Source organism: Nicotiana tabacum, chromosome 17 (assembly GCF_000715075.1).
Source record: "Nicotiana tabacum cultivar K326 chromosome 17, ASM71507v2, whole genome shotgun sequence".
NCBI classification, from domain to species: Eukaryota; Viridiplantae; Streptophyta; class Magnoliopsida; order Solanales; family Solanaceae; genus Nicotiana; species Nicotiana tabacum.
This window is the reverse complement of record NC_134096.1, coordinates 104,904,806-104,976,894: the sequence shown is the minus strand read 5'-3', so window position 1 is coordinate 104,976,894 and position 72,089 is coordinate 104,904,806. Positions and strand designations below refer to the sequence as shown.

The following is a 72,089-nucleotide window of genomic DNA, read 5'->3' as shown; positions in this document are numbered from 1 at the left end:
GACAGAGACACGAGCTTTCCTCATGGTTGCTTCTGTTGTTTGCTCAACAGGTTTTGAGGAATTCATCAATTTGGGAACCTTGTTGGGAACCCAACTCTCAGATTCTGGGCTTTCTTCCCTGCCAATTGCCTTATCCCTTGACAATTCCATATTGTTACGAGGTGATCCAGAAAGTGTTCTCTCTTCTGATGTTGAATGGGATTGAGTTGGCTCGTCCATTGGATCAGCTTTGGTACTACTTGGGCCTAGCTCCATGAATTGTCTTGGAACTATGTTCCCATCTTTTTCTTGATTCTTCTCTTCAGACTTCACTTCAACAACCTAAAGAAATCAAATATGTTCACATTTTTCATTAGAAATAATTACCCAAAATCTACATACAACTATTTAAAATTGAATTTTTTTTTATTTTTTACTATCAAATGTATTTGTTATATCGTGTTAGTAAGTACATTTTTTTTATCAAGCTAGTATTTGTATAATGATTATCTGATTGTGGAAGTATCTATTAACGTCGATAAAATTTAAACTTTAGAATTTACTGTTTTACTAAAGGAAGATATTGGAAAGTACCACATGGTTATGTGTACTTTCAGTTCTTGAAATCAGCTGCTGCTGTTGTTGCTGTTGCATGAGAGTAACAAGATGCATCTGAAGTGCAGAATAACTGTTGGTAACTTGAGTAAGCATCCCTTTTAGACGTTGATTTTCAGTATTCATCCTTTCCAGCTCAACTTGCAACTGTGCCAACTGCTATATGTAAATTAAGACAATAGAAGATATAATTCAATTGCCAAATCAAAATTACATGTATGTGACATAAAACACACAGTATCAAAGTTTCATTAATGGAAATTTGAAGTTGACAACTTAAGTTTTTTTTTCCTTTTTTCCTTTTGCGTTAAACTAATAAGTTATCGTCAAATTACCTCATTTTTAGTTCTTTTTTCTTCAACTTCTGATGAAATCCCATCATCTACTGTTGATTGATCACTAATTCCAGTATTTGCAGTCACAAGTTGCAAACCAGTCTACATAAAATTAAATAACAAACAATTATTATGATCACTTGAAAATATTCAATAAAGGATGGATCCAAAATTTAAAGATAGCAGATTATGAGCTTAGAAGGTGGCTTCTAAAATTTATTTATGAATCAATCTATACTTGTCTTTCGCCCCATAAGTGTGTGTGTGTGTATATATATATATATATATATATATATATATATATATATATAAATAAAAATATAAAGTCCGACCCAAGCACCCGAAAGTCGAACGTCCTCTGAAAAAAGGGATCACTTACATGTACAAACAAATCAGTCCTCATAGTATTATTACCCTGAGAATTCTCCCTTCTTTACAACGACATCATCATGAATAGACTTCTTCTCAGAGAAGAAGTCAACTTCATTAACCATTCCCCGTTTCTCGTCAGCCGGAAACTCGGCTCCAGAAAACATTTCACCACCCTTGATATTGTTCAATCTTGGGCTTAAGTTAAAACCAAAAAAAGGCTTGTTATTGAAGAACCCAACTTTATCAGAAGAATTTTCAAGGGTAAGACCCCATCCTTTGTCCATAAAATCAATATATTTCAAGGAATAAATAAGCTGGAGAATTAATACAGAGCAGTAGAAGATCAAAAGCCAAAGAAGAAGCAAACTAGAGGGATGAAAAAAGTAGGAAAATGTGGAGATAGAAAGATGATAATGAAGAGTCTAAGAAATTTTTAGCAGATGCAATGGACGCAGCTATAAAAAGACTTGAGGTGGTGACTTCTGCGAAAGTTACGTAGACCAAGAAAACTACGTTTATTAAGTACACAAAAATAAAAATAAAATAAAAGAAATACTTTACCCTCCCAAAAAAATGTCACTGTTACTGTTTCGACACTCAAAACAATTTTTCACTTAACTGTGCAACTTTTTTCAAGCAACTCCAAATACGTCTACCATAAAAGTTACTATAAGTTATATGAAAATTTATACTAATTTGCTTATTTAAAATATTTACAAGTTAATACCTAAATTTATCAAAGATATAAATGAGTTAATCCTTTGTAACAAGTAGAAACCATTTTTTCATCTACATGAAATTTTGAAGAAGATTTTTCAGAAACACTATTTTCAGCAATAAAAAACAAAAGTTGTAGTTTTTTCAAAAAATTGAATAAATCATTTGAATAGCTTTAGTTTTTAAGGAAATTATAATTAAAAAAATCTTTCTTGGTTTTGTGATTGAGAATTTATTTTTGCAAAAAGTTGAATTCTTTTTCTTCAAGAACTCTTCTAGAGTATATAATATTTTTAGGCAAACACATAAAATTATTTGATTCGTGTGGGTTAAATTTGGGTGTGGTCAAAAGTGAGATGAGAAAGAGAAAAGGGGGTTATTATGGTGAAAATAAAGCAGCGTAAGATGGTGCGTCATTTTATCTTGACAGGTGGCAGAAACTGGGGGTGAGGTAAAAGCGGAGAGAGGTTTCCGGCTCAAATGGTCAAGACTGAGTTTGACTCGTTCCATTTTAAATAAAGTAAAGAGAAGAGAAGAAGAAATCCACCGGCCCGAGCGGTGCGGCGCGTCCCACGTGATATAGAAAAGAAAAAGTATGAGAATAAAGTCAACGCATTTGACGGACATACTTTTCGGGTCACATTGACAGAATAGAATGCTTATCGAACGGATAATTATGCTTAACTGTTCAACTTAACAGTTATCGAATTATAAATATAATAATTCGCCAGCTATCCAATAAGGCAACAGATGGATTGGTATCGAATTAACAATTATCGGGCGGTTATCATGTGACTTATCGGCTAAACCAAATAATTTTTTTTTGAACATTCATTCAATCAATACCGAAAAGTTTCAAATCAATACCAATTTTTTAATACAATCTAAGATCTAACCAAACTGTATTTTTTAATTGAAGAGTCTTCAAGACTGTTCATACGGTCATACACGTATTAACCAAATTTTTAATACCATCAAGACTACTCATACAGACATACACGTATTAATCATTGAGATTTCAATTTTTTGACTTCTCATTTTTTAGTTCTAGAGAGAGACGACTTCTCTGCTTTTGGTGACTGCAGACAATTGAGAATTAAAAAATAGAAATTAGGGATTTAGGCATTTAGGGTTTCAATAGTACTTTATATGCATATGGGTAAAAGTGTAAATACAAAAATTCTTCGCGGATTAACGGTTTGCCCGATAAGAAAAATTGATTAATTCTCCCCCAATCCGTTAAGCCGTTAATTATAAAATCTCAATCCATTCACCATCCACTACCTCGATAATGTAATACCAATAAGCCAATAAACTATCGATTCGGTTCGGTTAACGGTTTCGGTTGAGTTTTGAACAACCCTATTAACGACTAGGTTTTCACCTAAATTTTCGAAACAAATTATTTACTTCAAAACATATTAAGTTATCAACTTATTACGATTAAATAATTTAAAAAGATAAAAATATATATTAGGAGTATTTAATATGGCAAAGTGAAAAAAGATTTATATACAGAAATATATCATGCATATTTTAATTTAATATAAATATTCCGTACGAGTAAATATATATAATTTTATTATTTAATTATTTAGATTTAAGTTTATACACGCGGTAGTACAAACTATAGAGTAACTAGCAGGGGCGGAGCTAGCTCTTCGGATATGGGTTCAACTGAACCTAGCAACCTTTGTCCAAACCATGTATTTGTGTTAAAACATTATTGAATTATGCATAAATTATTAATTTAGAACCCAATAACTTAAAAAAATTAAAATACTGAACCCATAAATTTCAAATCATGGCTCCGTCTCTAGTAACTATTTCTATTTTACCTTATTAAACATAGATTGTATATAACTTAGAGGCTGTGAATGAATACTTTATGTATTTATCTACAACTCAACACACATACAAAAACACACACACACACACACACACACACACACACACAAATATATATATATATATATATATATATATATATATATATATATATATATATATATATATATATATATATTTTAAAAGTACGAAGACTCTTAGCGAAATATTGTTCGTCTTTTTTACTCTTTATAAATAAATTTCACACTACACAAAATAGTCATTCAATTATTTCCTAATATTAATGACTTGAAAATCTATTGAAATTTGGTTATTAAATCTTTTCATATTTGAATTATGTACCTAAAATTTAGGACTTAAATCAATTAAAAGTTCACCTCAAAATAAATCATTAAAAAGTCAATTATTTCGAATGTTAATTTTGAACTATCCCATCATTCTTCGAATTAAAAACTGATAAGCAAATTACCTATTTCTTTGACGCCATTTTGAAAATGTATAATTAATCTAAGTATCTATTACTTTTATGTTTATCGATTTTTTTATTCTTTAAAAATAAATTTTATATTGGACAAATTATCATTAATTGTTTTATTAATATTTAATACTTTAAAATTAACTAAAAATTTGACTATTAAATTTTTTCTTATTTAAACACATTTAGGTACTTAAAGTATATCGCAAAAATATCTAACTAAATTTAACTTTAGATAAACTAATATTAATTAAGATTTGAAAGGGTAGGAAGGAGTTTTCACGTTATTAATGCTTGGATGAAATTATAGTTACATTTAAATATTTAAACTTTGAGCTAATATGAACTTGAATCAACAGAAATAATTGTTTCCTTTAAGGTTGAGAACAAATGATTAGTTCTTAAATTAATTAACTAATTAGTAATTAAAAGTATCCAATTAAATTTATTTTCAAATTTTTTATATAAGTAAAATTATTTTTTAAGTTGACAAAACTCTTAGGCTACATAAATTTATTTCTATAAAAAAAAAACGCATTGATAGTGAAAGATATCAGAAAATAGAGCAAAGTTAGTTATAATAGTATTAAAAGTCAAATTGATAAAAATACAAACTTAAAGCAATAGGGATGAAATATTAGTAGATAAATTTGATTTTAAATGAGTTAATTTTATAATTATCTTTTTGTTTCTTTTCACAATCATTTTAGCAAATGATAGTTCCATATTTATTTTTATAAATTAAGTTATTTTTGATAAAATATTAACTCAACAGTTATTCTTAGACTTTTCATCTTCATTTATCAATTTTTTTATGAGCTACAGGCCAAACTTTTCATTCTCAAATCTCTAAGATACCAAAAGATTCAATTATTCAACTTTTCAATTTTTTTTTATTTGACAAATCTTTGAAAAACCATGATAAAAATATTTTGTGATTTATTTGTTGCAGTAGTGGGTAATAGAAATACCAATAATTTTGAAATTACAATAAAACATCTAAAGACTTTGATGGAGCAAGGCTTCTTTCATTAAGTTTTCATTTAAGTTTTCTAAATGAGATCCATATTCATTATTTTCAAGAACTTATCCTTCTTCTAAATTTTATTTAATAACTCAAATATATAATGTGATTTTTAAAAACCGAGTACCTATTGGTATAAGTACACGCACAAAGCGTTTACTCTAATACTAGTATATATATATAAAATAGATGGTGACAAATTAAAGGAGTAATGATCCAAGAGTAATCTGCACATTTAAATTGTCAAACATTTTAAGTAACAAAAGTTTTAAGCATGAGTTGATATGTTGACATTAGCTAGACTACACCAAACGACGGGTAAGATATCTTTACATTATACATCCTATTTCATGTGATATACTTCTTTTTAGTTTGTCTAAAGTAAATTACATCATTTTATATTTTGAAAATTATTTATCCTTAATAATATAATATAATATAATAAGTATAAAGATGTCTATGACATATTCAAACTACAAACTTCAAGAAATCTTATGTTTAGTTAAACACAGCTAAATAAATTAAAACAAAGGTAGTATAAACTTTAAGGTTATTGTTTTATTTTTATCAAACAACAAAGAAGAAGAGAAGAAGATTTGAAAGTGCAATTGTGTGTGGCAGTCGTATATGACTGCGACATGAAATTTCTTCGGAACCACATCGTCTACACAAAAGCCTTCACTCCCTCTCTATTAAATGAAAAAAATAGCACACCAAACACACGTTACAGATCCCTAGGGAGGGACCATCTGTTGACTCTTTCGGCTATATGCTTCTCTACTTTTTGCCCTAGGGTTTGTAGGATTTGCTATTCTAGTCCTCGGTTAGTGTGTTCAAAATTAACCAGAAAATAACGCCAAACCAAAAAATCAAACAAAATAGATTAAAAAACCGACTAGGTTTGGTTTGACTTGATTTGGTATTGAATAAAAAAAATCGAACCAAATTGACGTATAAATATTTAATTTATATATATATTTTTAAGATTTTATATTGAATTTTCTTTAAAAAATATAAAAATATTTGGGATCATATCATGTTTTAACCTTGAAAACGTACATTAACGAAAAATTAGTGTTAGACGACTAAGAAAAAATAACTATTATGTGTTACTAAAAAATTCTCCCAATAGAATATTTTAATAGATTATATATTTGTCAATTTTTTTTTAATATTTACTAAACATATATTCACTTATCAAAAGTATATCTATAACTTTAACAAAGTAAGATTGGAATAATATTCATGTAACAAAAAATCCCGAAAATCCGACAAAACTGAATCAATCTAAACCGATATAGTTGATTTGATTTGATTTTGATAAAAACCGAACCAACCCGATCCACGTACACCCCTACCTCTTATATATTTAAGATTTTAAAATACTTATTCAACTTTAATTAGAAGTACGATTTTGACCTATAGAAATAAAGCTATCTTTAATAGGAAGCATATTACCCTCTAAAGTAAATGTTTCCAACACAAATTTAAAATAATCGAATCTCAAAACGATTATCAAACGCCCGATGAAAATTTAAAAGGAAAGATTTTAAATCAATTGTCTATACAGTATATGAATATCTTAAAGAAAATATTGGTGGCATGTCTTTACCTTGAATTAATGAGGTAAGTTGGATTTGGTTCAATTTTTTTTGCAATCTATAGATCTATTATGTCTAGTAAGATTGTGCATTCTCGTTTCAATTGATAATTAAGCTAACTAAAGGTACATTAAAATCGCGTTTAAAGCCAATGAAGTGGGCTACTTGATGGAGTAGCATTCCCTACATATTTATTAACAACCTCCTCCGCTCACCTTTTGTTTGTCTATTATATTAAAAATAAATTTTTACATTTACTTGTCTATTATACTAAATTAAGAGAAAAATAAATGTTTCTTGCTTTACCCTTATCATTAACTACTCATTCCCCAAATTATTTTTCAACACTATTAAAATTACTATCATTATTATGGGTAAATTATAAAATACATACTTTATTCATTTTTTTTAAGAGAGTGCAAAGTCAAAAGTGAACAACCGGAGGGAGGGAGCATGTATCATCATCATCTGCCTCTTAATACGCATTCTAATTAGTTCGTTCCCAAATTCCAACCAGCTGTTGACTTTCATTAACTTCTGTGATTCAATTTCAAAATTACCACGGTTGATATTTTTTCCAATCAAATGCCCCCGAAGTTACTAGATTACGATGGTTGATATATTACACTAAAAACTACGAACCCTAGAGGAAAATAGAGACCTTTCATAAGTTGAAAAAAATATATGAGGATATACTAAAGTATACATTGAGCTCAACCCCAGTAATTACGCACCTTTACAAATAATTGTTGCAATTTCGTTGTGAATTATTGTGACAAGCCGCTCCTCATGGGTGGAGAGGAAACTTTTCTACAAAAATATTTGGATATACAGAACAGGGTAAAATTGGTGTGTGTTTGTGGGGGGGGGGGGGGGGGGGGATTAGAACAGGATAATTTACAAAATTGATGCCCCCTCCCCATGCATCTAATACTGCTTCAAGAGTAATATTTGCTGTTCCTATTCATAATTAATACGGACATAACGAAAACTTTCTTTTATACATACATATATAGTATCTTTATATTTGCTCTCTTCGATTAATTTTAAATTATTTGAGTTGATTTTCGAAGTACTTAGAAGTAAAATGTATGAATAATTGTAAAGAAGAGCTTTAAAATATGAAAACATAAAAAGGAATTATTAGAATATCACCCCCAAATGTGATATTATATGAAGTAATGTAACTTTATAAAGCTTTGGAATTGTTCGAACCAAAGAGAAAAGTTGCCGTATGAGATGTCGGTCATATTTTTGGAAGAGTCAATTGGATGGTAGGTGTATTTCTGTACACTTTAGACCAAACAAAATTTGAAATTCTCTCTCACACACACTTTCCCTCTTTTATCTCTCTCTCTCTAAAATTGATCTTAGAAAAGAAAAAAAAAATCATGTTATGTTACATTGTTATTCCTGTTGCAAAATTTTCTTTTTTATTTTTAACCAATTAGAACTACAGATAAATCTCAATAATAACTATTACGGGTCAACAAACTTTCTCATGCAATTTCTCACATTTCTAATGGTGGTGTAACCACCAGCGCTGACAGTGGTATGATATTGACCATAATTATGGATCATAGGTTCTTGACTAGACTAAATTAATTTGCATACATAACATACTAGAGAATCTTAACCAGCTATTAGGAACAACTACAAATAATCCAATGTACGTTGGTGTATAGCCCACTGAAAACATTTGTGCCACCGTCTAATTTGAACAAAACTAGATTCTTGGAGAAGGTGAGAGGAAAGAGAATGAAGCCAACGGTTATATAAATAATTCATTAACAGCGTTTTAACTTAATCTGACACATGCTTAATTAAGTAACCAATAAATACAAAATACTTTTTAAGAAAAAAGGGCCAAATTTATCTTTTTACTCTCGGATATTGTTTACATTAATCTCTGATATACTATTCGGTCAAATTTACTCTTTACGTTATACTATCCGGCCGAATTTAATTTTACCATTAGCAAAACTTTTAAAAATTACCCATCGCCCTAACGGTAACCCACAATCTTAACTAAAGTACCCATTTTCTTCTAAAAAATCAATTAACTAGTTTTCTTTTTAAAAATTCTTATTTTTATTTTCCCTAATTTCATAAAGTTTGATCTATGCTTTAAATGTGGGTGTTGCAGCTCACATTGATCAACCATGTTGTTTATTAGGAGTAGTTCTCTTGTGTGGAAAATTATACAGTATATTCCACGGAGTAATTTTAAGACTCTGAGTTATCATTAGGGTTAGGGAAAATTTTTAAAAGTTTTTTAATAGTAGGGGTAAATTTGGTCCGATATTTGATGATAATGATAAATTTGGCCAGATAGTATAACAGAGATTAAATATAGACATTATTCGAAAGTATAAGGATAAATTTGACCCTTTTTCCTTAATGTGTTTAAAATTCAACATAAGTATGTAGTCTTTCATAAACTGGATTCCACATTATTAGAAATTTAACAGCTTAACCAGTTTTGTCAACTAATCAAATAAATCCAAGTAAAGTTGGTATATAGCTGGACAATAAGTCTGCCGCGTCTAAATTGAACAAAACTAGATTCATGAGAAATGAGAGAGTAAAAGTAAGAAAAAGGCAATATTGGCATGCAAAGCACGAGAAGCATAAGAATTAATGTCTTGTTTTCTTGCAATGGTGGGATACTTTTGATTCGTTTTCTCTGTCGGAAGAGGAAAATCTTTTGGTTTTGTTCATTGCTTTAAGAATATGGATAGTAGAAAAAGGGGTTTTGGTCCAATTTAATCAAAAGAATGTCTGCTACACTTTAAGACATTCAACTCATTGGGATCTCCAAAAAAGCTCTTCTAATTCAAAAGACTGCTGCTAGGACTAAACAAAAAGTTGGACGAAATGTTTTCTTCATTACGACTAGCTAGAGGCAACACAATGTAACCAAACAGCCTAATAGCCGGAAGAAATGGGTCAAATTAAATTGCATCAATTTTCTACTCACATGACAGCTACTAATTATTAAAATGTCATTTTGTCTTCCTTTTCAAGTGTTATGGTCTTATCGAGTTTTTTTTGTTTTGGGGTCCTCACAACACAAAAAGAAAAGAGCCTCGTCCGTTTTTGTTAATTAAATCTTAGCCATTAATTTTAAACTATATGTCCCCTTTGAATTAAGAACTTGACCAAAGGAGTTGATGAAAAAATGAAGAGCCAAATCCCTGTATTTTCTTTGTTTTAATTTACGTGAACGAGACAAATGCAGTTAGGAGATGCATCGTCTGGGTGTAACATTTATTATTGTTAACTTTTAAGACCCATGTCAAAGATGAAAAAACAGTACTCCTCTTTCTTCTTCTCACTGTCTAAAACAAAGACCCTATACTTTGTCTCCATTTTGCAGCCATCATCCCATGACTTTGTTCCCCTATTTCTCTATTATACTATATAAGTTATTAGTATTTCGTTACCCTGACAACCTCAAAAACGCGCAAAAGTTGTAACAACGTCCTCTGTTGGCAATATAACAAAGAAAAGAAATGCAACAAAGAAAGGAAGAAATTTTGAAGGAACAAAAAAAAGTAGTAACCACATTTGTAACTAAAAAGATATTACTATAAACAAAAAATTTGTTGTTATGATTTAAACTTTCAAAGAATGGAGATATTCCTTGCGTTCCAATTTATCTGATATAGTTTGAATTAGTAAAGAGTTTAAGAAAGAAAGAAGAACTTTTAAAACTTGTGATTTTAAATATACTATAATATTTGTGTGAATCGAAACCTCTAGCCTTATACATGATATAATTTTATTTTTGTGACTGTAACGATCCGGCCGGCCGTTTTGAGAATTAGAGCCCCGATCCCCTAATATCTGCTTTTCCCACATTTGTTTCTGCTTTTGGGATATGCCGGAGTGTTTGGTTATGGAATTCGGGGAGTTTTGGGACACTTAGTCCCTAGTTGTAAGTTTAAGCCTTAGAGTTTAGACTGTAGTCGGAACTATGTGCAGACGGATCCGGAATGAAATTTCGTCGACTCAGTTAGCTCCGTTGAGTGATTTTGGGGTTAGGAGCGCATCCTTTTGGAGGTCTATAGTAGATTTAGGTTTGAATTGGTGAAAGTTAGTTTTTCAGCGATTTCGGCCGATAGTGAAAATTTTGATATCGAGATCGGAATGGAATTCCGAAAGTGGTTGTAGGTTCGTAATATCATTTGTGACCTGTGTGTAAAAATTTGAGGTCATTCGGACTAGATTTGATGTGGTTCGGCGTCGTTTGTAGAATTTAGAAAATTTAAAATTTTTAGGCTTGAATCCGTGCTTAATTCATGATTTTGTTGTTGTTCGATGTGATTTGAAGGCTCGACTAAGTTCGTATGGTATTTTAGGATTGGTTGGTATGTTTGGTTGAGGTCCCGAGGGCCTCAGGTGTATTTCAGATGCTTAACGGAATGAATTTGGGCTTAAGAAAAATCTGGTGCATTTGCTGGTTCTGGTGTTTCGCACCTGCGGAAGGGAGGCCGCAGGTGCAGAGGGAGTGCGCAGATGCGGAACTGGTGGGGCTCGTGATGGAGCGCAGGTGCACAAGTTTGACCGCACCTGCGAGCCCGCAGGTGCGGAGCCTGGCTGCCTTAGTGAAATGCGGAGATACGCCGATTTGGACCGCATGTGCGGTATCTGCGGGTGCGAGGAATTGCCCACAGATGCGGCCCCAGCCCGGATAAGTGACCTTCGCACCTGTGATAATTTTTCCGTAGTTGCGTGACCGCAGATGCGGCCCCATGAGCGCAGGTGCGGAAATCGCTGGGTTGAAGAGGCAGCTTCGAGGGTTCATCCCTCATTTTTCACCAATTCGATTTAGATCTCGGTGGGAGATGATCTCTCAAGGGATTTTGATGGAGAACTATTGGGTAACTAATTCTAACTCTATTTTGATCATAATACATTAATCTATTATTGTTTTCCTTGTCTAATTAAGAAAATTGAGGGTAGAAGTTTGAAAATGGGGGAAAAGGTTCCCCAATTGAAAATGTGAGATTTAAATGGGAATTTAACCTCGGATTTAGATGATTTTTGTTCGAGTCGAACTCGTGAGTGAATGGGTGTTAATAATTTATAATTTTTACCCGATTCCGAGACGTGGGCCCGGGGAGACTTTTTGGGAGTTTTTCCAAATTTCACGCTTTAGCTTCCAATTAATTAGCTAAATTAGTTACTTGTAGTTATATTTATATTATGCAATTAATTTGAATAGATTCGGGCCATTTGGAGTCGGATACTCATGACAAGAACGTGATATCGAGTTGATTTGAGCGGTTCGAGGTAAATGGCTTGCCTAATCTTATGTTGGGGACTTTCCTTTAAGATGTTTGATATAAATTGATGTGTGGGCGCCGTGTACATGAGGTGACGAGTACGTACACGAGCTATTATTGCAAAAATCTCATTTTTCCTTTCTAAATCATAAATTATTTTTCCTTATTAAATTGCACTAATACGTTTAATTCTTAAACTTAGACTAGAGAAGCATGCTTACATATTTTAACTGCCTATTTGACATTCTGTGCACTATGCTTAGTTAAGTCCCTACTTTCCTTATATGTGTTCAGTATAAACTGTATAACTCGATGCTATACCTGCCATTTCATCTTGCGTTGTATATTTTAATTGGGACTACGGACGTATTCCGGGAGATCCCCCCCTCTCCTGTACTGCATATTTACTTTGGGACTACAGATATATTCCGGGAGATCCCCCAGCACTGCATATTTACTTTGGGACTACGGACGTATTTCGGGAGATCCCCCAGCACTGCATATTTACTTTGGGACTACGGACGTATTCCGGGAGATCCCCCAGCACTAAATATTTACTTTGGGACTACAGACGTATTCCGGGAGATCCTCCTGTACTGCATATTCATTTGGAACTATGGGATAGTATCCCGAGAGATTCCCCACTGTGTTTACCTTATTCTGAGCATACAAGTTGGTATCAGAGAAGTAGGTTCATAGGAGTCGCGAGTCACAAGCCGGTTTATTAGAGTCTCGCGGATCGGTGCGGAGACGTCCGTACTTATCTTCGAGAGGCTATGTAATTGTTAAGAACAATCATATTTCTTTGATTTCCTTGTCGTGCGAGTTATTGACACAAAAAATTCTAAGATTCTATTCTATTCTTTCTCACAGATGGTGAGGACCCGTACTGAGAGGACTGACGATTAGACACACGTGCCCCCTGCCAGAGGCCGGGGTCAGGGTAAAGGACGACCACGCGGTGCAGCCCGATCACTTGCGAGAGCTGCGTGAGAGGAGCCCCCAGCAGCTCCAGCTGGAGGGCCAGCATCGGAGATTCCTATTGCTACTCCACCCCTCGAGGAGACTTTAGCTCAGTTCATGAGCATGTTCAGTACTCTGGCTCAGGCTGGACTATTTCCGATAGCTCCCGCTACATCTCAGGCCGGGGGAGGGGCATAGACTCCCGCAGCCCGCACTCGTGAGCAGAGGGTCCAGGTTGATCAGGCCCCAGAGTATATTCTTATGCCCTAGTGGCTCCGGTTCATCATGAGATCAGGGTAGCTGCTTCTGAGGCAGAGCAACTCAGACTTGAGAGGTACAAGAAGTACCACCCACCTACTTTCAGCGGACTAGCTTCAGATGATGCTCTGGGTTTTCTTAAGGAGTGTCATCGTATTCTCCGCACTATGGGCATTGTTGTGACGAGTGGGGTTTCGTTCACCGCTTTCCAATTTAGGGGAGCAGCATATCAGTGGTGGCGTGCCTATGAGATAAGAAGTCCGGACGAGGCAGCCTCACTCACTTGGACTCAATTTTCAGAGATATTCTTACGTGAGTATATTCCTCAGAGCCTGAGGGATGCTTGGCGCATAGAGTTTGAGCAGTTGCGTCAGGGTGCTGTGACTGTGTCAGAGTATGTAGTCCGTTTCAGTGAGTTGGCTCGCCATGCACCAGCTCTGGTTGCTACAGTCAGAGAGAGAGGGTTCGTCGCTTCATTGAGGGACTCCACCCCAGTATTCGGACCAGTATGGCCAGGGAGTTGGAGATGGACATCACTTATCAGCGGGCAGTGAGCATTGCCAGTAAAGTGGAGGGCATGTTTGCCTGGGACAGAGAGGAGAGAGAGGCCAAGAGGTCTCGAGAGACTGGTCATTATTCAGGAGCTCGTGCACCAACAGCACGCTATGGTAGGGGTTTTGTGAGTCGCCCTGTTCATTCTGCTCTTCCAGCAGCAAGCGGTGTTCCAGCTCCTCCTAGACCCCATGAGCCATATTATCCACCGCCAGTATCCAGAATGCCTCCTACTCGAGGTGCTATTACCCGCTAGTCCAGCAGGCCAGGTCCGAGTCGGTCTCAGCCGTCGCGTCCTCCGAGAGGTTGTTTTGAGTGTGGTGGCACTCGTCACCTGGTCAGAGATTACCCTAGAGCCAGGAGGGGTGCACCTTCACAGACTTATCAGCCTCCACGTGCTCTACCGGGTCCTCCGGCCATTCTTCCAGCACCAGCTGCTACCCCACCTCCTCAGCCAGCTCGAGGTGGAGGTCGGGGAGGTCGAGGTCGCCCTAGAGGGGGAGGCCAGGCCAGGTACTATGCCCTTCCAGCCCGTTTAGAGGCCGTTGCTTCAGATTCAGTCATCACAGGTATCGTCCTTGTCTATCATAGGGATGCATCAGTATTATTTGACCCAGGCTCTACGTATTTATATGTGTCTTCTTATTTTGCTCCACATTTGGGGATATCTCGGGATTCTTTGAGTTCCCCTGTTTATGTATCTACTCCCTTGGGAGATTCTCTCATTTTGGACCACGTATATCGGTCATGTTTGATTGCTCTTAGTGGTTTTGAGACCAAAGCCGATTTGTTATTACTCAGTATGGTAGATTTTGATGTTATCTTGGGCATGGACTGGTTGTCGCCCTATTATGCTATTCTTGATTATCACGTTAAGACCGTGACACTGGCTATGCTAGGTGTGCCGAGATTAGAGTGGAGAAGTACCTTAGAGTATACTTCCCGCAGGGTCATTTCATTTCTGAGTCAGTTCCAGTAGTGATAGACTTTCCAGATGTGTTTCCAGCTGATCTTCCGGGCATGCCGCCCGACAGAGATATTGATTTTGGCATTAATTTGTTGCCGGGCGCTCAGCCCATCTCTATTTCTCCATATCATATGTCTCCTCCTGAATTAAAGGAGTTGCTTGATAAGGGCTTCATTCAGACCAGTGTGTCACCTTGGGGTGCTCCTGTCTTATTTGTGAAGACGAAGAAGGATGGTTCTATGCGGATGTGTATTGATTACCGCTAGTTGAACAAAATCACAGTGAAGAACATGTATCCATTGCCTCGTATTGATGACTTATTTGATCAGTTACAGGGTGCCAGAGTGTTTTCCAAGATTGACTTACGTTCAGGTTATCATCAGTTGAAGATTCGGGAGTCGGATATCCCGCAGACTGCTTTCAGGACCAGATATGGTCATTATGAGTTTCTTGTCATGTCATTTGGGCTGACCAATGCCCCAGCAGCCTTTATGCATTTGATGCACAGTGTGTTCCGGCCTTATCTTGATTCCTTCGTCATTGTGTTTATTGACGACATCCTGGTATATTCCCGGTCTCGGAAAGATCATGAGCAACACTCGAGGACCGTGCTTCAGACTTTGAGGGAGAAGAAATTATATGCAAAATTTTCTAAGTGTGAATTCTCGCTTGATTCAGTGGCATTCTTGGGCCACATAGTGTTTTGTGATGGGATCTAGGTAGATCCGAAGAAGGTGGAGGCAGTGCAAAGTTGGCCTAGACCGTCATCAGCTACGGAGATCTGCAGTTTCCTTAGTTTGGTGGGGTACTACCTCGCTTTGTGGGGGGATTTTTATCCATTGCAGCACCTATGACCAGGCTGACCCAGAAGGGTGCTCCGTTCAGGTGGACCGATGAGTGTGAGGAGGAGAGCTTTCAGAAGCTCAAGACAGCTTTGACTACAACCCCAGTATTAGTATTGCCTACAGGTTTGGGGTCCTACACTATCTATTTTGATGCCTCGAGGATTGGCCTTGGAGCGGTATTGATGCAGGACGGTAGGGTGATTGCCTACGCGTCTAGACAGTTGAAGGTACATGAGAAGAATTATTCGGTTCATGATCTCGAGTTAGCAGCTATTGCTCACGCCTTGAAGATCTAGAGTCATTATTTGTATGGTGTACCCTGTGAGATTTACACTGATCACCGGAGTTTGCAACACTTGTTTAGGCAGAAGGACCTTAATTTGCATCAGCGGAGGTGGTTGGAGCTACTTAAAGACTATGATATAACTATATTATACCACCCGGTGAAGGCCAATGTAGTGGCCGACACCTTGAGTCGCTGGGCAGAGAGTTTGAGAAGTTTGGCATATCTTCCGGCAGCTGAAAGGCCCTTAGCCTTGGATGTTCAGGCCTAAGCCAGTCAGTTCGTGAGATTGGATATTTCATAGCCTGGCCGGGTATTAGCTTGTGTGGTTGCTCGGTCTTGTCTTTATGACCATATCAGGGAGCGCCAGTATGATGATCCTCATCTTCTAGTTCTTCAGGATATGGTTCGGTGAGGTGATGCAGAGATGTGACTATTGGTGATGACGGTGTGATGAGGATGCAAGGCCGGATCTGTGTGCCAATGTAGATGGGCTTCGGGAGTTGATTCTCGAGGAGGCCCACAGCTTGCGGTACTCCAATTATCCCGGTGCCGCGAAGATGTACCAGAATTTGAGACAGCACTACTGGTGGAGGAGGAGGAAGAAGGATATAGTTGGATTTGTGGCCAAGTGTCTCAACTGTCAGCAGGTCAAATATGAGCACCAGAGACCGGGTGGATTACTTCAGAGGTTAGAGATTCCAGAGTGGAAGTGGAAGCAGATCACCATGGACTTTGTAGTTGGACTTCCACGGACTTTGAGAAGGTTCGATGCTATTTGGGTGATCGTGGATCGGCTGACCAAGTCAGCTCATTTTATTCCAGTGTTGACCACTTATTCTTCTGAGAGGTTGGCTGAAATTTATATCAGAGAGATTGTCCGCATTCATGGTATTCCAGTATCTATCATTTCAGACAGAGGTACACAGTTCACATCACGGTTTTGGAGAGCCGTACAACAGGAGTTGGGTACTAGGGTGGAGTTGAGCACAGCCTTTCACCCTCAGACGGACGGGCAGTCCGAGCGCACAATTCAGATTCTTGAGGATATGCTCCGTGACTTTATGATGGAGTTCAGAGGGTCATGGGACCAATACTTGCCACTTATAGAGTTCGCTTACAACAATAGTTACCAGTCCAGCATTCAGATGGCACAGTATAAGGCTTTGTATGGTAGGCGGTGCCTTTCCCCAGTGGGATGGCTTGAGTCGGGCGAGGCCTAATTATTGGGTGCAGATTTGGTCCAGGATGCCCTGGATAAGGTGAAGGAGATTCAGGAGTGACTTCGTCCAGTCCAGTCCAGGCAGAAGAGTTATGCGGACCGGAAGGTTCGTGACTTGGTATTTATGGTTGGTGAGCGGGTCTTGCTTCGGGTATCGCCTATGAAGGGTGTCATGAGGTTCGGAAAGAAGGGCAAGTTGAGCCCGAGCTTCATTGGTCCTTTTGAGATATTGCGGCAAGTTGGGGAGGTTGCTTATGAGCTTGCCTTGCCTCCCATCCTAGCAGGAGTTCACCCGGTATTCCACGTGTCTATGCTCCGGAAGTATCACGGTGATCCGACTCATATATTGGATTTCAATTCAGTCTAGTTGGACAAAGATCTATCTTATGTTGAGGAGCCAGAAGCCATTTTGGACAGGCAGGTTAGAAAGCTCAGGTCAAAGAATATTGCTTCAGTAAAGGTCCAGTGGAGGCGTCAGCCGGTCGAGGAGGTGACTTGGGAGACCGAGCAGGATATGCGCAGCCAATACCCTCATCTTTTCACAGTTTCAGGTATGTTTTTATACTCGTTCGAGGACGAACGATTGTTTTAAGAGGGGGAGGATGTAACGACCCGACCGGTCATTTTGAGAATTAGATCCCCGATCCCCTAATATCTGCTTTCCCCGTATTATTTCTACTTTTGGGATTTGCCGGAGTGTTTGGTTATGGAATTCGGGGAGTTTTGGGACACTTAGTCCCTAGTTGTGAGTTCAAGCCTTAGAGTTTGGACCGTAATCAGAACTGTGTGAAGACGAGCCTGGAATAGAATTCCGTTGACTCCTTTAGCTCCGTTGAGTGATTTTGGGTTTAGGAGCGCGTCCGAAATGTGTTTTGGAGGTCTGTAGTAGATTTAGGTTTGAATTTGCGAAAGTTAGTTTTTCGGCGATTTCGACCGATAGTGAAAATTTTGATATCGAGTTCGGAATGGAATTCCGAAAGTGGTTGTAGGTTCATAGTGTCATTTGTGACCTGTGTGTAAAATTTGAGGTCATTCGGACTAGATTTGATGTGGTTCGGCGTCGTTTGTAGAATTTGGAAAATTTTAAATTCTTAGGCTTGAATCAGTGCTTAATTCATGATTTTGGTGTTGTTCGATGTGGTTTGAAGGCTTGACTAAGTTCGTATGGTATTTTAGGATTGGTCGGTATATTTGGTTGAGGTCCCGGGGGCCTCGGGTATGTTTCAGATGCTTAACGGAATGAATTTGGACTTAAGAAAAATCTTGTGCCTTTGCGTGTTTCGTACCCGCGGAAGGGAGGTCGCATGTACAAGAGCCGTAGGTGCACAGATGCGGAACTGGTGGGGCTGGTGATGGAGCGCAAGTTTGACCGCACCTGTGAGCCCGCAGGTGCGAAGCGTGGGCGCAGATGCGGAGCCTGGCTGCCTTAATGAAATACGCAGATGTGCCGATTTGGACCGCAGGTGCGAAGAATTGCCCGCAGATACGGCCCCAGCCCGGATAAGTGACCTTCGTACCTGCGATGATTTTTTCGCAGGTGCATGACCGCAGATGCGGCCCCATGAGTGCAGGTGCGAAAATCGCTGGGTTGAAGAGGCAGCTTCGAGGGTTCATCCCTCATTTTTCACCAATTCTATTTAGAGCTCGATGGGAGACGATTTCTCGAGGGATTTTGAATGAGAACTATTGTGTAACTAATTCTAACTCTATTTTGATCATAATACATTAATCTATTATTGTTTTCCTCGTCTAATTAAGGAAATTGAGAGTAGAAGTTTGAAAATGGGGGAAAAGGTTCCCCAATTGAAAATCTGAGATTTGAATGAGAATTTGACGTCGGATTTAGATGATTTTTGTTCGAGTGAACTTGTGAATGAATGAGTGTTCATAATTTATAATTTTTATCCGATTTCGAGACGTGGCATTTTTTCTAATTTCACGGTTTAGTTTCGAATTAATTAACTAAATTAGCTACTTGTAGTTATATTTACATTATGCAATTAATTTGAATAGATTCGGGCCATTTGGAGTTGGATACTCGTGGCAAGAATATGATATCGAGTTGATTTGAGCGGTTCGAGGTATGTGGCTTGCCTAATCTTGTGTTGGGGACTTTCCTTTAAGATGCTTGATATTAATTGATATGTGGGCGCCGTGTACGTGAGGTAACGAATACGTACACGAGTTATTATTGCAAAAATTCCGTTTTTCCTTTCTAAATCATAAATTATTTTTCCTTATTAAATTGCACTAATATGTTTAATTGTTAAACTTAGACTAGAGAAGCATGCTTACTTGTTTTAACTGCCTATTTGACATTCTGTGCACCATGCTTAGTTAAGTCCCTACTTTCCTTATATGTGTTCAGTATAAACTGTATAACTCGATGCCATACCTGATTTCATCTTGCGTTGCATATTTAAATTGGGTCTACGGACATATTCCGAAAAATCTCCCCCGTACTGCATATTTACTTTGGGACTACAGACGTATTCCGGGAGATCCTCCAGCACTGCATATTTACTTTGGGACTACGGACGTATTCCGGGAGATCCCCCAGCACTGCATATTTACTTTGGGACTAGAGACGTATTCCGGGAGATCCCCCAGCACTGCATATTTACTTTGGAACTACGGACGTATTTTGGGAGATCCGCCTGTACTGTATATTTATTTGAAACTACGGGACGGTATACCGGGAGATTCCCCACTGTGTTTACCTTGTTCTGAGCCGAGGACTCCCTTAACTGTTAAATTTTCGAGAATTTCTTTAATTGTGTTACCGTAAATTTTACTTATATCTTTTACTGTTTAATTTATTATATTTACTCCGGTAAGGCTTTGACCTGACCCCGTCACTACTCGACCGAGGTTAGGCTTGGCACTTACTGGGTACCATTGTGGTGTACTCATGCCCTTCCCTGCACATGTTTTCGTGTGCAGATCCAGGTGCGAGCTATCAGCCTCGGGGTTAGTACGTGCTGCTGATTTTAGGAGACTTCAAGGTACTACTGCTTGCGTCCGCAGATCTTCGGAGTCTCCTTCTACTCCCTCGCCTAGAGACTTTCTTTATTATCTTCAAACTTTTGTATAGAGCTACAAAGATTATAGCAGCTTGTGATTTAGTGATATTCCGGGTCTTGGAAAATTATTTTGTATATACTACTCTTGGCTATTCACAATATGCTGTTTATCTTTAAAATATTATATTTTCTTTATATTTTTCGTAATATTAGGCTTACCTAGTCGTAAAGACTAGGTACCATCACGACACCTTGCGGAGGGTTAATTTGGGTCGTCACAGTGACTATAAAAATTTCTCATTAAATAAAATAGATAGGGTAAAATTAATTATCTTCAAGTTTAAAAACATAGTATTATTTTTTTTAAAACAAATTAAAAAAATTATCGAATAAAAATGTAAAAATAGAGCAATATACTGTAAATAAGAAGGCATTGGCTCAATAGCGGCGGGTTGTCAAAAATGAAATTAAAGGTTGAAGACAAAAAGAGAGTTGACTAAGATTTTGTTGACCCTCTTAACAATTCCCACGTGGCTTACTCCATCACGTAGAAAGTTGGTACGCATATTGTTAGGTTTGATTGGACAAAATTTTACAAAACAGATAAAAGAAGAAGAAAATACAGCCATAGCATTGAATTCTTGTGATAATGGACACTTTTACGTGCAGATTTTTATAGAATATGGTGACATTTCACACGGGGTTCATGTACGTAGTACTGATTGACAATAAAGATAATGACAAAGAGATCTTAATCTTTTCATACTCCTCTCCTTTTAGGGTAAGTTACCAGGTTGGTTCCTCCCCAAGACAAAGATTCTTTGATTTCACCCGTAAATTTGTACAAACTACAAAGGCCATTTTCAGTTATACTTTTATTCATTAATTTATGTCTAAACGCTAGCTTATTGTCTCAATTCAATATGTTACGTAAATTTAGGTCCTGAGCTTTAGTGATCTTAAATTCTTACTTTTTGTCCCAAATTGATAATATTTACTTCATATTATTTTCTAGCGGTATTAATTTATTGTATATATACATTTCTTCTCTTTAACAAATAGAGTATTATTTATACACATATAAAAAAATTACAAAGCGCTGTGAGATGGTTCCCTTACTAATAGGCGACTCTCTGCTACCATTCAATTATTTATCTAAGTACTCCCACGCCACGTCATACAAAGACTTCGAGTTAATAAAAGATATTTATGATAATATTCTGTAAATTTGATTAGGACCGAGTGTCCAGTTGAGTAGAAAACTCATCTTTTTAGTCACCCCAAACCAATTTCTAATTAATTGAGTGCAAACCCTTCTCAAGCCATGCGTGCTATTTTTTAGAGTAATTAGTTGGGGTTGAATGTTAATAGTATGTGAAATAGAAAACAAGCACATCTTTCGTTTTCAACCTTCCAGCTAATTTTGGCAACTATCTTTCTTTGGTGACTTAGGTGAATAATTTAAGGCATGCAGCTTGCTTAATTAGTGGAAAAAGACAAAGACAAAATGACTACAGTGTTGTAATATAACTTCCAATTGAATATCATTTACGTCTAAGAAATGCTATCCAAATAAACAAAGATTCAAAGCTTAAAAGAGAAAATTAGTTTATATTTGTAATTTCTAAAAAGATAACGTTCAAAAGAAGTTATTATCTGATAATGAGCTATTGAAGATTTTGAATCACGAGTCATATATAGTTGATGTTATTAACTAAGTTGCATTATTCTCTCTCTTTTTTTTTGGTCAAACTAAGTTGCATTATTCTCCCGCCTGCTTGGTAGTGCACAAGTTGTCTAGTCTAGACTAGTCAAAAAAAGAAAGAGAGAACAGATGTAGAGAGTAATCGATCTAAGATATTATTTATATTTCATTAAATACTTAAATTAAGCCCGGTTAGTAGAAATTAAATTCACGTTAGAATGAAAACAAATTATGGTGTTCTACTAATACTGTAAATTAGTAAAGATGACAGTGTTAAATTAAATAACAAGTTAAAACGCGTTCCTGTGTAATTTTCAATGTAAATGTCAATTTGATGTTCAACTAACATTACCAAATAAAATAATGTTCAATGTCTAAAGAGAAATTAACCTCTCGTAGCATGCAGGGACGGGATGACTAGTTTGTTACTTCAACTCCAATTTAAATGATGTGATATTTAAATGTTCTATATATAAGTCTCCTAATAGTTCTAGGAGCATGTACGTAGTTTACAGTTTTAGCTACACAATAAATTTTGGTATACGCAAAAATAGGCTTTCAAAAGTTGATGACGTGCACTGACGAGACGCTGCAGCAAAAGTCTGTATTATCTACTATTAAGTTATTTGCTTATGTTGCTCTTACTCAGCCAAGAGTTTCAAATTTTCAATCTCGCTCTCTAATTATTTCAAAAAAGGTTTAAGTTATACTTACTCTGTTTCAAATTAGATGATGTACTTTCCTTTTTAGTCTGTTCCAAAATAAATGACACATTTTTAAATTTAAAAATAATTCAACTTTAAACTCTCCATTTTATCTTTTTTATCCTTAATGAGAAGGTTTTATAACCACATAAATGTCATGGTCCGATAAAGCTTTTACGGTCAAATCTGTTATAAAATAATTACAGATAAATTTTTATGATAATCATTAATAAATAATTTGATAAGAATAGCAACTAACATGCTTCACTGATTAAATATTTTACACTAATAATATTGAAAAATTACAATGCCAAATGTGTATATATAACTTAAATCCTTCAAAAAGGATAATATGCTTTTCGTCAACAGACTGATTTCATGCGTACACTATTAGGTTCCCTTTTTTAAAAGAGGAGTAGGTATTTGAAAACAAAGTTTTGAGCATTAATTAATTGACAGCTAGCTATTATAGAGCACAAGTGAAAGTTTGATAAGTGAAATACTTTATGCTATCTTTGATGTGATATAATTCTTGGAGACGTGATGACTTTAGTCTTTGGATAACTAAAGTAGGATGAAATTGACCTTCAATAAGACAAATACAAGAAGAAGACAGTTAAACCTCAATAAATTAGGGACAGTGGAACTTTACAATTACTTAAACGTTATACTATTATATTGTTCAATCGTAAGAATATATTAGCATATACTCCTCCTGTTTCATTTGGTGAATCTCTTTGACTGAGCACGATATAAAAGATATAAAGAAAATTAAAATTTGTGATCTTAGACATATTATAAAATTTGTATACCCAACTATGAAATTATGTAATTAAAGGTAAACTTAGAATGATAAAATTAAAATAAATTGATTACTTTCGTGGGCTTCCCCAAATGGTTCTTACATTAGTCGATCAAAAAGAAATAAGAAAGCTTGCATAACAGATAGGTGAGACCAATGACCATGTTATTTAGAGGTGTACAAAAATATTGATAAATCGCACTAAACCGATAATTCGAATCAAATCGGAAAAAAACTCGATTGTGGTTTGGTTTGATTTGATTTGGTATTGGAATAAAAAATCCGACCATAATTGGTTTGGTTTGGTTTTAACTAAAAAAAGTCAAACCGAAATCAAACCAACCCGATAGTATATTTATACAATTTTTAAAAGTATTTTATACTAAATATTTCTTAAACTTTTTTTATAGATTTATCTTTTAACGTATTATTTCAAGTTTGGACTTAACATTCTTGAATGATAAATAAATTTTGTAGCCCATAAATGTAGTAACTCAAACAAAGTTCAAATCAATATTAGTTTATAATGAAAATGCATGACTTAGTTTATGTTTTTATTTAGTGCTTAGTTATTTAATTAATATTGTAGTACTTATTAGCTATACTTATTTTAGCATGGTCTGTATAGTATTTTTAGATTATGTTAATTTTAATTATGACTTATTAATTAGCAATATTTGCTTATGCTATGGAATATTTTAGTATAATACTATGACTTATCTCATATTATTGTGTTATTTTCTAGAAAAATATATTATATAGTTATCTTACTAGGACTAAGAAATATTTGAAGTACAAGTTAGATATTTTGTGTTATGAAAACGACTTTACCGGAAAAAACCCGAAAACCCGAGAAAAACTGAGATTGAGAAACCTGATTTTGTTGGTTTGGTTTGGTTTATAGATTTAAAAACCCGACACCCTTGATTTGGTTTGGTAATTAAAAAATCCGAACTAACCCGACCTATGTATACTCCTAATGTTATTCTATGCGCTCCGATTATACAAATATTACTTATTTATTGAATTACACATTATCAATTTTCTACTTACTTGTATACCTAAAGCAAGCTCATAAATTAAATTTGAAATATTGAATATTTCCATTTTAGTAACAAGATGCAACTAGCATAAAAGTTCAGTTTTCACAACAGCTGGTTTGTTATATGCTATTTATCTAAGGAAAGAAAGAGTTTTGGGATGTTAAATAATGGTTTACACAGTAATTTATATAAGTCGCATGGATAGCATAAAAGAAGATGTTTTATGGGATTTATTTCTTTAGATAAACATAAATTGCTGGTATCTTAAAGTTACATATATTGTCTTTTTTTTTTGGAGAGGGCCATGAAAGAAGGTCCAAATTAAACAATCTGATTACAAAGTATAATTCCATGTTTGGTGAGGTCTCTATTTCTTTTTTGATTCTTATAAAATTGCTCCACTAGACAATTAGACTATTAGTCCCGTGGGAATTGAATTGCCATATTTGAGTGGAAATTTTAAGAGAAAAATGGTGTAAAGTTGAAATTTGGCAGGCAGCAGCTTTGAGTAGGTTGGACCAACAAGTCTAAATCAAAGAAAAACCATAGACTTATAGGACTTTATTGACTAATCTCTTTAATTTTCACGAGCTAACTTACGTGCATCCAAGGGAGAAATTAAAATCAAAGAAAGATACTTTTCAAACTTTATATTTTCTTCCTTCTTTTCTTTTACCTTTCTTTCTTGTTTGAATGCATTGAGAAGGATGTGCTTTCTTGCAAATCACATTGGAAAAGTAAATCGCACTATGCAAGTTTGTTACGACGAATTTTGACTGAGCAAACTGTTTGTAAGAGAAATTGATTTCGAGTTTCTCATATAAAAAAATCACTCATCTAATCAATTCAGCCAACCCAACGGGCATGCGCCTTTTTTGATAGTGATCAAAGTTGCATTACTTGGAAGACGTATTATCAGGGGAAGCCTTTCCTTTCAACTTTTGATTTTGATTTGGGACCTAATCCTTCTTTTTTTTCAACTAGTTTCTTTTCTGATTCAAAGCATCCTTCTAGAGCAAGAAATTTTAGCTCTCCTAGATGGGGACCAATTAACTTTCTTGAAAGCCTAGTTTTGGCAATCTTTTACTAGTCACTCACTCTTCTCTTTAATTAGTAGGATGCAAAACCAAGTAATTAGTCACAACTACAATTAGGACCAACTTAGGCATTTGTACTTTCGGTAGTTTGTCCCGCTTTTCTAGGGTTTGTTTTGTTTGGAGTTCAATGCATTTATGAAAAAAAATACTTTTTATGAAAATCGTGAGATTGAGAAAACTATTTTCTAGAATCACTACTAGAAAACTGTCTAAAACCGTACAGAAATACCGACCAAAATTGATTGAAAAACTAAAAAAATCGACCGATTTTTGGCCGACTTTAATTCGTCGAAATTAGGTTGGTCGGTAATAAATAGCGACCGAAGTCGATCGCAATTTTCAACCGATTTCGGTCGGTCAATAAAATTTCACAACCGACCAAAAAAGAGAAAATCTGCCGAAAAAATCGACCGAAGTCGGTAAAATATGCAATTAAAAAATGCACCGCCTGAGGAATCGAACCGGAATCTACACTGTGGCAGGATATTATTCTACTACTAGACCATTGGTACATTTTAGTTTAAGACTATCTTTTATTTTATTTGTACTCTTTAATTGCATTTTCGCGCGAAAATAACCGACCGATTTCGGTCGGTTTTTTGAATATTAATTTTCATTTATTTTATATGAAAAACCGGCCAAAATTGATCGGTTTCTTGAAAAATAAATTTTACGGGATGCCATAATAGTTTCCCGCATTTTTGCGCAAAAAAAACTTGACGGAAGTCGATTGGTTTCGTAAATAAATATTGAAAAATAAAATATTTTAAAATGACGACCAACTTCGATCAATTTTTCAGTCGATTTGCCGCGGTCGGTTTTGACCGAATTTTTTGTAGTGAATCTAGATGGACTTGATAGGTAATTAGTGTAGACGACTTGTATTAATATCAGAGAGTAACTGATGGAGCACATGGATGACGTTTTCGTGATAATTTTGATAAAATAAAGATTGACAATGATAACATTCACATGTTGCTTGAAACGAGTCATTTTCCTATTCGAGGAAATACTTTTATTAGATTAAGAACTGCCATATACTTGAAGATTATATAATTGATAGAAAGCATTTTCTAAGAAAATATTATTTTACGCCGATCAAACACTATCTTAAACTTGTATCTTGAAATTTAAAATGATTTTGTATTTTCATTTCCATGTCATTTCTCACTAGTTGGTCATGCAAATGACAAGTTTTCTAGTCTTAGTAGTGAATGGTAGATATGGATTTTTTATTTCTATAAACTGGCCTTTTGGTACACTGCAAACCTGCGAAGGTCCTTCTTTGGGCCATCTGTGTTAAAAGCCCAAATTTAAACTGGGATACGGCCTTGTGATAGCAAGAACAGCTTCTACACCGAAGACCCAAGGGACAAGCAGAAATGACACAAGGTAGCAGGCTGCTATTTAGGAATTAGCCAATACATCCTGAATTTCAGTTTTTTAGTTTAATATTTGGGGACAAAAATATCCTAAATTATCCTGAAGTTAGGATTTTTAGTTTAAAATTTTAGGAGAAAATAAGTACTTGCTAATGTCTAAATAGCATCCCTGAGAATGGTTATATGTGCACTTGCCCTAAGAGACAAAGATCTAAGCCCAATACGTATACTTCTCTTTTGGATCAATATTACTAAGGTGTTAGACCGCCTAGAGATTATAAGGCCCAAGATACGTCCAGAACCAAAAACAAAAAGGAAAAAAGAAAATGATATTGTATAGTTGCTCTCAAAATAATAGCCGATATATATATATTATATACAAAAAATTATATATACAATTTTGTGGCTATATAATGTAAATAGTTTCGCTAGCCGGCTAAAAAGTGATCTTCGCCACCAAAAAAACTTAAATGTACAGTAATCCTTTCTATCCGGAACATTTGACAATGATTTAATAAAATTTAATGAAAAATGGAAGATGGATAAGTATTCATTTAAAATTAATGTCCATATTGCTTTCCTTTTTTAAATTCTCTTGAACTGTAACATCTCACTTTGGTAATAAATTACCAAAAAGAATTAATGTCCCTCCGTTTTCACATTGAAATTTTCGTTTAGTTTTGCATGGAGATTCTGTTCATTATTTGTTCAGGAAATATGTGAGCAAGATGTTAGTTATATATTTTTGACCTTTTTTAAAATTAAAAACTTATCTTTGTATGAAGAACTTTAAAACTAAGACAAGGGGCGGTCCGACCAATTTCGTGGCCTAAAACCAAACTTTATGAGAGACCTTAACTTTTTTATATTCTCCTAATAAGTCTTTCTCAATTGACAATATATAGCTAATTCATTTAATATCTTTGAGACATTGTTGATCTTAGGTAAGGTTTTATCAATTTTAATTTTGAAACACTTTTTTCCGCTGAAGCAACGGTAATAGGAGTTATTAACATTATTCTATAAGTAATATAAGCATTTAAAAAATAATCAAACCTTTTTATTTGATTGAGTTTATCAATTAAATTATTATCTTCTAATTGTACTATTTTTCTTAATATTTTTTATTCAAAAAATAAATCTAAACTATCAATATCTGGTTGATTATTATGATTTAAGGAGCATTCAAGATGAAGGCAATATTTTTTCAAATTTCCATCAACTAGTGATCTCAGTTTTTACCGCTAAATATAAAACCAAAAGTATTTTCATATGCCTCTAATTGTTCAAATCTATTTTAAAGTGAAAAAATAACCTTGTCTACTACTCTCTCCAGTCCATAATAAGTGATTTTTTTGGCTTTTGTTTTGGTCCAAAATAAGTGTCATTTTATATAATCGAGAAGGAATTAACTTTATTTGTTTAAAATTTGCCCTATTTACATATCTCAATGTGTCAAGTTAACAACATATAAATTTTAATTAAGGATAATTCAGTCAAAATATATTTTTATTTTAGGAGTCAGTATTTTCTTAAGGGGCACATCAAAGGTTAAAAAGTCATGAGGGAGTATGTATAGAAAGTAATCAAAAGGACACTTTGAGAGATTTTGAGATTTCACTATTAACATTCTTCTCAAATTATTTCTTCCTATATATTATACGTTTTTTTATGAAATTCGGGTTCAATATTAATTTCAAATGTAATTTCCTTGGCAGAAATCAAAGCAGTTGCAAATCCTTCGTATCTTTATTTGTTAAATAAAAAAATCAAACTTTTTCACTTCACATAATTTTTAAAAAAAATTAATATATAACCTATTAGGTGTGTTTGAGGCCGTCTTTTTGCAAGAGTTACTTATATTAGTGGGATTTTATTTGTTTTTAGAGAAGTGAACATATTCTACACAGAGTAGAATGGAAAGATAGACATTGTATTCGAGAACAAGAAGGTTATCAAAATTTGAAATAATACCGAAACTGAAAGTACCCAAAATTGGAAATCTACTTTATCTCAAAACATGAAAACATTGAGAATAATTTTGTCAATGGTTCCTCAATTGATTCTTAAAGCGAAAACAGCCATTTTTTTTAGGCAATAGAATGGAGAATAGTTGAATAATAAAACAAATGTAAAACAATACTATGCAGGAGTTTCGACAATATTTGTGCGGAAGTTGGAATAATATTTTTTCAAGTTGAAGTTGAAAAAAGGAGTTTGTAGAAGTATCAAGTGTGTTTGCTCATGAACTTTACTTGGAAATTTTCTTTAGCTACAATTAAAAATTTGTGACTGGAAACCAGTGTTTTAGATGAAATACAAATTCAAAGCAATATTTCAGTAATATTAATTAAAGTTCAAGTAATATGTCACTTGAAACTCAGAACTTTATAACGAAATTAATATTTGTAAATATTGAACTTCAGAAATACTGATTCACTGCTAAACTGATCCTTTGGTATTAGATAAGAAAAGTAATGTGCAGCTAATCTTCATAATGGAATTAGATATTACTACTGCTATTCGTTCCAATTAAAAACATGTTTTTTTTCTTTTAAAAACTTAAAGTTATCTTGTTCTTAATCAATTTTAAAAAAAAACAAGGTAAAGCAAAAGTATTTCCACTGCTCCACCTTTTACAACAATGAAGCTTCTGAAAAGAAAAAGAGAAAAAGTGAAAGGTATATAAAGCAAAAAACCAACAGCAAGATTCTCTTTAATCAGCATAAACACTTTCCTAATGCTACAGTCTTCCTTAACTATACAAATCTTGGTACAGAAGATCAATCTCAGCACCTACAATTTAGTCTCACATGGCCATTTCATTAGCAAACAACGGGACATTAACTCTGTCCATCTTTATCATTTTTCTTACACTTCAATTTCTGATCATCACAGAAGCTCAATCAAGTATCTGCAGAAATTCTTGTGGTGATATCCCAATTCAGTACCCTTTTGGCATTGATGATGGCTGTGGAAGTCCATACCATAGGCATATTCTTGTTTGTACAGGTGGTCAACTTCAACTTAGAACTCCTTCTGGTAGATATCCTGTTAGAAATTTAAGCTATACTGATCCACATATTCTTGTAACTGACCCCTTAATGTGGAATTGCCTAGACGGTGACAATTTTCGACCAACCAGGCCATTTAGTCTAGATACTAGCACACATTTCACTTTATCCCTTGAAAATGACTACTTGTTCTTCAATTGTAGTGAAAGTGATGTGATAGTTGAGCCAAAACCAATGTTCTGTGAGCGTTTTCCTGATAAGTGTGATTCAACATGTGATAGTTCGAGTTATCTTTGTAGGCACATGCCTGAATGTCCTTCTGCATTGAGGAGTAGCTCTTGTTGTTCTTACTATCCCAAAGCTACTGAATCTTTGAGGCTAATGTTGAAGCATTGTGCTAGCTATACTAGTGTGTATTGGAGAAATCTTGGTGCAACGCCCGCGTTTGATCAGGTCCCTGAGTATGGGATTAGAGTTGATTTTGATATTCCAGTGACTACGCGATGCCTGCAGTGTCAAGATACTGCTAAGGGAGGGGGAACTTGTGGCTTTGATACAGAAACACAGGATTTCTTGTGCCTGTGTGACAAAGGGAACAGTACAACCTACTGTAATGGTATGTCTGAAGAATTTAAGTTATATACACTAAGTATAATTTAACATGTTAGAGTAAGTTATTCATCGAATCTTGTTATATAATGTTACTGGCAATTACCATTGTGTAAATATTTTTTATACCGTCAATGCATAGAACTTAAACTCACGTTTTGAAATGTTATTGTAGCATCTGAAAAATGCTGTCTATTTTCTATTTTTGTCATTGTTGCTTGATTTTCAAAATGCATCAGTACTAAAGGAATGTTTATTAATTATGTTAAGGTAAGTCTTGATTAAGTATATATGGCTCAAGTTGATTTATTTTTAATTGTTTGTAGATAGTAGGAGCTCTCACAGAAGAGGAGTTGTTGCAGGTACTTATTAGATTTTATTGATCTATGACCAATTAGTTTGCTAAGAGGTTTCAACTACATATATTTCTTTTTTTCCTTTCTGAGATTTCTTATACAAAATCTATTTGAAATGTTGCAGGAACAGCAACTGCAGTTTCAGTTGCAGGGGCATTTGGAATAGGAGCTGGTGTATGGTACTTGAAGAAACTGAGAGCCAAAGCACCAGTAACTCATGGTGTTCAAACCAATGAGAATAGACTTTTCTGAGAGAATCTTTTGAAGTAAAAAAGAAATTGCTGTATTTCTTCTTTTCTTTTCCACTTTTCTTTACCATTTTTCAAGTTTTTTTCCCTTCTCTCTTTTAATTTTTTTATATAGCATAATCTTGCACTTTAATTGGTTCTGTTTGTAAGTTAAAGGAACCAACTTTTTGGTCTTGCATGTTTGGCATTGCTTGTATGTGGAGTAAGGAATGTCTTAGGGAAAACTTTGCTGCTCTGCACCTTGAGGTCATGTTTGTTACACAATAGCCGGACAAATTCACTGTTTATTTTTTCTAGCCGGTGTACATTGATTATACGCAGTTATACATGAATTAAACATATATTATATATCTGCTGGCTATTTTTTAGTTTAAGAGATTAGGTGAGCGGCTATTTGGGTTAATTCTTCTTTTTTCAGCTCCCTTTCCTATGGGAACCAAATTCGGGTCTAAGTAAAGATTCCAAGAATACCCAAAACCAGTTAAGTTGGTTGATTGTATAATGTATAGTTCATCTATTTGATTACCTCTAATGTCTAGTTTTGAGCTTGAACTTTTGTTGCAATCTGTACTCTTGGTAGCAGAGCTAATGAAGATTATAGAAGCATATACAACTCAACAAGCGATACAAAAGTTACTCCTTTGATGTTATATTACACCCTTCTAAAATCCATTGTCATTCTCAAAAAAACAAACAGTGTGCTATAAACTATGAGGAATACAACTTTCTCCATATCTCAAAGAAACTTAAAACTCCAAAATCCTGAATCTTTCTTGAACTTTCTAAATATGGTATACGTTAAGTGTAAATTAAACTTTGAGGCATTAAAAAATGCTGCCAAAGATATACAGGGAATGGTGATTGGAAAAGGAAAGAAGAAATTTTGTATAATTAGCAAGGTTCATTGACAACACATTGAAGAGGACCAGCATCAGAAGTTAAAGAGGGAGTTAACGATCCTTGAGCAACAATAAACGATTGTCCTCTTGTGTATTTTGGAGCAATACTTCCATATCCAGATGGATTAAAATATGCTCCATTCAAAAACACATCCTTGGAAGACCTCCATTTCCAACTCTTCCATCCTTTTTCTTCAGTCTCCCTCTTAGTGACCTGTAATATATATCATAACTAATATAAGATCATCTATATATAGCGATGCGATGGCATAAGTCTAAGTTGTTTTTTGTCTCTAGTTTCTAAATTTGTGGTTCTCAGAAAAGTAAAACTTCAAATTGGAAAAGGAATGAAGAAGTGAATATATCTGATCTTCTTGACACTGAAGAATAGCTTGATATTTGCATACCTCTTTGTTGTAAGCTTTGTCAGGAGCAATGAAATAATTTCCCTCACTGAATATTGTTGGATCTGCACTCCCACCAATGGCATACATTAACCATTGATCATAATAATTATTGGCCACATGAGCATAACCATATCTAACCCTGTAACACAAATTATTGTCAATAATTGAATAATCTTAATTATTGTTGAATACTAGGTTCAACAGCGTCTTACATTCACAATTCCAAATTATTGTGATTAATCTTGGATAATCTCTTAATTATGTACCTTGGCATCCTTTGAACTAGTTCACGGCCAAAATGGTTGAATACTACTGTGACTTTCATGCTTCTGTCTGCAGTATATTGATCATTGTGCCCCAACAACATGACCTGGAAATTTGATTTAAGGTCAGAACTAAAAAGATCACCTCATCTTTCTGTCAAAGGTGGATCCAAGATTTTATTTCATTTAATGTGGATTATTGTACAACCGAATCAATCAACCATACCTCAATTTCAAGTCAGTTGGGGTGACAACTTATTATAAATGTACATATTTTTTTTTAAAAATCACTACATATAGTTTGACTCGAAAAATTGGAGATCACTTACTTTGTCATGCTCAGTGAAGTAATTGTTGGAGATAGTTACTGCAGTTGAAGCATGAATAACATCGAGTAGGCCATCCGTTGCACGGGCAAGATAACAATGATCAATCCAAACATTCAACGAACCAAACACACTTATGGCATCACCATCAGAGCCTAATCTTTCACCAACATGTTCAGGACTACTACGAACCATCCCTTTTTTACCAGGCTTACAATCATGGATACTAATCCCATGAATAATAACATTTGTAACATAGTCCAATGTAATGCATGGACCATTAGAAATCTCAACTTTTGCACCTCTGCCGTCTATAGTCTTGTGACTATTGACCATAAGCTCATTCTTAAGTGTAAGTACCATATCCCTTTTGAAAATGATCCAAAGTGGCTCGGACTGAATAACGCCATACCTAAGAGTGCCTGGTTCAGGATTTGCAGGATCATCAGAAGGGTCAGTGACCACGTAAATGTCACCATATTTACCTCCTATAGCATTACTTCCAAAGCCTATTGCACAATCTGCTAAAGCCTTGCGATTGGATGACCAATCGTGGTTCAATCTCCAGCACGAATCGATGACATTAAGGAGGTTTTTGTGAGGCTGAGGATAATAACTTGGAAGATAATCATCTACAGCTTTAGTTTCATGTTCATGACTTAGTTTACTAGCTACTACGGTAGAAACTGAACATATTAGAAGCCATGAAAGTAGTTGGAAGGAAGTTGATTTTGCCATGGCTTATGAGATACAACGAGAAGCACAAGAGTGAAATTTAAACAGTCTGTAGTAGAAGTGGTTAGCATGTTGGAAATATGTCAATTTCAACTAGCTGTTTGGTGAGGTTTTGGGAACTTAATTATGAACGTGAGAGCACGAGCTACAAAATATAAAAGATACGTTGAACTATTTGAGTAAGCATTGCCTAGGTGCAAATATTAGCATCATAATCATTGACTGAAGAAAGAATAAATTATCCAAGTTTGAGCTTTGCGAGTGCAAAAGTGAGACACGTATTTTCTAAAACGTTAACTGATGTAGTGGAAAATAAGGATCATTGTTTAATAAATTGGAATATCCTACAACAGTACATTATTTAATAATCATGAAACCAAGACCCTGCCACGTAACAATGTTTCCACTCTCACATAGTGGTAGCGCTTAACCTGAGTAAAACTAGCTAGGTCACGCACGTTAATCAATTTTATCTTGTCAAACTTTTAATCTCGCGCGGTAACACTTTTCGACAACAACAGATTCACTTTAGATAATCACGTCTTCGTTAAGCATCGTGCAAAATGACCACTAGCCTTTTCCAATGTATTTCAGAAACTGATTTTATGAGGTCTTGTTGTTTCTCCTTTCAGCTGGTTTTATCGCAAAAACTGATTTATTGTGTTCGCACCCTTCTAACAGCCTCATTCACTGGTGTGATTTTACTGGGTTGTTGTTGTTGTTGCACCCTTCTAACAGCGTTAGGAGCCTGATTTCAACTAAATCTGCCTCTTCTTGGTTATTTTTTTCTTTTTCCCCCTCTTTCTTTTATTTTTGTTGATAAAAATGGTGTCGAGCCAATTTATGCACACCTCGACATGTGTCTGGTTTAGGATTTAGGGGTCATAAATAGTACTATCATTTACAACGTAAATGTGACCATTTTCGGCTCCCATGGCATGCATCACTTACCGAAGCCTTTTGCATATTTTGCTAAGACGTGGTTGATAGGTTATGTGCCCTGTTATGTTTTTATGATCTAACAAACTTAATGATAAGAACTAGATGGGGAACCTGTTACACATCCTCAAAGTGCTCAAGAACAACAAGTCTCAAGTTGGGCATAAGTTCCAACATTCAGAGTCAAAAAGACGACAGAGGGAACAGATGAACATTAGTTCCCTTGCTGACTGTACCAGTCAACTACTCACAACTGTAAAGCCGCTGCAACTATTTCTCTGCACACATGCAACAGTGTGAATAGTGCAACAACTACTTTATGGGGAATGCTTTGTACCGGATATTGCTGCAACTTTATTAACATGAAGCAATGAAGAAAACACACACTTGCACATCCGAGAATTAATCAAGTTTCCTCTCAAGTGTATTGCCATCTTGCAAGTGACTTCCTGGCTTCAAGAACAAAGAACAACATAACGAAGGACCAGTTTCCAACATTGTGTTATTATATGTCCTTAGTTGTATTGCACCTTTGTTAGAGTGATTTACTTGTAATTCCTACTTAGCTTAGCTAGAAGCATTGTGTAGGAAATTATTTGTAAAACCATAAACCTTGTGTTTGTGTCTTGGCTAGAGTTAGTCAAGTTATGAGCTTTGTAATAGAGTTATTACAAAGAGGCTTGTAATAGAGTTATTACAAGCGAGTGAGGGATTAAGAGTTTAATTCCTAGATTACAATAGGTTGTAATCTAAAAGTTGCTCGGTTAGTGAAGTTGAAATCCTACGAGTGTAAGTCGTGATTTTTAATCCCGTGAGCTGAGAGTTTTCCACGTAAAAATCTGCTGTGTCATTTACTTATCTCTTATTATGTGTATTCTGTGGGAACTGATAGAGAACCTGGTTCTCTATACAGTTTGGTGGACCCTAAGTTTCTATCAATTGGTATCAGAGCAGGTTCTTTCTATCGGGCTAACACCTAGAAAGGATCCAAATGGCTGCTCCACCAAACTTTGAAGAAGGTCAATCAACCTACAGACCACCAAGATTCAATGAAGTACTATGGATGGTGGAAGACAAGGATGCATGACTTTATAATGGTTAAAGATTCAGAGCTCTGGGATATTATCTGTGATGGACCCTTCGTCCCTATGAAGACCACTAGCGAACCAGTAGTGACAGTTCCCAAGACAAGAAAGGAATACAACGATGCTGACCGCAAAGCTATAGAGAAGAACTTTTGAGCAAAGGATAAAAATGCATTAACTGTGGAACTAGGAGAGGTAGAAAATGAGAGATATGATCTGGTAATCGCAGTGGTTGACCTAAAAGAAACCATCGAGGTTCTAAAAAAAGAAAAGGATGTTCTGATTAAAAAAAATTAAAAATATAGAAAATGAGAGAGATGACTTATTGGTATTTGTCATGGACCTAAAAGAAACAATCGAGGAATTAAAAAAAGGGAAATAGTTCTGGGATTATCCAAAAGGGAAAGGAAGTTGCAAGTGAGGCACACATTACACTTGAAAATGAACTCAAATTTGTGAAATCTAGTATATGTGCTGGACTTGAAATAAATAGACAACTTCAATAAGATCTAGGCAGAGTTAAAAATGACCTAGAAAAATCTCTAAAGTGGACCTGGTCCTCTGATACAATTACTGCCATGTATGCAATCAAGGATGGGAACATGCAGGGAGTCGGATTCCAAAAGGAAAAGATTCTCTAAAATCCACATAGCAAGTATGTTATTATCCCTGATAACCGGTTTTGCACTCACTGTGGCAACACTGGACACTTTAAAGAAAACTGTAAGGCTAGAATTCAGTCCTAACAGAAAAACAAGGTTTTTGTTGAAAAGGTAACTGCTGCTAAGGAACCCAGTCCCTCTGTTAAAAAATGTGTATTGCCTGTCTGGACAAGAAGAAGTTTAATTCGCCCTTTTCCTCACTACAAGGGACCCAAACTTGTTTAGGTTCCTAAGTTTAATCCTTGATTCTCTTGTGCAGGAAGCAGTGAAAGGAAGCAACCAAAAATGGTATATGGATAGTGGCTGCTCCAAGCACATGACTGGAAGCATCAATGATTTCCTTTCACTCAAAGCCCTACAAGGAGGGAGTGTATCTTTTGGCAATGGTAAAAAGGGATACATTCTGGGAGTTGGAATAATTGGGAAGACACTCACCCACTCAATTGAAAATGTATATTATGTGAACGACTTGAAGTATAGCCTACTGGGCGTTTCTCAAATCTGTGACAAGGGAAACAAAGTGGAATTTGTGTTAAAAATCTGCACAGTCATAAATCTCGTGACTGGTGAAGTGGTCCTAATGGCAAAAAGATACAAAAATATTTATGTTACTGATTTTGAGTCCTTGCACAATGGGGATATCAGATGTCTGAGTGTTGTTGATGATGATGCTTAACTATAGCACAGAAGATTGGGACATGCAAGTTTTACGTTGCTGAATAAATTAGACAAGAAGGACCTGGTTCGTGGGTTGCCTAAGTCAAGTTTCAAAGATCACAAGGTGTATGATGCATGTGTGAAAGGAAAGCAAGTCAGGTCCTCCTTCAAGCCCAAAAAAAAAGTAAGCACCTCAAGGCCACTTGATCTCCTTCATATGGATCTGTATGGACCTATGAGGGTTCCAAGTAGAGGAGGAAAGAAGTACATTTTCGTCATAGGGGATGACTACTCCAGGTTCACCTGGACTTTGTTCCTCAGAACCAAGGTTGAAACTTTTCTAGTGTTTGCTGCTTTTGTGAAGAAGATTCAAGTGAAGATGAGCTATAATGTTGTAAGTATAAGATCTGATCATGGCATGGAGTTCGACAACGCAAAATTTGACGAATTCTGTGCTGAAAATGGTATAAGTCTAACGAGCTCGAAACACACACTTAAATTATGCTCGCTAGTCAAAGATAGTATAGTATAATATCGTATCCACAGGGATTGGAGTTAAACAATATTTTCGTAGTTTCTAGATTGATTGCTATTCAAGAGAATCAACAATTGAGATTTATATGATTAATAACTACAATTAACTAAGAGTCTAAAGCTATTGACTAATGACAATCGAAACAAGGAATAAGCAAAGAAAGTTATCAGTGGAAGAATATGGGGTTCTGATAGGATAGGTGCAAGATAATTGTTTGGGATCTAACTCTAGATAATTCACTTCTAATGTTCAAGTGAGTCTCTCGAATTAACTCAATTATTAGTTCAAACGTTCAGCAAAAACTCCTCTCTCGATTAAGATTTAACCTCACAAGATGAACAAATTTAAGCACGTGAAGATATGCAAGAATGCGTAGTGGATTGGTATTTAGAAGAACATCTCTCGATTATCGTCCTAACTAGGTTTAATCAATGATTCAACTAGCCTCTTTCAATTACTAAGAAGAATTAATGAACTCAACCAACAATATAATGCAAAGATATCACAAGTTATGTCTCTCTCGATTACATGAACAAGTGAATATAGATGCAACAGTTAAATCATCCAAAACGCTTCAATACATAAAACTAGAGTTATAATCCACAAACAATCATCAATACACCATATCCATAAAACCCTAAAGGGAACTACTCCATAGATATGGAGCAATTCATCACAAATAAAATTAAAGTATAGGAAAACATAAATTCAATCCAAACTCGGGTCTTGAGTGAGGAACGAATGATGAAATCCTTGTGCTCGTGTTCTTCCAACTCCTCATTAGCCTCCTTAGGTCGAATATGTGTCAAAAGTCTAGAAAATAATATTTTTTCATGTATTTATACCAAGTAGGGTCGGGCCTAGATGAAATAAACTTCTCCTAGCCGAAATAGGATTGTCACTCTGTAAATATTGCACAATGCGGGGCATTAGTGGGGAAATTGAGAGAGCTAGTTCTGACAGGCAGTAAGAATTTTGCACAGCCACGGCGCGCCACGCTCCGCCCCACGTGCCGCACTAGTGCACTTTTCTCAGAGTGCTGAATTTTCTTGCGTTTTGACGTCCAGGTTTGATCCTCGACACCCGAACACGATCCCGGCTTAATCCCTTGGGATTTTACTCAAACTTCAAAGGTCCAAATCACTCAAATTCATTCCATAACATCTACATAGCTCGGAATCACTCCTACAAGGCATACAACACATAATTAGTGCAAAACACTATCAATTAAAGATCAAAACGAATAAAGTGCAGTAAATTGGAGTGCAATAAGCGACTAAAATACGAGATTATAGCCTACCATCAACACCCCACACTTAAACCATTGCTCATCCTCGAGCAATCAAACTATACTTCATATAGACACGACCGTTTTCAACAACTCTCATAAATCATCACATCAGGAATATTTAAAACAGATTAAGTACAATACCGTAACATCCTAGCCTCAAAATTTGACTCAAAAGCACCACGCATTATTTATAACCCACTCACTTATTCTAACACATAGGTCAACGATATTACCTTTCCTTCATGAATTAAGTGCCCTCACACAATAATAGAGAGTAGTTCCACACATAATAGAAATTAAGAACAATTAGGACCTCAAGATAGAAAGAATTCGCTCACTCTCGGAAACAACATTCATGTGCCGCAAAAGATGTACCATAAGTTTGCCCGTAGTGTACTACTCAACTAATTGAGATCATTCAGTCAAGGATCAAGTAGGACTTGAATTGGTTGTAATGTAAGCTGCGGGACAAGTAGGATACATTTAGATATAAGAGTGACTACACCTCCCTAGCACTTAAATACATACATTTCATTATTCAAAACCCCACACTTATGTTAAACCAAAACTCCACCTTCACATCAACAAATTCAAGTACTCACGAGAGGTAAATGATTCAAATAGATGGTCAATTCAAACAAATGGGTAAGGCTTGTAATGTAGTTGCCAAAGAAACAGGATTACAGGCTCAACGGGATTAACTAAGATACATAACAATTATGTGGGTAATAGCATATAACTGGCTCAACAAAGACACGCCTAAATCACTTCCAAGATTGAATAAAACTACTATTTTGCTTTGTAAACTCGCAGGGCAAGTTCTAGACATCAAATGCGATGCACAGAATAACACAAAATCTCACACACACATGGCACATAATTCACTCAGGACCGGATTATCAAGTCACTCTAGTCAAAGCAGTTAAGCAAAGTTAAGATCAACCAATTTAAGGTACTTATACAAGAGTCAAAAAGTGAGCCTAAACGTCACAACTAAAGCACTTACTATTCTCAAGGCATACTAAATTTAAGAGCTATTTCTTTCGAATACTTCTAAAAAATAAAAATAAAACTAACTACACCCGGTTCAAACAAAACCCTTGGAAAAGCACCACGGCACAAAGAAAAACCAAGGAGGAATTTCACTACCTAACAAAAGAAAATATTTTTGTCTTTTTCTTTCGATTTTAATCCCTCAAGAAACCCGTCGAATGATATCCATCATCGGGAAAAATCAAAATTTTCGATTGTTTTTCAATTTTTATGGTTTTTTTTCAATTTTCCAACTACTACAACTAACAAAACTAACACATATACATACAACATACAATTATCCCCCACCCCATACTTTAAGTTGTGGCATGTCCCCATGACACACAATTAAAAAGCATAAGGTAAAGGAAATTTTCATGAACATCTAGTCGGGGTCTGAGTTGAAGTAGGGCTCCATTCCTCGCCTTCGGACTAATGCGCACATCCAGGCAAATAGTTTCTTCTCAGAATTTTTGGGGTACACCCCACACTTATCTTTATCACTCAATGCAGCCTTCTCTTTTGAGCCCTTCACTTTCCATTCAACACTTGCAACTGGTGTTTCCTTTAGTGCCCCATTTTCTTCATTCATATCAAACGTCACCGTCTCCTCACCCACTCTAAGCATGAGTTTCCTCTTGTGTATATCCAATATTGCTCTACCCGTTGCTAAGAATGGTCTTCCTAAGATTAGGGGGACCTCCTTGTTCTCCTCCATATTCACTACTATAAAATTTACAGAAAATACGAACTTATCCACCCAAACTAACACATCTTCCACTATTCCCTCGGGTATTAAGGTTGTTTAGTCTGACAGCTGCAAAGATATTGGCACCAAACTTATCTCTCCAATCTCCTTCTCCAGTTTCCTATAAATAGATAGAGGCTTTAAGTTAATTGATGCACCAGAATCACATAAAGACTTATCAAAATCTATAGTCCCTAATGAACAAGGTATAGTAAAACTCCCTGGATCTCCACACTTTTGTGGGAGTTTATTTTGCAATATAGCACTGCAATGCTTTGTAAGCTTGACCACTAAGTAGGGGTGTTCATGGTTCGGTTTGGGTCGATTTTTCCCTAAAAAAACCAAACCAAGTAAGCCAATTTTTCAAATATTGAAACCAAACCAAATCAATTAAGTCGGTTTTTATTGATTCGGTTATTGTCGATTTTTGTCGGTTTTTCGGTTATTTATCGGGGATTTTCTTAAATATGAGATACACACTACCAAACGCATATTCCGACGACTATATTTTCAACATAACACTATCAAACTAATTTCTCTTTGAGAAATCTATCATTTACCAAGATATATTGATGATAATTGAATCAAATAGTGATGAATAATTTAAGTACTCAATTAAAAATTAATTATTTTTAACATGAAATAAATTCGTGTACTTAGCAAAAGAAATCTATCAATCAAACTAGAATGTAAAGGCAAAGAATTAGATTATTATAATAGTAAAGAACTAGACTAAAAATACAAACGACTAATATGTACCATAAAATTTTAGAAACTTTATATAAAACATATACATATATATAGGTTTAATAAAAAATTTAAATAGCTACTTTTATAGTCGGTTTGGTTCGGTTTTTTTTAGTTATTTTTTTTATTAAAACCAAAACCAAGCCAAATTTGATAGTTTTTTAAAATACAAAACCAAAACCAAACCAAACCTAAAAAGTATCGGTTTTTTTGGTCGGCTTGGTTAGGGGTTTGGGGTTTTTATGAACACCCTTACCACTGAGGTCTCCTCTATTTTCCTCTTCTTTGTCAGGATATCCTTCATAAATTTGGCATAAGCAGGCATTTGTAAGAGCACTTCTATAAATGGTAAGTTTATATGGACTTGTTTTAGCACATCCAGAAATCTCCCAAACTGCTTGTCCAATTTTTCTCTATATATCTTTTGAGGAAAAGGTAAAGCAGGCATATGCTCGCTCTTCTCAGGCTCCTCCCTTCTCAATTTTTCTTCTTCCTTCTTCTTCTTCTTCTTCTTCTCAGTTTTCATTGGGCCTTTCTTCTTCTTGTTATCATCACTTTTCAGCTGCTCCCCACTTTCTTTTGCAATTATCACATCTTTTTGGATTGGGGTGAGATCCTTCAACACTTGCCCACTTTTAAGGTCACAACATTCACTGTTTCTTTGGGATTTCTCTCAGTATCAGCGAGGAGAATTTCTGGAATCCTCTCATAAAATAGAGTGGCTAGCTGTCCAACCTGTCTTTCCATGTTTTGAAAACCAGTACCTATTTCTTTGATAGCTGCTTCATGTTCCCATATAGTTGCGCTATGATTTTCAAGCCTCTCATCAATTTTCAGAATAAAAGCCTTCATGAGATCTTCTATGCCAGACTGAATGGGCTGTTGAGGTTGAAATTGCTGCCTCTGCTGATTTTGGAATGCTGAAGCTCTTTGTCCCTGGGGTGTAGAGTTATTTTGTTGCCATGCATTCACGGTACCCCCAGGTGAACTCCATGAAAAACCGGGGTGCCTTTGACCTATTGCATTTAGTTTCCCACAACATTCACTTCCTCAGTTGAGGCTTGACACTCATGAGTAGGGTGTCCTCTTCCACATATATCACAAGCTGCGTGAGGCTCACTTTGTATCGACGCTAAGTTCAGCTTCCTTATCTCTTTGGCCATTGCGTCAAGTTGTACCTGCACAGATGTGTTAGCATCAACCTGGTGAACACCAGTTGATCTTCTTCTTTCAGCACTCTCAGAAGGCCACTGATTAGCATCTTCAGATAACTCATCAAGAATTGTAACTATCTCCTCTGGAGTTTTTTCATCAACGGGCCTCCAACTGCATTGCTCAATATTCTACGTGAGGCCGGTGTCAATCCATCCCAAAGGTCCTGGAGTTGCATCCAGAGTTCAATTCTGCTATGTTGACACTTTCTAACAATCTCCTTAAACCTCTCCCATGATTCAAAAACAGTTTCATTCTCTTTCTGGCAGAAGTTATGGATTTCTCTTCTAAACTTGCCCGTCTTAGCTGAGGAGAAATATTTATCAAGGAATTTTTTTGTCATCTCCTCCCATGTTCTAATTGATCCCATGGGTAAGCTCTGAATCCACTACTTTGCATAATCTTTAAGAGAAAAAAGGAATTCCCTTAGATACACTGCATCTTGTGACACACCATTGTATTGAAAGATGTTCATAATCTCCTCGAAGTCCATTAGATGTGTGTTTGGATCTTCGTTTGGCTTCCCTCTGAAGATACAACAATTCTGAAGGGTTTGAAGCAACTCTTGCATTAACTCCAAATTGTTTGCTGCAATTGGAGGTGGTCTAACACTTGATAAACCTTGATTGTAGACCGGTCTAGGATAATCGCCAAGTGGTCTCCCAGGCAAGGATTGATGTTGATTGAGTCTGAGACCCCTCTCTTCTTTATAGATGTTCTGCGCATCTCTAATAGCTGCTTCCTCAGCATCCCGTGCAGCTTGTTCTCTTTATTGGGATGCTTCTTTCGTAGCCAAATCCACATTATCTTCACTGTTTCCAGCGATAAGTTCTTTGGTTAAAGATAGCCCAACCTTTTCTGTTGTCTCTGTGAGATTTCTTTCCTTCTTCAGCTGTGGCAGTTGTTTTTCAATTTCTGGCTCGTATGGTAGCACTTCCTTCACAGAAGTTCTAGTCATGCACCACTCTGAACCTATAACCTGCGCACAGTCAAAGAAAAATTCCAAAATTAGCACTATAAACTATTTCAAACACTATTGATTGCCAATCCCTAGCAACGACGCCAAAAGTTGACGCGCTCGAAACACACACTTAAATTATGCTCGCTAGTCAAAGATATAGTATAATATCGTATGCAAAAGGATTGGAGTTAAACAATATTTTCGTAGTTTCTAGCTTGATTGCTATTCAGGAGAATCAACAATTGAGATTATATGATTAATTACTACAATTAACTAAGAGTCTAAAGCTATTGACTAATGACAATCGAAACAAGGAATAAGCAAAGAAGGTTATCAGTGGGAGAATATAGGGTTTTGATAGGATAGGTACAAGATAATTGTTTGGGATCTAACTCTAGATAATTCACTTCTAATATTCAACCGAGTCTCTCGAATTCACTCAATTATTAGTTCAAACATTCAGCAAAAACTCCTCTCTCGATTAGGTTTTAACCTCACAAGATGAACGAATTTAAGCACGTGAAGATATGCAAGAATGCGTAGTGGATTGGTCTTTAGGAGAACCTCTCTCGATTATCCTCCTAACTAGGTTTAATCAATAATTCAACTAGCCTTTTTTTTTTATCACTAAGAAGAATTAATGAACTCAACCAACAATATAATACAAAGATATCACAAGTTATACCTCTCTCGATTACATGAACATATGAATATAGATACAATAGTTAAATCATCCAAAATGCTTCAATACATAAAACTAGAGTTATAATCCACAAAAAATCATCAATAAACCATATCCATCAAACCCTAAAGGGAACTACTCCATAGATATGGAGCAATTTATTTCAAATCAAATTAAAGTATAGAAAACATAAATTCAATCCAAACGGGTCTTGATTGAGGAAAGAATGATGAAATTCTTGTGTTCGTGTTCTTCCAACTCCTCCTTAGCCTCCTTAGGTCTAATATGTGTCAAAAGTCCAGAAAATAATATTTTTCATGCATTTTTACCAAGTAGGGTCGGGCCTAGATGAAATCACCTTCTCCTAGCCGAAATAGGATTGTCACTCTGTAAAAATTGCACAGTGCGGGGCATTAGTGGGGAAATCCATAAAGCTAGTTCTGACAGGTAGCAGGAATTTTGCACAGCCACGGCGCGCCACGCTCCGCCCCACGTGCCGCACTAGTGCACTTTTCTCAGAGTACGGATTTTTCTTGCGTTTTGACGTCCAGGCTTGGTCCTCGACCCCCGAACACGATCCCGGATTAACCCCTTGGGTTTTTACTCAGACTTCAAAGCTCCAAATCAGTCAAATTCATTCCATAATATCTACATAGCTCGGAATCACTCCTACAAGGCATACAACACATAATTAGTGAAAAACACTATCAATTAAAGCTCAAAATGAATAAAGTGTAGTAAATTGGAGTGCAAGAAGCGACTAAAATATGATATTATAGCCTACCATCGAAGTCATAATTTTTCAGCTCCAAGAACACCCTAACAAAATGATGATGTAGAGAGGAAAAATAGGACTCTTAAAGACATGGCAAAATGCTGATCAACAGTGGTATTGTAAAATGTTTCAGGGCAGAGGCAGTCAACACTGCATGCTACTTAGTGAACAAGTACATGATCAGGTCCCTCTTGAACAAAACCCCGTATGAACTGTTGAACGGGAGAAACCCCAAGCTAACATATTTAACAACGTTTGGCTGTAAATGTTTTGTTCTCAATAATGGGAAGGAAGCACTGGGAAAATTTGATACCAAAAGTGATGAAGGAATCTTTCTCGGCTATTCATCACAAAGCAAAGCTTACAAGGTATACAACAAAAGAACTCTATGTGTTGAGGAAAGCATACGTGTGATCTTTGATGAATCACACCACCTATGTGGGAAAGATTCACATGATAAGATTAATCAAGATGGAGAGAAGTTAAAGGTACCTGGTGAAGTTATTTATATGGCAAATGGAAAGGCTGACATGATGAGTCGGGTCAAGGAGTCAAATGAAGATGGTACAGTTGTATCTCCAACTGATATAGAGGAACCTGGTCCCTCCATCATAACAACTAAAGCAGAAAACGGAGTGGTTGATGCCGCACAAGGAACCCACGATGCTGAGGTGAGAACTGGCACTCATGTCTACAATGGATCTCATTCAAAGGAACACGGATCCTCTCACAATGAGATTCAAGTGTCTAACTGGAAACACAAAAGTTCACACCCTCTTCAAAATATGATCACTCCTCTTGACTCATGGATTCAAACTAGATCAAAGTCAAGAAACTCCCTTGCCTTCTCAGCCTTTCTCTCTCAAATCGAGCCTAAAGATATCAAGGAAGCATTGAAAGATGCTGACTGGATTACTGCTATGCAAGATGAACTCCATCAATTTGAGAGGAACAACGTATGGCACCTGGTTCCTCGACCCTCAGATAGAACTGTTATAGGAATTAGGTGAGTGTTCAGAAACAAACTTAATGAGTTTGGGAACACAACAAGGAACAAGGCAAGGTTAGTAGTTCAAGGCTTCAATCAAGAATAAGGGATCGACTATGATGAAACTTTTGCTCCAGTTGCTCGAATGGAAGCCATCAGAATCCTTATTGCCTTTGCATCTCATATGAAATTCAAATTGCTCCAAATGAATGTCAAAAGTGCATTTCTGAATGGATATCTAAAGGAGAAAGTCCTCGTCAAACAACCACCCGATTTTGAATATCATGAGCATCCTAAGCATGTATTCAAACTTGACAAGGCATTATATGGACTGAACCAGGGCCCTCGTGCATGGTATGAAAGGTTGTCCAAATTCCTCCTTGAAAATGGCTTTATAAGAGGAAAAATTGACAACACCCTATTTCTAAAGAAATGGGAGAGGAACCTTCTCATTGTGCAAATCTATGTTGACGACATCATCTTTGGTGCAACAAATGATTCCCTGTGTGAAGAATTTGCAAAGCTTATGGGAAGTGAGTTCAAAATGAGCATGATGGGGGAATTAAATATTTTCTTGGGACTGCAAGTTAAGAAAACTCCTAAAGTCACGATGATAATTCAGCATAAGTACATTATAGAGCTCCTAAAGAGATTTGAGACGGAAGGTTCAAAAGTCATTGATACCCCTATTGCCACAGCCACTCGTATGGACATGGATGAACCTGGTTCTCCAGTGAACGAAACCATGTACATAGTTATCACTGGTTCACTCTTGTATCTCATATCTAGTAGACCAGATATTGTATTTAGTATGGGATTATGTGCTAGGTTTCAATCTAGTCCAAAGGAATCTCATCTGAAGGCTGCCAAGAGAATTCTAAGGTATCTCAAAGGAACGCAGGACCTGATTCTCTACTACCCTTCAGGAGACAATTTCGATTGATTGGGTATGCTGACACTGATTATGCTGGTTATCTAGTGGATAGAAAAAGCACTTATGGCATGGCACATTTTCTGGGATAGTGTCTGATTTTATGGGGTACAAGGAAATAAAACTCTGTGGCTCTTTCAACTGCAGAAGCTGAATATGTGGCAGTTGCCTCTTGTTGTGCTCAACTGTTGTGGATCAAGCAGCAACTGGAGGACTTTGGTGTATTCTCTGATTGTGTGCCTTTATTGTGTGATAACACCAGTGCTCTAAACATGGCAAAGAACCCAGTTTAGCATAAGAGAACAAAGCACATTGATGTGCGACATCATTTTCTCAAAGATAATATTGAAAAAGGTCTTATCTGCATGAAGTTCTGCAAAACAGAAGACCAAGTAGCAGATATCTTCACTAAAGTACTGAGCAAAGAGCACTTTAAAAAGAATCGATTGACACTGGGGTTGATAAAATCAAACTGAGCACCTGGTCCCTCAATGATTGGCTATGAAAGAATGAATAGGTAAAAACAGCTAAAAAGTGTTTTCTGAAAAGTTCTAACTCATTTATATACCATTACAGGTAGACACGCATGGCAATTACAGAGCAAACAAGAAGCTAGTGTCATTGCATCTTGGTAAAAAGATGAGGCTCACATTTACAAACCTAAGTCGGGGAACATGGTTCCCTTGACTCAGTTTAGTAGTTCCTTTGTACTCTCATGCACATTATTTTAACGGCTGAAAACATTCCACGTCATTAAAATTTCAGTTTCTCTTTTCAATCTCTATAGAACCCAAACGTCGTACCCATTACTAAACGACCCGTCTACCCAGCAACATATACCCATTTGTAACGGGTCCCTCACCCTCTTTAAATAAACACAAATGTTGTCTCATTCATCACTATTCACATCAAAGCTAAAAATTCCCTTTTTCTCTCAAAACCAAACACTATTTCTCTTTTGTTCTCACTACAAATCATCACTATGTCTGAAAATCTAGAAGCCTCAAACGTTGCCAGTACAGTCCCCACTGTGTCTTCGTCTCACGAAGTACAAGAACGAGAGTTTGAGTCCCCTGTGTCACCCAGTCAAAACTCAACACCAGACCCCCAACCACCTACTACGTCTTCTCCAACCCAATCGAGTTCTGGTTCTCACCAGAGTCGCAAGACTTAGAACCCCAAAAGTTTGTTGTTGCGACCTCGTCTTCTACCTTGCCAGAAAAAATGGCAGAGGGAGAAACAGTAGATGGTGACGAAGGTCAGGAAGTTTCCAGTCTGAAAGTTGAAGAGAGCACTGAAGCCCAACAGACTGTGGTTCGTAGTAGTGAAGGTTCAGCAACGACCATTCCAAGCTTCGATTTGAATGTTGCCAACTCCACAGGTAATATTCCTCATGTGTCTTCTGAATCTACTTTGGGGATAAATGAACAAGAAGCCATTGATAATATGTTATTAATCGCTGCTGAGTGAGGTTTGGTTGGTGGTTATAAGGATGTTAATGAGACCATTGGGTCTCAAGGGGAAGGTGAAGGTCATCAGGAAGAGAGTAGGGAACTCGTGCTCTTTGAAGATCTAGCACCTGATAGTACTACCGGGTAAACAAATGAGGGTCCTATTCCCTCAACCCAAGAGGAGCCCTCTGCTCCTACTTGGGATGAAACTCTCTGCTCTTCAAAAGAGCCCCAGGTCAGTACTAATCATGCTCCTTCTCCTCACTTCGATGTTGAGCCTTTAAACTTTGTCATTCTTGAGAAGAGATCTCTATCTGAAAAGGAAAATGAAAATAGTGAGGAATACTATGATGATATGCATATAGCAAGCTTCATTGCTGCTAGAAGTGGAAGGAAAATTCCCAATGCGCCCACTCTAAAAAGACCCACTACCAAGTTGCAAAAGAGGGAAGCCCTTGAAACCGTTTTGAAGAAAAACAAAGAAGAGAAGAAAATGAGGAGGTTGGTGAAAGGGGGAAAGTTGGTGAATGAGGAAGAAGTGCCTCCAGTACTTGTTGTTGATATTGACTATAAAGAGATGAGTGAGGAACCTGCTTCCTTAATTCGTAAGTCCTCCAAGAAACATGTGATTCCAAAACCCAGGAGAGAGCCATCTGTGAAAGCTGTGGAAGTTGAATATACTGAGGTAGACAAGTCTGGTGAGAAGGTGTCTGAAAAGTCTAGTGAGAAAGTGTCTGAGAAGTCTGCAAAGAAAGAGAAAAGTGTGAGAAATTCTGTGAAAAGGAAGGTTGGTGACAACGAGGAACCTGGTTCCTCCACGAAGGCCAAAGTAAGTGTGGCCAAGTATGAAAGCAGAGCAAACCTGAGAAAATAAAGGGTATCGTGGGGCAGAACATTTTCCCCTGATATTCTGGACATGACAGGGATGTGTAAACTGATTGATATTTGTGAGTTTCAAAAGTGGACATACTTGTTCACCAATGAGAGCCCCAAGGTGTATGAGGAAGAAGTGTGCAGCTTCTATGCAGACATGTTCACAGTGGAAGATGACAATATCTATTTGTTCACAAGGGAACATTTTGGGGGTGCCAACTTGTCACGACCCAAAATCCCGCCACAGGCGTCGTGATGGCACTTAGTCTCTAAGACCAGGTAATCCGATTCTAATAACAATTCAAGCCATTTTTTTTTATATAAACCAACAACGAAAATAATGACAAATATAACAACCTCCCAAGACTGGTAATACTGAGTCACGAACTCTAACTGAATACATGAAATGATCTCAAGGATCGAATACTCAATATTGTTTGATTAATAATTAAAAGTACAATAAAATGGAAAGACTTCAAGGGACTGCGACGACCAATCAGCTCTACATTGAATCCTTGCGATCACACTTTAACTCTGTCCGAATCTGATAGCTCCAATACCTGGCTCTGCACAAAAATATGCAGAAGTGTAGTATGAGTACACCACGGTCGGTACCCAGTAAGTATCAAGACTAACCTCAGTGGAGTAGTGACGAGGTACAGTCGAGTCACTCACTAGTCTAATAACCTGTGCAATATAGTACACAAAAATAATAGGAAACAAATAACAATGATGGCAACAATAATCAACCAGTGATATACACAACAGGGCGACAAGAATACCATAAATATTGCGCAACAAATAATGAATACAAGTACAACCAATTAATCAAGTCCTTCCAATATAAATTTTTCGCCTATATGTTTTTCAAATAGAAATCTTCAGGATATAATACTTTCAAATAAATCTCTTTCAAATCTAATTCCTTCAAATAAATATTTTTTAAATAAAATTCTTTCAACTAAATCTCTTTTGAATATAAGCCACCCTTTGACACAACATTTCAAAATCAAAAAATATGGGTCTCAGCCCACTCTTATAATTCCACGGCACCTCGTGCCAATTTCTCTATCACAACCGCACAGACAACTCACGTGCCAAATATCATCATCATTTAACCATGGCACCTCGTGCCCACATTTTATATCATAACTACACGGACAATTCACGTGCCAATATCATCATTATTTACTCATGGCACATCGTGCCCACATTTCATATCACAACTGCACGGACAGCTCACGTGCCAATATCATCATTATTTACTCACGGCACCTCGTGCCCACATTTCATTTCATAATTCGCTTGGCAATAACTACATGCTCCCAATTTCAACATAGATCAAACTATTATCAATTTACCAACAACAAGACAAATTGCACAAGGTATAAAAATGAACACAAGGAAAATCACAACATTACATGAAAATTACCTACGCAATAATCTCACATCATCACATATCATCCCTGACAATAGCCACACCTATCACTCCTATAATAGCCTCCCTTATCCCTCCGCCCTGACAATATCAATAGCCTCCCTTATCCCTCCGCCCTGACAATATCAATAGTCACCCTTATCGCTCATATAGCCACCCTTATCTCTCATATAGCCACCCTTATCGCTCATATAGCCACCCTTATCTCTCATATAGCCACCCTTATCCCTCCGTCCAAAAAATATCCCAACACACATAACAACAATGAAATTCCACCCTTATACCCACATAATATCAACAGTGAAATGCCACCCTTATATCCTCAAAATAATAACTCAAATAACACAACAATATACACGGAATATTATCACGGCAACATAACAAAATCAATTCATATCACAATTTTCCCAATGGCCACAACCAATTCCAAAGATATAACAAAATTAATTAATTTCAACACAAATAGCCCAAGGCTCCACACAATGTGTATAAAACCTCAAAACAACAATAGCGATGGAAAATACTCAGTATAGGGCAACGCCTTCATTAATCCAAATTCTTGATGATTATATAACTCCTCGGTTTAAACTTATTTCATTAATTATTTGCAGATGAAAAATCCATAATATAATTATTTTCAGGAAATATCAAATCACCAAACTCACGGAATTCACCTAAATATACAAGCAATAACCACATAAAATTGTTATATAAAAACAAATTCAACAAACGCGAATTGAGCCATGGCAAATAGATGATTTAATAAATGCCAACAATTATCCAATTTACTACACAATATGCCTAAGACTTTAACCCAATCAATTTTGCACATATAAGACCGAGTACGTACTCGTCACCTCGCGTACACGGATTTTCACATTTCACAAATGTCATATAAGACTCGATGCCTAAGGGGTAATTCCCCCACTCAAGGTTAGGCAAGATACTTACCTTTTTGAAGTTATGCCGATATTCCAAAATTGCTTTCTTGCTTGAATTGACCTCCGGATAACTCAAATCTATCCAAATTAATTGTATAACTTCAATAAAATTCATCGGAAATAATTACAGATAATAAAACGTCGACTTAAAATTTCATTCTAAAAAGTCAACTAAAGTCAACGCGGGGCTTGCCTCTCGGAACCCGATAGAATTTTCATGAAATCCGAATACCCATCAAATTTACTAAATTCCAATAACAAATCGTCCCTAAAATCTTGAATTTTTGTTTTTATAAAATTTCTACAATATTCCCCAAATTTTCATCTCAAACTACTAATTAAATGATGAAAACAATGATATATTCATGTATATTAACCAAATGCGAGTTAGAATCACTTACCCCGATGAGTTTCTTGAAAATCCCACGAAACATTGCCACAAACCGAGCTCCCAAAGTTCAAAAATAAAAAAATGAGATGAAACCCTCACGCATATAGTACAAAATCTGACCCCCATTGTGATGACCGCACATTTATTTGTGCGGTCGCACATCCCGGATGTTGCGGTCGCACTCAAAATTATGCGGCCGCACTTCTGCAGCTCAACACTACCAGGCTTCAGTAAATTGACCATACCTTTCTCTACATATGTGCAAATGATAATTGGTTTACCTTTCTGGAAACTAGATTCAAAGGCTACAATTTTTGTTTTTGAATTATCTCCAAATTCCTTATAGATTAAAAGATATAAGCCTACGAAGTCAGAATATTGAACCTGCAGAACTCCCCTGGAGTGCGGCCGCGAGCAAAATTGTGCGGGCGCGGAAAGCATTGTGCGGCCGCGGTCAGAATTATGCGGTCCGCACTTTTCTTTTACGGTCCGCACTTTTTCCCTTGCCTCAACACTCAAAAATGTGCCCCCGCACTTCCAAAAGTTCCACAACAACATTAGAGTGCCGAAATACCCGGACTCGCTCAAAACTCACCCCGAAACTCATTCGAACCACTCGAGACCCCGTACGAATGTACCAACAAGTCCTATAACATGATACCAACTTAGTCGGGCCCTCAAATCATATCAAAAAATATCAAAAATACAAACCGCACTCCAATTCAAGCCTATTAAAACTAAGAAAATTCCAACTTCTACGATCGATGCCGAAACCTATCAAATCAAGTCTGATTGACCTCAAATTTTGCAAACAAGTCATAAATGACATAACGGAGGTATTCAAATTTTCAGAATCGGATTCCGGCCCTGATATCAAAAAGTCAACTCCCGGTCAAACTTCCAAACTTAAATTTCTATTTTAGCCATTTCAAGCCTAACTTAACTACGGACTTCGAAATAATTTTTCGGACATGCTCCTAAGTCCAAAATCACCATACGGAGCTGTTAGAATCATCAAAATTCTATTCTGGAGTCGTTTACTCAAAAGTCAACTCTTCGGTCAACTTTTTTCTTTTAAGCTTCTTAAATAAGAATTGTTCTTTTAATTTAATCCTAAATCATCCAAAAACCAAACTCGACCACACATGCAAATCATAATACACATCACAAAGCTGATCGTGACCTTAAGTCGCTGAACGAGATGCTAATTATTTGAACGACAAGTCGGGTCGTTATATTCTCCCCCTCTTAAACATATCTCCGTCCTCAAACGTGCCAAGAATTATTCTTAGGATATTAAATTACTCAGTGTATTCTTACACACATACTCGTAGGTGATTCTACGTCACCGCAATTTTTACATGGGTTTTACACCACCATCTCAGTTGAGATTATTTACTTTTATCCATATTTATACACTGTAAAACTAATTTCTTACACTCCAAATATTTTCAAAAGGCCTCATTTTCACATCAACGCACAGTATTAGTTTCAACCAGCTGTAGCAACTCGTACCTACACACACGTCATACGTATGCCTATAACCATACCCCTGGTCATAATAGTTGTTCATAATTAATTCCAGCATCCTCAATTAACCTCATATTAATCAAACCCTCATTTTAAATTTTCGCAATACTAACAGCAATTTACCCGAATTAACGAGTCACATTTAACGCCACATGGGCACTCACATCGTGGGGCTAGAACTTCAATATTTACGACATAATTATGGCTAAATATGCACAGAAACACATAAAATAATTATCAAATAAGCCTAACAGGCATGACTCCCTATCAGTACTATAGTACAATTTAAATTTCATAAAGGGAGAATTTACACTCATAAATTTTTTACCACAAGGACCTCGTCCTTATATAACTTCCACTGCGGCTTGTAGCCCAGTTTAAATATTTCACACCATATAAAAATGTGAGGATCTCGTCCTCAACTCCGAATCACAAGTATTTTGCGCATTGTGCCAATCGAAATTTTCAATTTCCTCTCTTTCTTCTTTTCAATAAATTTCGTAAACAACTTTCACAACACATAATGAACCCCCATTCCAATAGGGCATATAATTCATAAAATTGAAATCAATTATTCCGAAATCACATCAAAACCCACTGTAGAGAGTATTAGAAAGTTATTTTTAGACTTATAGTCCTCAATGGTGTAAAAAATAAAAATGATAGACACGGGCTAACATCATCAAATCTCCCAACAGAGATAAACATATAAGTGGATCACAAAATTACGAAGCTCACCCATAAGCGGAACATAATAGGAGGACTCGCCTCAATATTCAGAACCGAATCAAATTAAGGAGAAATATCCCTTTATAAGAAATCGGGATCATACCTGTAACGACACCATCTGGTGCAGTGGCCTCCGCCACACTATAGCAAACATATCAACGGGCTGGGCCTCCCCATCTAGGGCGCCCTTTACCCGCCTGTCCTCCACCCCTAACTGGTTGTGCACGTGGGGTAGTAGCTGTAGAGGGGCCCATAGCCTGAGTGTTCTGATAAAATCCACCCCTCCCAAATATGGAACAATCCCTCATGATGTGCCTAGTATCACCACACTCATAACAACCCCTCTGAGGTCGCGATTGCTCATACTGAGTCTGTGCCAGATAACTGGAATAACCATTATAAGAATTCCGTATTGGTGGTATACTATAAGAACTTACTGGAGCACCCCGAGTACTCTGATGTGCGGACTGAGCTGGTCGACTGCTCGAGCCTTCGCCATATTGGGTCATAGCTGAAGAGTAAAATCCACTGAACCCTCCAGATCTTCGAGACCTTTTAGCCTCCTTAGACTCCCTTTCCTCACCTAGAACACCCTCAATCCTCCTCGCAATCTCCACTACTTGCTGAAATGGAGTATCAGTTTGCAACTCTCGATCCATGCATATTTTAAGATCATAATTGAGCCCCTCAATGAATATGCTGACTCGCTCTCTGACTGTAGGAACTAAGATAGTGCATGACGGGCTAACTCACTGAACCTGATGGCATATTCTGACACTGTCATAGTGCCTTGATGCAACCATTCAAACTGTGTGCGCCACGCATCTCGGAGAGTCTAGGGAACAAACTCTTTCAAAAACATTTTCGAAAATTGAGCCCAAGTTGGTGGTATTGCATTGGATGGTCACCTTCTTCATAAACTTGCCACCACTGATACGATGTGCCTGACAGCTGAAATGTAGTAAAGGCAACTCTGATCACTTCCACAATACCCATGGTGCGGAGAATACGGTGACACTTTTCTAGAAATTCTTGGGCATCCTCTGAAGCTGTGCCATTGAAAGTAGGTGGACTATACCTCTTAAACCTCTCAAGTCTCTTTTGTTCTTCTTCTGTTGCCTCTAGCCTGACCTCAGGCTGAACACCTCAGGCTGAACAGGAATAACAGGTTGTACCGGTACTTCACCGGAAACCTGACCAATGGGAACTCGCTGCTCTGGAGTACAGGCGATAGGAATCTGAGTTACTCCCCCAATCTGTGAAATATTTGGTGCAACAAAGATCAATCCTGCCTGAGTTAATGTACCAAACATATTCAAGAACTAGGCTAAAGTCTCCAGAAGTCCGGGGGTAACAACACGTGCTTCTGGTACCTATCCCCCAACTGGAGCTACTAGCGACTCCTTAACTGCTGCTCTAACAGGTGATCTAGACGTGGCACGTGCCCTTCCTCCGCCTCTATCTCGGCCTCTACCTCAGCCCCGGCCTCTTGCGGCCCCAGCAGTATGCGCGGGTGCCTGCTCAGCTGACCCGATAGTACATGTCCTCACCATATGTGAGAGAATAGAGATACAAAGGCTCAAATTCCACAATCAATAAATCCGCATGACAGGAATGAAAGAAATGGAAATTTTCTAACAATTTTGTAGCCTCTCGAAGATAAGTACAGACGTCTCCGTACCGATCCGCAAGACTCTACTAGACTCGTTCGTGACTCGTAAAACCTATGAACCTAGAGCTCTGATACCAACTTGTCACGACCCAAAATCCCGTCACAGGTGTCGTGATGGCACTTAGTCTCTAAGACCAGGTAAGCCGATTATAATAACAATTCAAGACATTTTTTTTATATAAACCAACAACGGAAATAATTACAAATATAACAACCTCCCAAGACTGGTAATACTGATTCACGAACTCTAACTGAATACATGAAATGATTCAAGGATCGAATACTCAATATTGTTTGATTAATAATTAACAGTACAATAAAATGGAAAGACTTCAAGCGACTGCGACGACCAATCAGCTCTACTTTGAATCCTTGCGATCATACTTTAACTTTGTCCGAGTCCGATAGCTCCAATACCTGGCTCTGCACAAAAATGTACAGAAGTGTAGTATGAGTACACCACGGTCGATACCCAGTAAATATCAAGACTAACCTCAGTGGAGTAGTGACGAGGTACAGTCGAGACACTCACTAGTCTAATAACCTGTGCAATATAGTATACAAAAATAATAGAAAATAAATAACAATGATGGCAACAATAATCAACCAGTGATATACATAGCAGTGCGACAAGAACACCATAAATATTGTGCAACAAATAATGAATACAAGTACAACCAATTAATCAAGTCCTTCCAATATAAATTTTTTACCTATATGTTTTTCAAATAGAAATCTTCAGGATATAATAGTTTCAAATAAATCTCTTTCAAATCTAATTCCTTCAAATAAATATTTTTCAAATAAAATTCTTTCAACTAAATCTCTTTCGAATAAAAGTCACCCTATGACACAGCATTTCAAAATCATAAAATACGGATCTCAGCCCACTCTTATACTTACACGGCACCTCGTGCCAATTTCTCTATCACAACCGCACGGACAACTCACGTGCCAAATATTATCATCATCATTTAACCACGGCACCTTGTGCCCATATTTCATATCATAAATGCATGGACAACTCACGTGCCAATATCATCATTATTTTCTCACGGCACCTCGTGCCCACATTTCATATCACAACTGCATGGACAGCTCACGTTCCAATATCATCATTATTTACTCACGGCACCTCGTGCCCACATTTTATTTCATAATTCGCTTGGCAATAACCACATGCTCCCAATTTCAACATAGATCAAACTATTATCAATTTACCAACAACAAGACAAATTGCACAAGGTATAAAAATGAACACAAGGAAAATCACAACATTCACATGAAAATTACCAACGTAACAACCTCACATCATCACATATCATCCCTGACAATAGCCATCCTTATCTCTCTTATAGCCACCCTTATCGCTCCTATAAACACCCTTATCTCTCCTATAGCCACCCTTATCACTCCGCCCAGACAATATCCCAACACACATAACAATAGTGAAATACAACCCTTATACCCACATAATATCAATAGTGAAATGCCACCCTTATATCCTCAAAATAATAACTCAAATAACACAATAATATACACGGAATATTATCACGGCAATATAACAAAATCAATTCATATCACAATTTATCCAATGACCACAACCAATTCCAAAGATATAACAAAATCAATTAATTTCACAACAAATAGCCCAAGGCTCCACACAATGTGTATAAAACCTCAAAACAACAACAGAGATGAAAAATACTCAGTATAGGGCAACACCTTCATTAATCCAAATTCTTGATAATTATATAACGCCTCAGTTTAAACTTATTTTATTAATTATTTGCAGATGAAAAATCCATAATATAATTATTTCCAGGAAATATCAAATCACCAAACTCACGGAATTCACCTTAATATACAAGCAATAACCACATCAAATTGTCATATAAAAACAAATTCAACAAACGCGAATTGAGGCATGGCAAATAGATGATTTAATAAATGCCAACAATTATCCAATTTACTACACATTATGCCTAAAACTTTAACCCAATCAATTTTGCACATATAAGCCCGAGTACGTACTCGTCACTTCGCGTATACGGATTTTCACATTTCACAAATGGCACATAAGACTCGATGTCTAAGGGGTAATTCCCCTACTCAAGGTTAGGCAAGATACTTACCTTTTTGAAGTTATCCCGATATTCTAAAATTGCCTTCTTGCTTGACCTCCGGACAACTCAAATCTATCCAAATTAATTGTATAACTTCATTAAAATTCATCAGAAATAATTACTGATAATAAAACGTCGACTTAAAATTTTATTCTAAAAAGTCAACCAAAGTCAACATGGGGCCCGCCTCTCGGACCCGACAGAATTTTCATGAAATCCAAATACCCATTCCGATACGAGTTCAACCATACCAAATTTATCAAATTCCGATAACAAATCGTCCTCCAAATCTTGAATTTTAGTTTTTATAAAATTTCTATAATTTTCCCTAAATTTTCATCTCAAAATACTAATTAAATAATGAAAATAATGATATATTCATCTATATTAACCAAATCCGAGTTAGAATCATTTACCCCGATAATTTTCTTGAAAATCCCACGAAATATTGCCACAAACCGAGCTCCCAAAGTCCAAAAATAAAAAATGAAATGAAACCCTCGTTCATATAGTACAAAATCTGACCCCTATTGTGCTGAACGCACATTTATTTGTGCGGTCGCACATCCCGGATGTTGCGGTCGCACTCAAAATTGTGCGGCCGCACTTCTGCAGCTTAGCACTACCATGCTTCAGTAAATTGACCGTAACTTTCTCTCCAAATGTCCAAATGATGATTGGTTTACCTTTCTAAAAACTAGATTCAAAGAGCTACAACTTTTATTTTTGCATTATCTTCGAATTCCTTATAGATTAAAAGATATAAGCCTCCGAAGTTAGAATATTGAACCTGCAGAACTCCCATGGAGTGCGGCCGCGAGCAAAATTGTGCGGCCGCGGGCAGAATTGTGCGGTCCGCACTTTTCCTTTGCGGTCCGCACTTTTTCCCTTGCCTCAGTACTAAAAAATGTGCCCCCGCACTTCCAAAAGTTCCACAACAACATCAGAGTGCCGAAATACCCGGACTCGCTCAAAACTCACCCCGAAACTCATTCGAGCCACTCGGGACCCCGTCCGAATATACCCACAAATCCTATAACACGATACGAACTTAGTCGGGCCCTCAAATCACATCAAACAATATCAAAAACATGAATCGCACTCCAATTCAAGCCTATTAAAACTAAGGAAATTCCATCTTCTACGATCGATGCTAAAACCTAATCAAATCAAGTCCGATTGACCTCAAATTTTGCACACAAGTCATAAATGACATAATGGAGGTATTCAAATTTTCAGAATCGGATCCGGCCCTGATATCAAAAAGTTAACTCCCGGTCAAACTTCTAAACTTAAATTTCTATTTTAGCCATTTCAAGCCTAATTTAACTACGGACTTCGAAATAATTTTTTGAACACGCTCCTAAGTCCAAAATCACCATACGGAGCTGTTAGAATCATCAAAATTCTATTCTAGAGTCGTTTGCTCAAAAGTCAACTCTCCGGTCAACTTTTTTCTTTTAAGCTTCTTAAATAAGAATTGTTCTTTCAATTTAATCCCGAATCATCCGAAAACCAAACTCGACCACACACGCAAATCATAATACACATCACAAAGTTGCTCGTGAACTTAAGTCACTGAACGAAATGCTAATTATTAGAACGATAAATCAGGTTGTTACACAACTGAAGGGATTTCATCCATTGAAAGGACTTGTTCTCCAAATTTCAGAAGTGCCATTCTGAAGGATGATGTTGTGCAGCAAGGGGAACGGGTGCACAAGAAGGCCCTCCTACCAGTGTATCAATTAATGTTCAAGATGGTGAACAAGGTCTTGCTTCCACGTGCAGAAAGGCGTTCCATTACATCAAGAGCAGACTTGTTCCTCATGGAAGCACTCGATGCCTACACTACTATCAATCTGCATGGACTCATGATAGAGCACATGAAGAAAGTGGCATATTTTAAGGATGGTAATCATGGGTTTCCTTATGGGTTCTTACTGACCAAGGTGTTTAACTTCTTCAAAGTCCCTTTGGGGAAAGCAACAGTGGGAACTCGCAAGCAAACCTTCTCCAAAATAACCTTAGATGAGTGTAGGTGCATTGATAAGAAAGGAGGGGTTGGCAGCAATTCCACTATCTCGCATTTGATTAATGCTCAGAATGCTGCAACTGAGGAGATAAAGAGGCTGAAGGCACAAAATATTATTCTTGAAGGACAACTTAGTCAGGCTTAGGAGGCACTTGGTTCCAGCAGTGCACAAGGCACAGAGGTTGCCCGTTTGTCCAAGGAAAATGCAGATCTCAGGAAACAGGTCGAGGACCTGAAAGAGCGGCTACTTAACGAGCAAGTGTATGCAAATGCCCGAATGGATATTCTCCTCCGAACTCTTGCCTCTTCATCCCTGCCTCCCCCTTCTAGTGCTCCTTAAAACAGTTTTCCTTTCTAGTGTCCAGTTCAAAGCTGTCTGTCCTACATCTTGGTCCCTTTATTTTGTTATTTTTGGTGGCTGGTACCTTTTAAGCTGTTTTATTTTGTGAATGGTTGTGTAACAAATGGTACTGCTAATTCTGCTCCCTTTTATTTAAAATTAATAAGTATCCCATCCTTTTGTTATGCATGCCTTACTCTTATGCTCTTTCCTTAGCCATGTTTGTGTGTACACATGTGGCATGAGTTAACCATGCTAGACTTCTTTTTGCTTATTACTTGTGCCTCATCTTTTTATGATGCCAAAAGGAGAAAAATTGATTGAGGGGGAACAAGTTAAGAAGGAATATTGTATGGTACTTTGCCTCTCAGAGGGAACTTCAATTACAAGTTTGTCGTCATAAAAAGGGGAAAATTGATAGGTTATATTTTGATGATCTAACAAACTTAATGATAAGAACAAGATGGGGAACCTGTTACACATCCTCAAAGCGCTCAAGAATAACAAGTCTCAAGTCGGGCACAAGTTCCAACAATCAGAGTCAAAGAGATGACAGAGGGAACAGATGGACATCAGTTCCCTTGCTGACTGTACCAGTCAACTGCTCACAACTGTAAAGCCACTGCAACTGTTCCTCTGCACATACACAACAGTGTGAATAGTGCAGCAACCACTTTATGGGAAATGCCTTGTACCGGATATTGCTTGCATCATCCAAGTGACATCACTTAGACATTATTAACATGAAGCAATGAAGAAAACACACACTTGCACATCCGAGAATTAATCAAGTTTCCTCTCAAGTGTGTTGCCATCTTGCAAGTGACTTCCAGGATTCAAGAACAAAGAACAACATAACGAATGACCAGTTTCCAGCATTGTGTTATTATATGTCCTTAGTTGTGTTGCACCTTTGTTAGAGTGAGTTAATTATAATTCCTACTTAGCTTAGCTAGAAGCATTGTGTAGGAAACCATTTGTAAAATTATAAACCTTGTATTTGTGTCTTGGCTAGAGTTAGTCGAGTTGTGAGCTTTGTAATAGAGTTATTACAAAGAGGCTTGTAGTAGAGTTATTACAAGTGAGTGAGGGATTAAGAGTTTCATTCCTAGGTTACAATAGGTCCTTTCAGAGTCAAAGTTGATAGCCACTATTGAGATAAAAAGAAAAAAAATACTACGTAAAAGAATTATTTTTTTGGAGTCACCATTAAAGGTCGTTCGAAGCTTCAATTTCAGAAATTGGATTTTCCGATTTTGTCAGTTGTGGATGGGTGTTGTCTCAATTGATTGGGATAATCATGGGGAATTCAAAACTTAAATCTGAAGTGATTTGAAGTATATTTAAGCTAGATTTGAGTTGAAGCGAAGCTCCATTAATAAGATTCATTTGTATAATAGTGTAATATGTATAAGTAATGTATAATAGTGTATAAACACCTCTTATACATTATTTTATACAAGGTTGATACATTATTACAGGTATTTGGTGGAATTCTCACATTTCTTCTTCTTCTTCTTCTTCTTCTTCTTCTTCTTCTTCTTCTTCTTCTTCTTCTTCTTCTTCTTCTTCTTCTTCTTCTTCTTCTTCTTCTTCAATTACCTATTCCTCCGGCTCGATATCACTGGTATTTTCACTACTCTGCTTATACATCTTTCTACACTTTTATACAACTATATATATAATGTACCTCTTTGTATAAAAGTGTATTAGCATCTCTCACGAACTTTTTATACGATTTTCACTTGCAATTCTTGTTTAAAAGTAGTCCAAATCTCCATCAAATGACTTCAAATTTTGTATACAGCCAACTTAGACTATTTCTAATAAGTTCAAACAATACTCACTCCAAATTCTCACAAAATCATATTTGAAATTTAACAAGATTAGCATTAAAGGAGATGGGATTTTAGATTTCACGCGTCTGTTTTTTGCGTTTTTGTAGCTGTGATAGGTATGTAAAAACTTGAGGAAAAAGGAGAATGGAAACTCACGGATGTTTCACGCCTGAAGATATAGAGAATAAAAAAACGGAAAAAATTCAAACCTAAGCTTATTGATATTTGGCTACACATTTGCAAACTTGTAACTGGGCTAAAATACTGCAAGGTCAGCTTATGGAGTGCATTATTCTGTAATTTTGTCACTAAAAAAACCAGTGATATATCAACCCCGATAGCGAAATTTGAGTAGAATTTACAAATAATTTACTTTGATTCTTTCGCATAATTAAACCTCATCGACGAATGAAAAAGTAGTGACTAATACATAGTCGTGATAACTATTTATTTTTGAGTTTATACACTCACGATGTAAACACCTAGCTAAAAGGTATGTTTAGGTCAATCAAAATTGTGATGTGTCTGCCGGGAGTCGAACTCGGGTCTATTGCTTAGAAGGCAATTATGTCACGACCCAAAATCTCACCTTAAGGATTATGATGGCACCTAGTCTCTAAAACTAGGTAAGCCGATCACTTACAACAATTAAACCTTTAAAACATGATATTATGAAGCAGAATTTAATATAAATGAGAAATTTAAAAGCGATATATGTCAACACGGCGATAATCACTACAAATCCCCATGACTAGATTGTACAGAATCACAAAATCTTACTGAATCCATAGAAATATCTCAAAATACAATACAATTCGGATATAAATTGACACTATAAATGTAAAGTAAAGGACTCCAAGGGACTGCGACAATCACGCAGCTCCACCTTGAATTATACCTGTTAATCGGGCCAAGCCAGCACAATAACAGCTCGGTTTGACCCGGTTCAGCCAGGTACAGTAGGGGGTGGGACGTGTTAGGGAGGGTTGGGGGTGGGGGAGCCAGGAGGGAACAAACAAATTTTGGTAACCGGTGCCCCGGAACTCGGTTAGCCCGGTTCCCCTTTACTGGGCTACAACCCGGTCTAGCCCGGTTACCATTGTAATTTCTTTTTTTTTTTAACATTTTTTTGCCGTTGCGAACGGTTAAATTCAAAAATGGCCATTTCGATCTACCCCTTAAGAAAATAGCCCCCCTCCCCTAATATTTACCTTTTAAAAACTATAAATAGCCCCCCTTGTTCTTCATTTTTTTCTCACAATTTGATCTCTTACTACTCTAATTCTCTCTCAATTCTCTCTTGATAATATTGCTTATTGCTCTTAAATTCTCAATTACTTATTATTTCAAGTTTCATCAAATATTTACTTTAGTCACTACAAAATTATAATTATCAAATATCAAGTATTCAAGTGAAGTGTGGTATCAATATTCAATATCATCAAATATCAAGTATCAGTCTATCAACTAAAGTTTGATATCAAATTTAGTGCGGCATCCGGAATCCCGGTACACTCGTTCCATCTCTTTCTCTTCTTTGGTGTATATTTTTATTTTATTATTTAGAATTATTAATTTAATTTATATAATGGATATATTTAGAGCAACCAAAAAAGCGTGTACTAGTAGGAGTGATAGTAGTAAGAGTAAAACTTCTAAAAAATCAAGAGGTGGTGTTGGTTCTTCTAATAGCTTTACACATATTTCTGAAATTTCACCTGAAAATTTAAATGTAGATTATGAGCAACTTCAAAAAAATTATGGTATATATGATAATTTAGATGATATTCAATCACCTGATAGTCTTGAAACACCACCAGATACACCTGGTAATGCTAGTCAAACTCAAAATATTAGGGGTGAAGGTCGTGGTAATACAGGTAGGCCTCCTCTCCCTATTAAGAGGAATAGAAGATTAAGAAGTAAGTGTTGGAATTTTTTTGAAAGACTAGAAGAAAATAAAAATTATGTAAGATGTCAAATTTGTAAGGAAGTTTATAAACATGGGACCATAGGTAAGCAAGGAGAACGGGTCAAGTTCGTAGGCATATGGTAGATAACCACCCTATTACATGGGGTGCTGATGAGGAAGGTGGGCAACAAAAACTTAATCCGGGTATTGGCGGTTTAATGGGTAAATATGATATAGCGAAAAATCGGGAAGAATTAGCTAAAATAATTGTTTTAGGTTGTTTACCTTTTAGTTTTGTTGCTTCACCATATCTTGTTACTTATATTCAAAGAATTTTTAACCCTTTGCTTAAAGGTATTCCTAGAAGTACTTGTAGAGCTGATATCTTTAGGCTTTTTGTACAATATTAGACATATATCCGTTATTTGTTCGCTAGTCTTTCTTGTAGAGTTTCTCTTACTTCTAATATTGGTCGTGCTGTTAATGAAAATGATTATTTGACTGTTATATTCCATTGGATAGATAATAATTTTTGTGTGCAAAAACGTATTATTGCTTTTAAATATGATGAAGATCAAAGTCATACTGGTGCATTTATAAGTAATACTATCCATGAAGTTGCTATATTTTACAATCTTTCAGAAAATATTTTGTGTATATCATTTGATAATGCTTCTAACAACAATGCTGCTATTACAATATTAAAATTGCATCTACACCCACCACTTCCTGAAATATTTCATGTTAGGTGTGCACATCATATTTATAATTTAATTGTGAAGAGTGGCCTTGAATTATTTAGAGATGAGATCACTTTAGTTAGAAGAGGTGTTGGTGTAATTCAAGAAAATAATAGAAGTGCTAGATTAAATGCATTTAAGGAAAAATGTGTACAGTATGGACTAAAACCAAGACTCATGCCTAAAGAAATAGTTACTAGGTGGAATTATACTTATTAATTCTTAAGATATTGTCATAAATATAAAATACCTATAACTGAAGTTGCTAATTCTCATTGTACCGATCCTAACCGTTTGTTAACGTCTAGAACTTGGGATGTCATTGAAGATGTTGTAAAAATTTTACAAAAATTTTATGTAGCTACACTTGAGTTTTCTGGAGATTATTATCCTACTATTGCAAATGGTTTAGTTCATATTGCTGAAATTTCTCTTTTACTCTATAATTTGAAGAAGAAAAAAGGATATTCTTCTGTTGTTGAATCTATGCTAGATAAATTTAAGAAATATTTCTACTCAATTCCCCCCTATTTACCTAATTGGTGCTATTTTAAACCCTTCTATCAAAATGGTCATTTGTCGCCAATTAATCACTGCTTTATATGTTTATATAGATATTGGACCAACTGAAACCCCTAATGTTGAAACTTGTATTTCTGATCTACACAAATATTTACAAACTTTATATAATTATTATTCTAACATTGTTGATGCTTCTGCTGCTGTAGATGCAAATATTCCATCAAGTTCAGTTTCAACATCTGTATCCGGTGCTTTGGAGGATAATGATGGCGTTGAAGATTATTTGATTTGGTCTACACTAGGAGAGCATCAACAAACTAGTAGCACGAACATTGATGAACTCCAATTCTACTTACAAAAATCACCAGATTCTACAGCTGGGTTTGTGGAGGAGCAACTCAAATCAATTTCCTGTTCTTTCGGCCATGGCTCGAGACGTGCTAAATGTGCCAATTTCAACAGTCACATCAGAGAGCGCATTTAGCCAAGCAAGGCAGCAACCGGGAGATACTCGTCATTCATTGAGCAGGAACGCTTTGGAAATTTATGGTTCCGATTCAAGCAATGCCGGAAACCAAGAACCTCATGTTGACATGGATGAACTTACAAAAATGATGCAAAGCATGTGATGTACTCTTTCTTATTTTTTTTATAATTGTTGCAAACTTTTAATTTGCAAGTTCAAAAATCAAAAAATCAAAATAGAACTTCCAAATTAATTTGAAGTATTATTTATTATTCAATGAAATAAAGCCTTCGGAGTTTGATCCTTACATATTGGTCTTATTAAATAATTTTTTGCCACTTACTTTCAATTTTAAAATTTTAAAATTCAAATTTTAAATTTAAAACTTTAAAAGTTTAAAGTTTAATTCTAAGCCTTAAAAGCTTGCAAACACTTAAGAATCAATAACATTGAATAAGAAAAATATAATATACTAAAAAAAAAAAGTAACCGTGCCCGGTCGGGACCTATTAAGCCCGAACCCGGACGGGCCCTAATTAACCCGAATTTTCCCAACCCATTACCATCCCGGTTAGCCAGCCCACTATCCAGCCCGAACTACTAACCGGACGGGCTATCTTTTTTTCGTGTCCAGTCCGGTCCAGCCCGTCCGATTAACACCCATACCTTAAATCCTCGGGATCAAGAAGGTAACTCTGTCTGGGTCTGCTCACTTGTAACAACCCTTTGGGATGGTGCTACTAATTATCCCAACTGTTGGAGTAAAAACACTTGTTTTAGGTCAATCTATTTAATTGGTTATCTAGAGCAAATGGTAAATAACATGTTATAAAAGGTTAAAATACATCGATAGTATAAAAAATTATTGTATAGTGTATATAACTTAATAAATCCTTTATTTTTATGAATAAAAATTAAAGGCAAAAAGGGCGAGAGCAATTGCACAATATCTGTATTGTTCCTACTAAGCATATATTTACATAAAAGTTTTTTTAAGGATCAATGGAATATCCAAAATGGATCTCAACACAGTACTCTTCAGTACTCATCTCATTCTCAGGGATTCTAAGTTTTAAGACTCCCCGTTTTTTGGTAGAAGAAAAACAAAGTTGGAGAGTAAATAAAAGAAAAATAGCCTGCACTTCCAGGCCAGAATCGCAAAAACAAAAATTAAAATTCAAAGTTAACATTTATAGGATGTGCAACGTAAAGGTCCGGCATCAGCAGTTAAAGAAGGAACAATAGATCCATCAGCCACAGGAAATGACTGAGCCTTTGAGTAATATGGATTTGTACTTCCATATCCAGATGGTATAAAATATGCTCCATTCATGAATTTATCCTTTGAAGACCTCCACTTCCAATTCTTCCACCCATTCTTTGCTTCCCTCTTCGTAACCTAATAAGTAAAAACGCAACAATATTCATGTATGAGTATTAATCTATTACTCCTATATATTATTGATATAAGAAAAAGAAAAGGTTAATATAGTTGTCATGGATTAATGGGAATTTAGATTATCTCACTCACTTGTGTGGATTTATATGCCATGAAATAATTTCCTTCACTGAAGATGGTTGGATTTGCACTTCCACCAATAGCATACATCAACCATTTTTCGTAGCGATTGTTGGCCACATGAGCATAACCTAGCCTAACTCTGCATGCATGTATATATCTAACTTATGTGAGGAGTCCTAGTTTTCAAATAAATAAATACATACATAGCTATAGAAATCATATTTACCTTGGCATTCGTTCTATTAAACCAGGGCCAAAGTAGTTGAAGGCTACCGTGACTTTCATAACCTTGTCTTCTATATTGTTATCATTGTGCCCAAATAACATAACCTGCTCATCAGATTTCTTTCAGTACTAGTTAATCCCAAAAGTAAATTAAAGGGACAAAATGAAAATCACGGTTTGCACTAGCTAGCTTATTTAACTCGAATCGGTTAGTTAATTTGCAGCTAAATAATGCACCCTATCCATTCCTTAAGTGCAGATTCTAGTTAATCCCTTAATCACGAGTTCACCCGAACAACAAGTTTTAAACAAATTAATTAAATAGACTAAGTAGAAAAATTAATATACACGTACTTTGTCATGCTGAGTGAAGTAGTTGTTGGAAATGGTAACAGCAGTAGAAGCATGAATAACGTCAATAAGACCATCGGTGCAACGTGCAAGATAGCAATGGTCGATCCAAATATGAGAAGATTGAAAAATATCAATACCGTCTCCGTCAGCGCCGCCACGATGGCCGGCATGCACCGGACTATCCCGCACAATGCCCTTCTTACCAGGCTTACAATCATGGATGCTAATCCCATGTATAATCACATGGCTAACATGTGCAATTGTGATACAAGGTCCATATGCAATCTCCACTTTAGCTCCTCTTCCATCTATAGTCTTGTAACTATTTATCATAAGCTCATTCTTTAGTGTTATAACCATGTTTTTGGCGAAAGTAATCCATAGTGGTTTGGATTGGATTACACCATATCTTAGTGTACCTGGTTTAGGGTTTACGGGGTCGTCCAATGGATTAGTAACGACATATATGGCACCAAATTTACCTCCGATAGCAGCTTTGCCGTAGCCGACGGCACAATCAGCCAATGCACGGCGGTTCTTGGCCCAATTTGATTTGGTACGCCAACAAGAATCAATCACATTCATAGTTTTTTTAGTATTAGGTGCATAACTATAAGGAAGAGGTGCATAACTATAAGGAAGAGGTGCATAATACTCAGCTTGTAAAGTTGAGATACCCAAAAAAAGAAGAGTAAGTACAAGTGCTAAAGAAGACATGATGATTAGGGAAATTAGAGGTTGAGCATACAAACTATGGGAATGGTTGATATTCGCATATATATTAGGGTGTGACAAGGTGGTGCCCACGACGATAGAATATTGAGACTAATTCTTTTTGCATTTTGGCTAAGATTTTGGGGAGCATTAATAGACGTGATTGCACGAGCTTTGGATGATTGACTTTTTGAGAGATTTAATTAGTCTTTTTCATTCTTTAGAAACGCTTAATTGGGATTTGACCTCTCTCTTAAGTAGTAATATTTGACTTAGAAGAATAAAGTTAGTTTTAAATTCGCTACTATTCACTGAATACTACTTAATTATTGTGCATAATAGTTTAAGACAACATGTACGGAGAGACCCAGATTTGTCTCCCTGAGTTGCGACATTTTCAAGGATTTGGCTCCAGATCCAAATGAATTTTGAACGAATCAACATAAGATAAAATTAGAATTTGATTCGATATATAGTAAAAAGACAAAAAGTAATTGGAAATAACGTAGTTCAAGCAAAAACCAAATGATGATTACGTATTTGGAGTGTCTATCTTTGGAAAGTCTCTTGAACATAAGTTCATTGATGCATCTCAAAGGAACAATCAATCTCCTGTCTAGGAGATCACAGTTTAAACGGCAAAGGCCAAATATATTAATGTACTTTCAAAAATTGTCTAAAAATACTTTTCGTTATACTATTGGGCTATATATATCTTTTCCGTCATACTTTGGAACAAATATACCCTTATTTTGGATGGAGTGCCATGTGCCAGCACCAGATGAAAACGAATCATTCCTTTTTTTTTTTTACCCGATCCGTTTTAAAAAACCCACCACCCGACCCGTTTTAAAATTTAGTTTTTTTAAAGCATATATTTTGTAAAAACTAAAAAACAAAATTGTAAAAACTGAAGGAAAAAAACAAATTTGCAAAATATATATTTTTAAGTCTTTTCAGTTTTTTTTAAGTATTTTTTTGTAAAAACTGAAAAAAATATTTTTTAAAAAATGCTTTAAAAACTGAAAAATATATATTCTGTAAAAACTGGAAAAAAAATTACAAAATATATATTTTTAAGTCTTTTCAGTTTTTTTAAAGTATTATTTTTGTAAAAACTGAAAAAATATATATTTTTTAAAAAACTGGAAAAAAAACTCTCCTAAAGCAGTGGACTACATATGCATTAGTTTTAAAAAAATAAAAATATTTTGCAAAATCTCTTTTTTTTCAGTTTTTACAAAAAAATACTTTAAAAAACTGAAAAAACTGGAAAAACATATATTTTGAAAATTTCTTTTTTTTTCCCAGTTTTTACAGAATATATATTTTTCAGTTTTTAAAGTATTTTTTTTTTAAAATATATTTTTTTACAGTTTTTACAAAAAACATACTTTAAAAAAACTGAAAAGACTTAAAAATATATATTTTGCAAATTCCTTTTTTTCAGTTTTTACAAAAACAAAATTTAGTTTTTACAAAATATATGCTTTAAAAAAACTGAATTTTAAAACGGGTCGGGTGGTGGGTTTTTTAAAACGGATCGGGTAAAAAAATAGAAATGGGTCGTTTTCATCTGGTGTTGACACGTGGCACTCCATACAAAATAAGGATATATCTGTTCCAAAGTATGACGGGAAGGGTATATATAGCCCAATAGTATAACGAAGGGTATTTTTAGACCATTTTTGAAAATACAAAGGTATATTTGGCCCTTTGCCGCAGTTTAAATCACAGTGTTATGAGTTTGAATCCGAGTTAAGCTATGTTAACTTCTTTTTTTTCTTCCTTAATTTTTTCTTCTTAAGGTGCCTGGCAATTTTCTTAGAGAGCTCGTGTCAAAAGCTAATAATTGGCATGTTATTAGGAATTTGTTTAAACAGAGGAAATTAAAAAGGGTAGAAAAATAATGTCGCTTCCTATTTTAGCTCCTTCAAATAAAGTTCTTAAATGACGTGACCAACATACTTGTGATATGTTCTTGGACCTAGTAATTGGAGGTAAAGTTTTGAAACTTCCTAGTCTGTCCGCTAAACTAAAGTTTAACCAGACGTTGATTAAATTCTTATACTGATCTTTAATGATCCTCAGTTGATTCTATGATGCTACATCTTAGGATGTTATTTTATGAGAACATATATATGTGATCATATTTTGGAAGACTTCTTTGTCATCGTACGTATAAGTGCTTTAGGCCATTAAGCTATTAGCATTAATCTTTCACATAGTAGCTTAATTATTTCTTCATATTTAACCTCATCTATAATTATTTATCAACTAATTGTTATAAATTGTTATTTCCTGGAAAGAAAAAGGAAAAATCAAAGAAATCAACTCCTTTATAATTAGTAAGCTTTTAAGATATGAAACTTTACATGCAGTATTACAATCGAAAATAGAAATGAGAAATACAAGAATGAAACAAACAACTAATGTGATATAGCCTTATTTGATACGCAATAAAAGGAATGACTACCTATAATTAATCAGATACAAATAAAACAGTAAATTTTAGAACCAAACAAATAATTTAATCGTCCTAATTAATAATCTGAGTATACTCTAATTTGCATAGCTACACATTCCATACACACAAGCACTGCCTTTCTGACACTTGTTATTGCAACCCCCACAATTCCTCTTGTGAAACAAAGTGTTAACACACTGCCCTTTACAACAAGTCTCATTATACCTGCATTTCTTCCCACAAAATCCACAATTTTGTCTGTCTGTGAACACATTTACACATTTCTTCTTGCAGCAAAATGGCCCGGGGCTGCCTTTGGCACGACATATTCTAGGGTTCTTGTTACAAGTCATTCGTTTTTGTATTGTTTTTGACTTGTAATAAGGTGATTTTTGTGATAGAAAACGGCTAGCCCCTCGAATGGATGATGAACTTTCATCAGTTTCATTTAAGGGGATATCAAATAATTCAGCCATTTCAGCTTCATTGTCATCTTTTAAGAGTATTTCTTCTTCTTTATCGACAGATGAAGCTACTGAAAGTATAGTGGTTGATGCCATAATCATGGCTAACAAAAAGGAAATTTTCAAATACGTTT

The 72,089-nt window shown here is 36.0% G+C and overlaps 4 protein-coding genes, 1 non-coding gene and 1 pseudogene across 5 annotated transcripts in view; 2 read left to right on the top strand and 4 right to left on the bottom strand.

Annotated features, from left to right (window-relative positions):
- LOC107787678 (WRKY transcription factor 6-like) overlaps positions 1-1,715 on the bottom strand; it is a 3,084-nt pseudogene extending 1,369 nt beyond the window's left edge.
- A 28,096-nt stretch (positions 1,716-29,811) lies between these two features.
- LOC107820195 (LEAF RUST 10 DISEASE-RESISTANCE LOCUS RECEPTOR-LIKE PROTEIN KINASE-like 2.7) lies at positions 29,812-31,623 on the top strand. Its single transcript, XM_016646423.2, has 3 exons — positions 29,812-30,733; positions 31,053-31,088; positions 31,207-31,623. The coding sequence occupies exons 1-3, from the start codon at positions 29,917-29,919 to the stop codon at positions 31,332-31,334; spliced, it is 981 nt and encodes a 326-aa protein (XP_016501909.1). The 5' UTR covers positions 29,812-29,916; the 3' UTR covers positions 31,335-31,623.
- A 598-nt stretch (positions 31,624-32,221) lies between these two features.
- LOC107820191 (putative pectate lyase 16) lies at positions 32,222-33,963 on the bottom strand. The gene is made up of 4 exons (XM_016646419.2): positions 33,229-33,963; positions 32,903-33,006; positions 32,637-32,775; positions 32,222-32,443 (listed from the first exon to the last, which is right to left on the bottom strand). The coding sequence occupies exons 1-4, from the start codon at positions 33,961-33,963 to the stop codon at positions 32,222-32,224; spliced, it is 1,200 nt and encodes a 399-aa protein (XP_016501905.1).
- Positions 33,964-43,056: 9,093 nt separating this feature from the next.
- Positions 43,057-43,163, top strand: LOC142172204 (small nucleolar RNA R71). Its single transcript, XR_012701580.1, has one exon. It is a non-coding gene; the product is annotated as a small nucleolar RNA R71 (small nucleolar RNA).
- A 24,010-nt stretch (positions 43,164-67,173) lies between these two features.
- LOC107820192 (putative pectate lyase 2) lies at positions 67,174-69,039 on the bottom strand. Its single transcript, XM_016646420.2, has 4 exons — positions 68,311-69,039; positions 67,958-68,061; positions 67,741-67,870; positions 67,174-67,608 (listed from the first exon to the last, which is right to left on the bottom strand). The coding sequence occupies exons 1-4, from the start codon at positions 69,025-69,027 to the stop codon at positions 67,393-67,395; spliced, it is 1,167 nt and encodes a 388-aa protein (XP_016501906.1). The 5' UTR covers positions 69,028-69,039; the 3' UTR covers positions 67,174-67,392.
- Positions 69,040-71,380: 2,341 nt separating this feature from the next.
- LOC107820202 (uncharacterized) overlaps positions 71,381-72,089 on the bottom strand; it is a 752-nt gene continuing 43 nt past the window's right edge. Inside the window, exon 1 of the mRNA XM_016646431.2 lies at positions 71,381-72,089. This exon is cut by the window's right edge and continues 43 nt beyond it. Coding sequence (XP_016501917.1) covers positions 71,587-72,089 — 503 coding nt within the window. The 3' untranslated portion in view covers positions 71,381-71,586.

What these genes read in the sequence shown, in the direction of transcription:
- LOC107820192 (XM_016646420.2), bottom strand. Translation starts at nt 69,027, where the DNA reads ATGTCTTCTTTAGCACTTGTACTTACTCTTCTTTTTTTGGGTATCTCA. An exon ending in ACTTCACTCAGCATGACAAA is followed by an intron (nt 68,062 to 68,310) that starts GTACGTGTATAT and finishes TCTGATGAGCAG; the next exon opens with GTTATGTTATTTGGGCACAA. An exon ending in TTAATAGAACGAATGCCAAG is followed by an intron (nt 67,871 to 67,957) that starts GTAAATATGATT and finishes ACATGCATGCAG; the next exon opens with AGTTAGGCTAGGTTATGCTC.
- LOC107820195 (XM_016646423.2), top strand. Translation starts at nt 29,917, where the DNA reads ATGGCCATTTCATTAGCAAACAACGGGACATTAACTCTGTCCATCTTT. An exon ending in CAGTACAACCTACTGTAATG is followed by an intron (nt 30,734 to 31,052) that starts GTATGTCTGAAG and finishes AATTGTTTGTAG; the next exon opens with ATAGTAGGAGCTCTCACAGA. An exon ending in CAGAAGAGGAGTTGTTGCAG is followed by an intron (nt 31,089 to 31,206) that starts GTACTTATTAGA and finishes GAAATGTTGCAG; the next exon opens with GAACAGCAACTGCAGTTTCA.
- LOC107820191 (XM_016646419.2), bottom strand. Translation starts at nt 33,963, where the DNA reads ATGGCAAAATCAACTTCCTTCCAACTACTTTCATGGCTTCTAATATGT. An exon ending in ACTTCACTGAGCATGACAAA is followed by an intron (nt 33,007 to 33,228) that starts GTAAGTGATCTC and finishes TCAAATTTCCAG; the next exon opens with GTCATGTTGTTGGGGCACAA. An exon ending in CTAGTTCAAAGGATGCCAAG is followed by an intron (nt 32,776 to 32,902) that starts GTACATAATTAA and finishes TTTGTGTTACAG; the next exon opens with GGTTAGATATGGTTATGCTC.